The 72,089-nt window shown below is 39.0% G+C and overlaps 1 protein-coding gene across 1 annotated transcript; it reads left to right on the top strand.

The window, feature by feature from the left end:
- The first annotated feature begins 32,920 nt into the window (after positions 1-32,920).
- Positions 32,921-52,500, top strand: SLC30A8 (solute carrier family 30 member 8). Its single transcript, XM_026046307.1, has 8 exons — positions 32,921-33,000; positions 40,255-40,478; positions 43,738-43,884; positions 48,018-48,171; positions 48,373-48,562; positions 48,962-49,067; positions 51,241-51,375; positions 52,355-52,500. Exons 1-8 carry the CDS (start codon positions 32,921-32,923, stop codon positions 52,498-52,500), a joined length of 1,182 nt encoding a protein of 393 aa, XP_025902092.1.
- The last annotated feature ends 19,589 nt before the right edge of the window (positions 52,501-72,089 follow it).

Here is a 72,089-nt window from a genome sequence, read left to right as displayed (position 1 = left end):
TGTAATAGGGCTAACTGTCTTAAATATAGCTGAAGATATACTGAATTATCTTTYAGAGTGGAAGAGCACTCATTTGTCAAAAGCTCTTGTGCACATCTCCTCTAAGTATGGAAAAATTGTGATAAATAACTGAAACCAATAATGACTTTTTAATGGCAGTCACTATATCTGTAGCAAGTGGTCTTTCTTTAGGCAGGGTAAAGCAACACTTATCTACTGCCAAAACATAACAAAACACCAGAGATACCTACAAAATAAAGAGCTTGTTTGCCTAATAACTGGACTCTGAAACAAACTCACAGCTGTTATGGGGAATTACCCTTATAACTATCCATTGCAGGTTCAGGCACCACATCTACAATATGTAGATGTTATTGTCTGCAAAGGAGTTCTTGGCAGTGTTTTTTAAAAGAGTGATAAAGTAGGATTTTTTTTTTCTTTTCCAGGAAGGAAACAACACCTATAATACTGGAAAACAATCAGAGATCACAGAGAGCTATAAAGATGGTGCAGAGCATTCTTGCCCATGACTACTGGTGCAGAGGAATAAGGTGCGAAGACACAAGAGTAAGGAAGTCTTGCACAGTACTGAAGAAGGGCTATGGATTATAGTTAACTATACCTGTCTTTTCTAACAGAAACCTACTTCTACAAATAAAGAAAGAAAACGGTTAGGAGACACAAAGAAACGTTGTATATATTTACTTTATGACACTTAGGAGGATGTGGAAAGTTTGGGTAGGATGGATTATTATCATGGGTAAAACCAGATTATGAGGTAAAACCAGAAAAAAAAAGAGTAGAAAGGAAGCATAAAATAACTTTTTTTTTTCTTTTTCTGAAGTGAAATAAGGTTGTAGATAGGATCTGTACAAATTATAACTTGGTTTCTTACAGAAGCTGAAGRGTAAGTCACATTTATTAGTATCAGAAGAGAAGTATATGGGAGGTAAGCCTAGCTCTACCCTCACACTCTCTGCTTTAATATGAAACATTATTCACCTGCAGCATGTACAGCTTTTCCAGACAGAATATCCAGCTGAATTAACTGTGTGTGGGCATCCTCTATGTACAGTGCTAACCCAGAAAAATGTGATAAAGGAGAACGGACTGCTGAGACTCACCTTTGTGGGGTTCCCCATCACCATCAGACACCACCCTTCGGTTCTGCGTGCTGCTCTCCCTCTCTCCCCACCAGTCATTTAGCACAAACCTTTGTTAACCTCTTGGAGCCAGAAACTGTGGGATTTGTAGGTTTATGTCAAATATGAGAAATTAGCTAATTTGGTAGTTGAGTACTTTAGTAGTCCAATAGTTTAGGTACATATATGAGACAGATTGGATCTCCATTTGGAAAATGGTGAAATAATATCCCTCTTGATATGTACTATGAGGAATTTAGTTCTTGTTACAAAGGACTAGTCCATTAAGCAATAAAATGGACCCGTTTCTTAAAGTACAGGTTAGGAAGTCAGTGTTAGATTGACTGGATCCTCTTTGCATTCTTTATGGCCGATCTGCTATGTGGCCATGCAAGTTCCATAGCCCTGGTTTTCCTCAGTTTTGTTTCTCCTTTTTTTTTTTTTTTTTCTGGAATATGAAGCTAAAGAGTATGGCATACAGTTCAGCTTAAACTACTTCCTTTGCTCATTATTTCTGTGATTACTTTAAGAATGAGCTTGGACCTGTCCACTTCTTTTCAGAGACCTTTAGTCTTTGACACCACAGTTGTACTGCATGGCTGCCTTAGACCTCTTTTCTGTTATGCTCACTTCTGTGTCCCACTCCTATTTCCTCTACACATCCTCAACACATTCTTCTCTCTTATGCATGCAAGTAACTCTATTCAACTTATCCATGCAACTATTGTGTCTCATGATGACTATAATTATTTTGCAGAAACTTTGTGAACATCCATGGGAACGTTACATCTTCACTGAGTGGCTGAATGAGTGCATYGTGCTCTGGGCTCACTCTTGGGCTGGTGGAATCATGTCAAACACAACATCACTAGTAATCTGTTTCCTGACCATGRTACTTCAGAATGAATTCCCTGGTTGGTTCACTTGCAAGAGCCACAGTAGTCTTTTAACAGGAATTGTGAGCACTGTCATGTTAAAAGTCATCTTTTCCACTGCTTCAAGCTGGGATTTTACAAAGCTCAAAGATTTGCTAAGGTATCTTTCTATCGCTGATGGTACCACTCCACTGCACACCTCACATCTATCTGTGCATATTCTCATGCCACTCATACCCAGACAGCAGATACATCCACGGTGCATCAACCATGTATTAAGAGCAGGCTACAGTTCAGCAGCACTTTAAGCTAGCGTGTATACTAAAAGCACTTTTGTTGTCCTCTCTCACTCTTATTCATTTCTGACTCCTCCTGCTCTGTGCTAACGCAAGCGTTGATGCAGCCCTTCAGWGAATCAGGACTAACTAATAAAGGGGAGAAAAAGAGTTTTCCAGTCCCCATCTAGTTCTCTGTGTGGCTGCAGAGGTGATATTTCCCAGTGTGAAGGAGAAAGTGGTTGTAACAGCAGCAAAGAGGATCCAGGGCTCAGGGAAAAAGGCAGGGACAGAACTCTGCATGGTTTTGCCACTGAACCACAGCCTCAAATACTAGAGTTGAATTCAGCACTGTCTTCTTCCTGCTGCTGTGACCATGGACAGGCCCCCCTCATGGTCACAGGTGATTTTATGGCAGCACAGAGAAATCAGACAGTGACAGCTTATGTACGACTTTCTCCAGCTGCCAGGTTTCCTCTTCCAGGTCTTTGGGACCACTGGTACCGCTGAGCATGGTCATGCAGAGGTACCAGGCACCCATATTCCATTGGGAAATTGAGCTTTAGGAGATGCCTCTCTGCTCCTTGAAGTGCTTTAGAGAGGAGGTAATATGAAAATTAAGAAAAGTGCAAGACGAAGACAGGTTTTATTACTATTCCAAGCAGTTTAATTACCCCTGGGGCACTCACTTCTGCAGATACTTTTTTTTCTTTTTCTGAATGAAGGAGCCTTAGTTATCTGAAAGAAGAGAAATAAAATAGCTGGCACCAGTGAAAGAGTGTATGGAAAAATGTCTTGCAAGCTTCCTCAGACAATATCCCCTTCCTATGTGGGGTGGCACACGGCCTGGAGCTATGCCAGGTGGTTTGGCAGTGAAGGCAGGAGGTAGGAGCATTGCTCCCTGTGCCCTGACTTGCACATGGAGCTGGCATTGAGGTAGAAGTTTCCAGAAGAGAGTGGCCTTAGTTTACAATTAAGAAAACTTTAAATTGTACTATTTAATAAAAGGTTTTTTTTACACCAGAAAGAGAATTCTAGTCTTAAACCATCACATTTATAGCTTCTGTCCTCCTTAAGACACCTTTAAGCGCAGTCACTGGATGATGAAGAAGGAAATGGGTTTTGAGAGTCAATAGTCCACTTCAGGCAGAGGAACTTTATTCTGGAACAAAGTTCACCCCTGGGTGTATGACTTAATCCATAACTTAGGCTGTCTTATGAGGCACTGCAAAGGTCAGAGCAACTGTGAAGAGATGGTGTCTGCGCAGCACATTTCCAGGTTACAAGATGCTTGCTGTCCATCAGTGTTTTTTAATTCAGTAAATGGTGGAAATTCCTGGACTCTTCACCAGCAATATAGACATGACCCTTGGAAAGCAACAGCGTGATCTCTTCCACATCATTACCTTTTATTGCATTCACTGTTATATCTCTGCAAAACAGGGAGACAAAATACCCACAGAGCTATTTTCACTCTTTGACAGAACAAGTCTGTTGCACCTCGTGTGTGTAATGTGAAGAACATCAGTCATTTAGAGCCAAACTGCAGTGGAAAAGGTCACACTCACTGTGACAGGGTAAATGAAATGTTTAATTCAAATAGAATATCAGTTACAGTTGCAATGGTACTCAAAGTCACTTGTGTTTTATTTTCCCTAAAGCCCAGTGGTACAGTAAGAGCTGCAGGGACCATTACATTGCAGAGCCATTCCAGAGGGTACTTTATTTTTATTTTAAAGGTTGTATAAACTAAACGGTAACTTTCAGGAAGAAAATTACTTCCTCTCCATGGACTGCACAGACAGCACTGTGAGAAGGGGACTGAATGCATGTTGCTTATATATATATATATTAGCCTCAGTTCGAGAGCTGATTTTTGCTTTTTTTGCTGAGACAGAGACTTTCAGAAAATATATTTTTCAAGAAGATTTTTAATAGCTTTGTTCAAACTGAACGATAGACAGTAAAGTGAAGAACAGCCACAGMCCAGTGATGGGTGTCATGGCAAGGAGCAGGTGCATATTCCCGGGTCTGATATTCTCTGGGGCTCCCTAATTGCTCACAGAGAACAGAAAAGCTTAAGACAAAAAGATTATCCCAGACCTTCAGCCTGGAGCCTCCTCAGGCCACCAACCAGTTCTGTCTGAGGGGCCAGACCAGCCAGGTCCTGCACCAGCCTCCTARGTAGATATTCTGAGACAGACTTGGGGGTTGTGTACAGGCATCCCTTTCTCAATCCTTATCGAAAGGTTTAGCTCCATGACAAAAAAGGAAAAAAATCTTATTTTCCATCCATTTCTCTTTTTTTTTTTATTCATGTATTTTGACCATGGAAAATGTTGTTGCCTATGGTGCCAAGCAATACTCAGAACAAAGACCTGTTTCAGCCAGGGTCTTGGAACCCATGTTTAAACGTGATGCTTGAAAGTACAGTAGGCACTAGATGATCTGTTCTGAGCACTACAGCCTGATCTCACCATCCMTCCCAGTGAAGTAAATTTTCCTTAGGCATTAAGTGCGAGCTAAACAACAACAGTATACACTGTCTTTTGGAAAGGGCGTTCAGCACGTCTGACTGTTGGCTTGACAAAGGGGCTCTGAGAAATCCCCTAAATCAGTGTTGTGGCACTAACAGCTTCTTGGCTTGCTGGAGTTTTCAATTTAGATGATAACTGAGGGTGAATCAGTGTAAGATGTTCTCCAGGACAATGAAGAGAGGTACCAGCTCTGACCTCCACACTGGGCTCTGTAATTTAGCAAGCTGGCATGTGTCTGTGAGTGACGGCAAAAGTCAACAAGTTAACATAGTCATCAGCAAATGAAAATTGCACTTAACATGGGATCACTAAGGAAAATTGGTCTGCAGTGTGATAGTCTGGATAAAATGAAAATAAGCCCAAAAAAGCACAAATAAGCATGTGATAAAGAAGAGATTTTGACTGCTCTCTGTGCAATACATTTAGTAATGAACCATATAGCACGAGACCTGCACTGTCTTGTGTAGAGTCTGCATTTACTTCCAAAGGATAAAGACTTGACTCTTGTTCTACACAGCCTAGTGCTTTATTGGTGAAGCCAAACTGTACCAGCCCATATTTGCCATGGGCTACATGTACACAAAYGGGCCATGACCCAGCTGATGTCTTTGGAAGCCCTGAGGGATTGGGAGTTTGAGCAAACAGCCTGAACCTGACGTTAGCTATCTGAATCTGTGATGAAGCGTGTGAATATGCAGCCTGCAGCTCAGAGGACCCAGCTTGCATGAAGCATCAGTAAAAACTGCAGAAGGGAGGGCTCTCTGACCTTCAGCTCCATACATTTCTCAAATTTGCTTTGCAGCTAAACATAAACCTCTGTGATTTTAAGAAGCCAAGATTGCTTTTTCTTGACACTCTGATGCTGTGTGTCTTTAGGAAAACAAAACAAAATAAAATAGATTGGAGAAAGCAGAGCTGTGGCACAAATTTGAAGTTTTAGTGATTCACACACAAAAAGAGCCCTACTCTTCTTGGCATGCCTGCCAAGTTCCCAGTTTCAACCTCTGATGCTTTTACTATTAAATTACAGCTACTGAAGTGGATCCTGAGTTGGTGCTCCCAAAGACAACAGCAATTGCTTTGCTAAATGGCAGGAATCCTAATAGCAGCAGCAGCAATCACAGGAACAGCAAGATCTCTCTCAGTTTTCTCTTTGTGCATGTCATCTTGATAYAGGCTCCCAATGTCCTTGCTTCTGAGGGTCCTTGTTTAGTACTTCTYCCTGTTACGGATTAATAGAATCAGCTCATTTTCCTTGACTTTCATACTATGCCTACTTCACAGCTTCCTAGTTATAAGTAGACCTTGGGTGTGCTGCATTTATATTGGACTTTTGAGCATAAATTGCAGGTGTAATTGCAAATGTTGTGTGTGTTTTGTATGAGACCACTCACAGAAAAAAAATGGGGGAAATACAGGACAGAGATGATAAGRCTCTAATGGACTTTAAGTAAGGAACTGGAAAGATCTTGTATTTAATAGCAAGAGTAACTTAAATAGAACTGTAAAGGAGCTYGGAGCAGCTCAGGCAGGTGAAGGGCTGTCTGGAGCCTCTGCAATGCAGCGAGCTGCAGCTCTGCCCTGCCCCCCCAAACAAAATCATCCCAAGAGCTTACTTGAGGCTTTTCAGGGATCAGCCCTAATTACTAATCATTATGCTTTCTTTTTTTCACAGTCCAAATCAAACTTTATGAAGGTCACTTATACAGTTCCACTCTGTTTTTTTTTTTCCCTGCATTGTTTTGATCAAAAAGCACTTTTCCTATGTGAAATACTTTCTTTGGTTATGAAATCCTGTCTATCTACACTGGGTATCTCCAATTAGCATTGTCTGATCAGTGCAAACACTTAAACTACCTAAAGGCTATTCAGATGCTGTTCGTCATTTTCTTATGAGGCTAAGCATTATAAGAGATTTCTTTCACTGCATACCTGTGGGACATACTRGTTACCAAAGAGTCACTTACATGCAATGAAATAGGTGCTGTTATACCTGGAGTTAGGGAAACATTATCTTCTCTATTGGCTTCTTGTATATAGACGCAGATAGTGCTTACAGAGAAGGCTCCCTGGGGCTTTTAGCCATAAACACAATGGCAAATGAATATAAATACATATTTTTTCCTTTCTACTGTGACACACTCTGAAATCTTCACCACCCTACTGATTTCATACATGCAAAACAAACAAGCAAACAAACAAAAAGAAGTGACAGCAAACTACAGTGAGAAAAAGCAGCTGCAAGAGAAGTGCTAGGTGCAAGATCCTGTTAAAACGACACAATGTGGCCTCCACTCAGCCTTTTATAGCCATTATCTCATGAAAAAAAAAATATATATATAGGCCMCTCTTTTCCATAGAAAATTACTGGCAATTCTCAACATATCCAGCTGCCTTACAGTAGCAGTTTCACTCTTCACACTCTTCTTGTTTATTTATTTTATTGTTTTTCTTGTTTTATTATTATTATTTTATCTTTATCCTTCTGAATAGCCTTGAATATCAGCAGAATAAATACTGGATGCAGAGCTGCTTACATAGCTGAACGCAGCCCTGGGAGAATCTCTATCCTTTCTGGGCCAGGTGATCTTGACTGTGTCACTTCAGCATCTTCCATTTCCTCAAAAGTACTTCCTCAGTTGAGTGCATTAAGGCCTCATCATGTAAATGAGTGAAAAAGTTTCAGTCAAATTACGAGTTCTGGTTAAACTGTAGGTTGTGCATGAACAGGTAGAAAATCATGCTTTTCATCAAGCTAGCATAAGCTGCAAGTGTGCTGTGAGGTGTGGTATAATAAGCCAGATAGAAAGCAGAAGAAATCTATACATGGTAGAAGTGTGCAACCAATCTGTACTAATGTAAAAATCTTTTCAGGAAGGTCTGTAAAGCACTGTCAGAGGCTGAAGATCTGTAGTAGTGCTGTATCTAGTAAAAAAAAAAAAAAAAAAAAGATACAAGGTTGGACAGCTTTGACACTGTAGTTTGGAGGTCTGGTCTAGGGAGATTGAGTCCGGTACATAGCACAGTAGATAGTATTTTTGCACATTAAATAATAAATTCTTCAGTCCTCTACTATAATGATCTTAAAGTGATGGCGTTATATTATCTGAAATGCACAAAATTCTAGTCTTTTACAAGTGGACCTGACTTCCTTCTCTAAAGCAGGAGCATTGTTGTGTACTCAGGTAAAACCAGTTTTTAGAGTGCCACCATTTGGGAGCTTTCAACCAAGGACTCAAAAGCCTTCAACATTACTCTGGAAAATGTTTTAATTTACTTAAATCCCAAATTGGTGCACTTTCTTCAATAAAATTGAGTATTTGAGAGGTTATTTTTATCATGGATTGGAATATACCCTCTTCATCTTCACAATGAAGTGAAAATCAATAGCCTTTGCTAAAGGCTTCTGCTAATCTCAATATTGACAATAATGTTTAGGCTGAACAGCTTAGATTTGGCTGTATAACTTTTCAGTGACTAAGTTAGGGCAGAATAATACCAAATGCTCTACATCAGAAAGCTTGATGAGCAAAGTATTAAATTGGAATTTCAGGAAAAAATTCACTTCAAGGATAGATTTTTGTGGTCATTGCTCAGATACGCAAACAGGCCAAGGTATAAACTCTAAAATAGGCAATGGGGATGAAAACATCTGTATGTGCCTGATAAGAAAAATTATTCATTACTAAGCAGTAACTTACTTATTATCAGCCTAATATCTAGCAAAGTAACATGGGCTATCTTGCTAATAGAAGTGTCATAAATAGTATTGCTTGGAGAATATAACCTACTTTTTCCAAATCTTTTCTATTCTTTCCCAGTGTCTCTCCGATCATTGTCACTGGTAGATCTGATCAGAGAATAGTTTYGTTGTTGCTGTTCTCTAGAAAATCATGACTTTCCTGACATTTTTCTCAATTCTAAACAAAACAGAGGCAGGATGATGGAAATTCCCACTGAGTGAAAGTTCAGATAGTTTATTTCAAAACTGCAAAAATCTTTTCATTATGGTAATGTCATGTATTAGAAAAAATGTTGCCTACAATGCACAATACCTCCTTTATTRAATAAAATTGAAACATAAATACAAAAAGCATTTTGACACTGTCAGAACAAGCCAGGTGGACTTTTCCCTTTTGAAAAATGCAATCAAATTGTACACTCAAAATTTAATACAACTGCATTTTCCAATTGGAGAACTGATCCATCAGCTGGCTCTAGCCTAAGGAGGCTGATCTTGCCAATAGAAATAGTGAAAATGATAGCAATCTAACTGGGCTAAAGTTACAGAGCTTTGATCAAAYTCTTTCTCTAGTTTAAATTTTTGTAGGCCCATCAGTCTCTAGGCCGGAGTCTTGGGTGGTAGAAGGTGGATGGATCCACCAGATGGATTTGGTGGGCCAGTGGTAACAACAGAATTATGCAATCTTTTTGCTCGTCCCTACCTCATAGTCCTGAATCTAGTAGGAGTGTTTGCTGATCCACTGGAGCTGACTTGGTTCCCCACAGCAAGTACCTTGCCACAGTCTCTCACTCATCTAAGCTGTAGGAAAACAAACAGACAGATTTCACTTAGTACATGGTGAGTGTAGGAATGGAAGTAGTAATTTTCTCGGCAAATGTCTTTCTCAGAGAACTCGAGCTATGATCTTTGCTTTTCCAAAGTCTGATATGATTTAATCCCTTGTTTGCTCGCTTGTGCCTTCTTTCCTGCTTGACATTTCTAACATGCCAAAGAAGAACCTCAGAGAGACTGTTCTTTTTCTGTAAAGGGTACAAGCCACAGACTACTGCTTGCATTTGAAGCATAACACAAAGGCCTCTATTTTTGCCTTTTAGGCAAAAACAGGCATTTTTCACAGAAATGAAAAGCCTTTCCATGATCTCCACTATAGTCACTGCTCTCCATCTTACCTCTCTGAAGTAGGATTGATCCTTTCCAGCTCAGGATACATAAGGAGCTCATAGCTCCTGCATTTCCAATCAGGAAGTTCCTTCTGAAAAGGCACATCAGGTCAGTGTCCTTGTGCTGTTAATCCACTGAACTAACATCTGAATCCTGGGATGCTTTTTAACCGCCTATAAATGAGCAAATTAATAATCATTAAGCTACTCAAGCATGGCTGTGCATTCTTCCCTTCCACCTCACTCCTTTCTGAATAGTGTAATCCTCAGATAAAGAAAAGCCACAAGACCTAGTGGTCTCATACTCACAGAYTCAAGCAGAAAGTTAGCAGAAAAGCTAATACCTACTTGGCTTGGTGTTAGATAGAAGCTGATAGAGCAACTTGGTAGCTGATAAATTAACCCCACCTGGGAGAAACCAGGTCACTGCCTTGTCTTTCTCCAATATGATATAGCATATAAAGGGGAAATGAAATTCATACCCTCAAAGGTGAATAAATATACTGAGGTCAAGGGTTTTACCTTGCATTCCTCATCTAGAAACTATTTTTACTGTTTGTTTAACTCCTCTAGGCACATTCTCATGGTGACCAGGTCAACCCCATCTAAGAGGCAGGCAGTTTCCAACACTAATCGGCTTGAGTATTGCCCTCCAAACCTGTCAGTATGCTGCACTGCCCAGGAGGATGCAACATCGGGGCCTGAGGTTTTGTTAATCCCCTCAGGCATTTCACAGCTTTTACAGAGCTCACAAAGCTTGAAGAGCTTCACAGGCATTTTAGCTGTCTTTTAAGCACATGGTCTTATTTCACGGTAAATTAAATCTTAGGTTTTCCTAACAAAAGGGAAGCAGCAATCATATATGCTCGTCTCACAGGTATTCTGGGCATGTAATAGCTGAAATGTACTTGGGAGAACTTGATGAATAAAGGGAGACTTCTAAGGGACCTTACCTAAGTTGCAAGGTCACTTAGCCTGTGGACTTCCCAGGTAATGAAGGAAAGACATAAGAACCCCCTGAGAGTTATTCAGAGCAGTAACTGAAATGGGACTAAATTTAGGGGGTCCATCCTTCTTATCCATACCTACTGCTGGCAGCTAGGTTTCTCAGTTAACCTCTCTTAAAGTGGAATGCCCTAACTGCAAGTGGAAAATCTCCCTGTTAATATTTGCTTCATGACAGTCAGTTGACACTGATTTTCCTCACCAGTCAGATGAGAGGGCTTGTGATGGGAGTTAGGCTGTTGGACTGTTTGAGCAAAGTTGGACTGTTTGGACTGTTGGACTGTTTAAGCAAAATATTATGTAAATTCATCTAGAGAGAGGACTACTAACCAGCACCCCAGGCAAGCCTACCTTCCAATGCCTATTTAAGATAGAAGATGTATATCAACACCGCAGACTTATTAGTGTTTCTTGTTGCTGCTTCTGCAAAGACCTTGATAAAATCCACCCACACTAGGTGAGGAGAAATGATGCTGATATTTCACTTGTACAATAGCAATAAAAATCAATACCAAGCACATGACTTTTTCTTTGCATTTTACTTATGGTACATCCAAGTTTGGTTAAATAAAGCAAAAGAAAATAGAACTGTGGGGAAGCATCTGCCATTTTCCCCAGATTCTGATGTCTAATATAAACAAACCTGATAAGTAACTTCTGCAAAATGTTATTTGAAATAAGATATTTTAATGAAATGCGATAGAAAGTGGAAGAAGTATTTCTTAATGCACAGATCTCTTTGTTCTATTATGCATTGATGAGGGAATTTTCATGATCATTAGGGGATGGCTGAAATTTGGAATCTTTTTAATGAATATTACATTGCCACCTATTAATGGGAGGAATGACAGTAAATTCTTTTTGTAGTGAATTTCTGCCATCTGTTTAACTTTTCCCTAGAGTATTACTAAGGATGATGTCAAAGAAAGCACCTAAATAGTTGAAAAGAAGGAATTTCAGCAGAGTACAAAGTAATATAGAACCAGTTTCTCGTGTAAATGATATCTTATGTCTTTGGCAATTTCTTTTTGTTTTTTGTTTTTTTTTCTCTTTTTTCTTTTGCAAATTGCCCTGTACTCCATAAAGTTCACCTGACCCATATGCATACTCTTTTTGTTTTGACATTCCAAAATACTATCAAACATATCTTATATATATTAAGTGAAATACATTTGACAAAAAAAAGCTGGCTTGGGTAAGTAAAAATCCAACTGATTCTCATATAGTTTTCTACTCAAGCTCCTCAATTTTCCAATAATTTTATAGCTTTATTAAAGGAGTGTCAGATAGATTACAGACTTAATTTTCAAGATCACGGTTGTAGTTTCATCCACCATTTCATGCATACAACAAACACAGTTTATTTCTGAACTGAAATAAATATTTCAAGAAAGACAGCCAGTCTTGATTAAGAATTAAGTCCTAGCAATAAATACTTCACTATAGAACATACCAACTATTTAGAAAATACTCTTCTTTAATTATTTTGATCCTGAAATAAGTATTTTTCAGAATGCTTTTGCAGTACTTGGGTTTTGTGATTGAAAGATCTTTTAATCAAACTTGCCATAATCAAAAGTGATTAGACTATGTCTTTCTTGTTATACTATTGTTTTGCATTTTATTAAGAAGTCATGAGATCTGTTTGCAAATGAGCATGAGGAGAGATATAATCTTGCCTGTATGTGACCTGACAACAAGTAGAACTACAAGCTATTGAACAGYGTAGTTGCACTGCCTCTGGCTGAAAGCTGAGAATTTCTAGGGTTTTAAGCATTAGTTTTTCTAATAATAAAGACTAAAATTTCCTCAGATTTTTTTTTCCCCAAAAACATTTATTTAAGAAATAAATTGAATTACTCTACTTTTCAATTATTTTAACTGGCAGTTTAATTAAATCTTCAATTTATTTTCAAACTTCAGCCTCCAGCTATTAGATACTGTTACAGAATGACCTGCTATTCCTCTATAAAGCTTGCTTTTATCTGATATCTTTTTCTTGTAGGCATTTTAAATTATTCTGCAATATTCTTTGGCTTTCAAAAGCTATATAACTTCATCTTCTTTGATTTCTTTTCTCCAGGTCACAAATCTTTCCTATAGTTTTCTTCTGAAWTCTTTTTAGCTTCCAATTTTTTTATGGACTGTTTTCTATGATGGTTCTTTAAAACTTACCCTTTCAAGCATATTTCTGAGGCACACTTTCTTCTAAAATCAAAGTGAAGTTTCAAGACAGGAATACATCTGACTGCTTACCTAAATTGGCCCACTGCCCTCTAACCCACCAGAGCAACCTTCCACCTCTGGTCTGATGTCAAAACTGCACCAGTCCTGTCTGTCCCCTGAGTCTTTGAAAATGACTGATGCTTCAGATTTCTGCTATTTAAAGGATCTGAGCTAACCAGGAGCATGCAGTAGGTTCACAAGGTCTCTGTGAATAAATAACTTGGTGTCTTACGATGGAGTGTGAATGCTCCTCAGACTACAAAAGAATTCAGCAAAGAGTGAGCACAAGACTTGTGTCAGTCATGTTACTGCCATAAAGCATGCGAACGTCTTCTGGAAATGTGCGGCAAACATCTGCACATCTGGTATGTTTCCCATCTTTTTGTCTTCTTTACCTCTGCTGGAGAATGGTATCAAAGGCAGTGAGTTTTGCACTACCTTGTTTTTCCTTTTCCATGGAGCCATGATGTCTTCCACTAGCATCAGAGAAGTGGATGGAGAGCAGTCAGGGCAGCGATATGCCTGGCAGATGGTGACTTACTAGCTCTAGAGAAGAAAAGCCCCTGTGTAAATTTTATGTCATCACACCCCAAGTGACACTGGGGACTCCACAGCCTTTGGGACTGGAGCTACTAAGATTTTCACACAGAGCTCAAAAGTAGAAACTGATTTGGAGATGGAAAGCAGAAACTGTTAAACCAGAGAGAATGATTTGTCATATCCAGCTCATTTATTTCCTTATATAAGTCATGTCCCAGTAAAGGTTAAGTACTGAGTTGTACTGCCAAAATATTTATTAATCAGAGTAATTATTTCTCTTGCCACTTTCAGGAATCCCAGACCTGGCACTCTGTATCAGTGATGGCACATACAATGGAAACTACCGAAAGTAGCACAAATACTCTAACTAGTCTGAAGGGAAGAGAGTTACCTGAATACAGGCACAAGCATCACAATGTGACCTATTTTTCAGAGATGATACTGGTCTCTCAGTTCCTAAAAGAAAAGGAAGCCTGTAGCAGCTAGGTATTTGAAAAGAAAATTCATATTTTTATTTGTCTTGCTCCAGTAAGTCCTTATTCATAAAGAATATATGGGTTGTTAGCTTTTAATTATTATGCTAATAGTATTCTGCTAAAGGTCTATGGAAAATATGTCTTCCCACTCATATACTCATATATTCCTTAGAAAAATTATTAACCCTGTTTAAAATAGCTGTGACATTGATATTCTACCTAATTTTTGTTTTAACAGAAACAGTCAATAACCTCTCCTTGCATGAGGACATGAAACTCTCTCTATATTACCACTCTAATTCCTTAATTGTGTAACTGGATTTCTTTATCCACTTAAGCTTAACAGCAATGCTTTCCACATGGAAAGGTTTAGTACTCATAAAGATCTCCCCATAATCTGTGGTGCTAGAGGGGGAGTCCATCCCTCCTTCCAAGGAAAATTTGATTCCTGTAGAGTTCTTTGGTGATTAAAGATAACTCAGACGTCCTTATGTACACAGAAGGGAAATTAGGTTTAAGACTTAGACAACTAAATTAAGTTTTCTAAATATGTAAACTTGATTCAGGCGTCTCAGCATAGATGTCTAGTGCTTTTTGAGATGCTCTTTCGATGCTGTTTAGGTGCTCATTTGGCTTTCAGCTGCCAGTTCGGAAGACCACAAGTCTCCTGTAGACCCTGTGTTTGTATGTGTCAAACCTATATCTTGCATACCTTAGTTTATCTCAAATGGGATCAGACACCCGTGTTTAACTAACTGCACAGCRCTCTAATTACTGATGAAGTTAAGGAAAATATGGTCATTACAGTCACTAAAGAGACTCAGCCCTTACCAGGTTGTCAATTGTATCAGCCTAAGCTCCAGTGAGGGCACAGACTGTTACAATCAATGAATGTACAATCTCTGTTCAGTCTCTGTACAATCAATACATCTGTTTAGGCACCAAGTGCGCATACAGACATTTTCTTGCAGACAAATAATTTTAGGTATCTTTTCCTAAACAGAGTCCAACCCATGGAATCTTTACTATAACAATGACTGAATTCAGAAATGGAAGACAAAGCACGACAGGGCTGGCAGGGTGAGGAACATCATCTTTGTCAGGCGCTCCAATGACCTATGTAGATAATTACTAGCTATTGCTAGTCTCATCCCGGATATTTCAGTGGATATTATGCCTACACCAAAGGTGACAATGAAAAGGTGACTTTCTCTTTTTACCTTATGCTAGCTGCAATTAGGCAATGCCTGTCCTACTGAAATGCTCACTCATATCTGTGAGCAGCTGCAGTCCAGAAATAATTACTTTTTTTGTTGGAGGTGTCCTGTTTTTCTATTAACACAGTTGGCTTAAGCACCAATCACTACATTAAAAATAATATGAACTTGATTGTGCCCTTCTGTTTCAATCAAGAATGTCTTCCATATGCTTGACAGGGAGAGTAGTAGAATGTTTAAAATGCTTCCAAAATTTACCTTTCAGTTTTTAATACTATTAAAATAAATCCTCTCACCACTCAATGCAATTTTCACAAGGCACTTAAAACAAAACAACCTTGAATTGTCTTCTGACAATAGCTTCCATTATTATAAAACTCAAGTTGAGAGCAAGCAGGTAGATATGATACTCTCCTGGAACCATGTTTCTGAATAATATTATAGCAAAAGATGTTCTTTATAGTCTCTGCTACACAAAATATGCAGCATTTTATTGGCAACATCTCTTTGACAGATGCCACAACTGTCCTTGTTTAAACCAGCATTAGAACATTAAACACAACATGAAAAGGCAGCTGTTATCTGAATTCATATTTAATGAAATATGAAAGTGAAAAAAAATCCAGAAATTAGAAATAAATCTGGAATTGACTAAGTTACAAAATATGAATTAAATATATGTGTTGTGTTCAAAGTTGTGCTATCAGAGACTGATCCAAAGAGGTGTGAGACTGAATAATTTACGAAAGCAATTTAAGAAGTTGTGAATATTCATGCTAAAATCCTACTTTTATTCTTAACTACTCATTCAGTTTAGCTTGTTTAATGAGTATTTGTTAACACTGTTCTTTAGAAGAACTGGATAATTATTTAGGAGCAGCTTTCCAATCAGTGCCTTATCAATAATGTGAAATGTCATTAAACAACTCATTGCTAAGTACCACAGTCATGGAAACAGAAAGCAAACTTTCCTTCTTAAGATCAGAAGAATGTACACCACCCAATCAGACCTATCATCTTTGTATTTGTCAAGATAATTATCACAAATTATTCCGCACAGTAAAACAAGAACATCAAATATGTTCATTGATGATATGCTTAACCAAGGTTCATTCTGAGCTCCTCAGACTCTTGCTCTGCTTTCTACACTCAGTCCTCCTAAATGAGAGCATCTGTGTTAGGTTCTACAGAAGACTGATCATAGCTTTCCAAGACACCATCCTGCAGCTGGGACCTCCCACGCACCTAATTACAACAGCAGTGACACTGTGGATGAGTTGTGAGAAGCTTTGCAGATTTCTCTCAAGTTGATGCCAAGGAGCTCATTTCTGTGAAAACTAACAGCCTTCTCCAAATCAGCAGGTCAGTGACTTCAAAAGAAGTGACTTAGACATAGCAGGTTCTATTTCTGCCTTAACTGATTGGATGGAGAATTCTGTAAAGTTGGTGGAGCTGCTGAGCTTGACAGGAGCTATGTGTGGTCATGAGTTTGGGTCCCTTTCTATGCTTGTCTCATTTCTAATGGACTTACTAACATCGACTAAGGCTGTCAACAGTGAGCATGTCATAAGCACAGCACACAGATGAATTGCAGATGTTTTGCATTTGAAACATGTTTCTAGCACATTCACTTTTGACAGGCTTGCTCATTACGAACACAAGGATGCCAAATTTGCCTCATTCTGTAGGAGCGAATGGATCTCTATGGTCATTCAGCAAAAAATGTTACAGTCTTCCTACTGTCATTTTACAGAATACAAGAAAAGTCTGAAATATCAGGCTTTGCGGGAGGGGAAAATTGTTTCCTGAACAAATCTAATTGCTAACATTTTCCCTCTTATTTTAAAAGAGGACCTCTTATTTCAAAAATTTGTCCTTATTTTGATATTCCTTGGGACAATCAGTAATTCCCGTTTTTGTTATTTGAACATGTAAGCATTAGAATTGAATGCCTACAGTAAAGAAAAATCTTGTTTTTATTCTGGCACTTTCTATTTTCATTTGATATGTATTCAACAGATCATTCCCATTGATTTCATCTGGGATTAGATGCCTGAGCATTTTTTAATATGTACATTTTCCGATGCTTCTAAGCCTTAACAAGCTTGTTGTGAAGGTTTGATTTTGATCACCACCATCTCACTAGGTATTCAGTAGATCTGTACTCAAATAAAACTGAGAAAGCGTCATCAAAAACTAGCTCTATCTGAGAAATATTTCTCATGATCCTGCACAAAAGAAGCATGCTTAAGCACCTCTGAGGTAATAAGCAAGCGCTTGCATCAAGAAGTCATTAGCAGCAATTAGGACAAAATAAAAGTGACATCTTACTATTTCAGATATTGACAGCAGATAAGCGTAACAGTAAAAAACATAAGACAAGTTATTGGAAATCAATAGTCGAGTGAACTAGTATAGGCAGTGTAAGCACAAGTTATAAAAATCACTAAACTTTGACAAGACTTTTTGAGAAACAGTTCTTTCGAGAGTAGGAAAAAAAAGACATATGGAGTATGAATCACAGAATCACAGAATATTCAAGGTTGGAAGGGACCTCTAGAGATCATCTAGTCCAACCTCCCAGCTCCAGCAGGGACACCCAGAGCACGGGGCACAGGGCGGCATCCAGGCAGGTTTTGAAGACCTCCAGAGAAGGAGACTCCACAACCTCCCTGGGCAGCCTGTTCCAGGGCTCTGTCACCCTCACAGGAAAGTTGTTCTTCCTCATATGGAGATGAAACTGCTTGGGTTTCAACTTACACCCATTCGCCCTTGTCCTGTCACTGGCCACCACTGAGAAGAGCCTGGCCCCTTCCTCCCTACATTCTCCCTTCATGTACTTAAACATATTAATCAAATCCCCTCGTAGCCTTCTCTTCTGCAGAGAAAACAGGCCCTACTCACTCAGTCTCTCCTCATATGATAGATGAGTAATGTATAAGTTAATAGCTGATATACTACCCAATGTTTTCTGAGCTCCCTTCCTAGACCAAATAATCAGCATTAGAGAGAGTGTAAATAAAGTGAGTTCCCTCCTTTTTGCCTGTGTAACTGCACTGACTTCAAGCAAGTAGAAATTTGGTCTATAATAAAAAAGTAAGGCACAGAGGAAAAGTCATTTGACAAAGACAGGAGAAGTAGCAGAGAGTAGTCTTGATAGACTCACAAAAGTGAGTAGGTGAGTGCTACAGGGGAGTGGGATAGCCTATGTATTCCAGCACATAATGAAGTTCAAATAAACTCTACAGAATTTGGGTATCTTCCTGCTAGGAACCRTTCAGAAGAACTCAGGCTGGCTGAAATGCTCAACTGTGAGTGCAGAGACCTCCTGCACAAACCACCCATGCAGGAAGTGAACAAAATAAGAAATTAAATCTGGAAATCTGGTTGCTATCCATGAAATACTTATTTCCCCTCAGATGATCTGACAGCTGGGGAAAACAAAAAGGCTTTTTTTTTTCCTGCTATCTAAATATCAACATTGGTGTTTTTGCATTTATTCTCACAAAAACATAGCAGCTAAAAATATGCTGGATTCCTAAACCTGAAGTCCAAAATACTCTGAAAATGCACAGAAGTGACTTAATAAATATAGCTGAAAAGGTCTAATGTTTTAACTTCTGTGTCTGCTCAGTTGGGAGTCCTTGTGCTGTGACCTCCCCTGGTGAGTTGCAAGGCAAATACTTGCATGACTGGAGGCTCGTCATTACCTCCGAGCACTTCGTGCAGGGCATTAGCCAGTCACTCTACTCATCCTCACTGGAACTATAAACATCCATCAGCCGCGTGCTGCAACCATCTCATTAAACAAGTACTACATATGGCATTTTTTATTAATAGCATCAATGAGGCCTCAAGGGCTATAGATTCAGTGTTTGCCAAGACTAAATGTGAGGGTCAGAGAGCCATATAGCAAAAGAAGGATCATCTTCAGCACAAGCAGCCTGTGCCCTTGTAGTCTAGTTTGGAGGCCACTGAAGTAGATGAGGTGACTTCATTTCAGCACTTTCAATGGACTTTGGGGCTCTCTTCCATTTGTATCTGTGAAATCCAGGTTGGGCAGCACAGGAGCACTTGTGAGGGCATTGTTACTATAGCTAGAAACATAATCCTTAATTCAGATGTTGTGATGCTGAAAGCTCTGTATAATCCCTGGGCGCATAAAGGGTGAGGCTGTTTGGTAAAAGGGATTTTCTTTTTCCTGAAAATGCGGCAAAAATCCATTATTTTTCATTTATTTCGAAACTGAGATTCTCAGCAGTCAATGAATATTTATATTGACAGATTATCCACTAGAATACATCAACTTCATGAGTCCCAACTGGCATTTCTTCCACAAAACTATCAGGTTCTTTTTATCTCAAAATATTTTCCAGAGAAGACCAGTGTTATTATTTTGCTTTTATATGTAGATAAACTGAAATCCCCGAAACTTCATCTCCATAAGCTGTCCTTCGCCCAACAATATTTCATTTTGAAATGTTCACATCCTTACACCTTTGTCTTTTACAAATGGATATATATAGATATACCTGAAATATATTCCTTTAGGCATTTTTTTTTTCAGATGTACTGTGACTTATGTCTCACATATCCTCAAACTCCTAATCTGTTCATCCTGTAGTGGAGGGGAGTTACATCCTTTTTTGTAAATGCAAAATTAATTCTAAGAAAGGCGTAGGCACTGTTTAATGCGGTCTCTAATMAGGGAAAAGTAATGAATACATTACCTATGGATTATTTTATGTCCAAAGCAAAGAATTACTCAATCATTCAGTCTTTAAATTTTCCTCTATGTAGACCTTTCTACTAAATTTGGAGCTTTCTGCTTTGTGCCTTGAACTCTGCAAGGACAATTATGGAAGAGGAAGTGATCATGAGCCCCCAAAACTATGACTAGCTCCAGGCTAAGAATCCATGGAATTTCTGTATTTACTTGTAATAGCCACATTTCTTTCTATCCTCTGTGCTGGATATCTATTGTCTTTCCCAATGTGCAACCATTTCACAAATACACAAATAAATTCACTTAATTGCACAGTGAATATTAGGAGAAATATCAAAACTCTTATAAGGGCTTGTAGAGTTGCAAAGTGGGAGCTACTACACTTCAAATGAATTTTGTACCATTGTTATGTTCTCTACACTTAAAAAAAGGAAAAGTCTTGGGGAAAGAATCTTCAGAGATGCAGTAAAACAACATCAAGTAAAATTTGAAACTTTAAACCTTCCCTAGTCTGGGAAATGCATACAAGGATTAAACACAAGTAGAGCTTTGTATTTACTGAGAACAGGCATCATTCTTTTTGAATCAGGAATTAAGAATATATATATATATATATAAAAACATAAATGAGTGCATAAAAAATACACTTTTTTTTGTATACATATATGAGATGAAGTGTCCTATCTACTAACATTGAAACAGTCTTTTAAATTACACCATCTCAGCTGCTACCTGATGCTGGCAGATCATTATTAATTTGCTAATTAGGCTTAGGTGCTTCTACACTTGTCCAGTTAGGCTAAGCTTTTAACAAAGATTTTCTGTTTTATAATGAGACATAGTAAAAACAGAGAGGATGTGTTCTTTTAGGATGGAGTAAAAGCACTGCCATGGAAAATAGTAAGACCAACTCGGATATGGGGACTGCTCAGCTAATGCAGGGCTCCACTCTGAATTTTATCATGTATCCTTCACTACTTGCATGTATAATAGTGTGGGACAAGAGCTATGGAACTAAAGTAATTAATGAGAACTCAGGTTAAAATTCAAGTTTGCTCTACAATTTTGACTACAGTGTCACTGAATGCCACTGCTGTCCTCAGTTGTTTCTTCCCTGTTTGGTCCTGGAGCTTCCCAACAAGTGTCTGCATAGGTGAGACGTGGCAATGGCTTGAGATAAGGACCTGGTTTGAGACAAGGCAGTTGCCTGAACATATAACCCTCTTCCCAGCAATGTTTTTGATGGACTGTTGCAGGAGGTCTCCTGCAGTGTAGCTTCAGGAAGTCCTAGAGATTCCTCCAGGCAGCTCCTGCTATGCCTGCACGAATGTCTGAGGGACAGGCAGTATTTGTCCAACTTTCCAAGTAAAACACTTTTTAAATTATCTATGCTGCATTTCATCTTCTAGACTGCAAATCATTTCTCTGTTTCACTGTTTTAAATTCTAACCTTCTGAAATGTTTTTGGTCTCTCTTGGTCGGTTATTGTCATATCTTAGAACTTACATTATGTTCTGCCATCCAGGTCATTAATGAGGACGTTAAAGAGAAGACCAGACACTGCTGTACCCAGCCTGTTTTGAATTATTGACAATTTTGTGCCGTTTCACAGTAAGTTGTGCATTCACATTTGTATTAGTCTTATCCACTCAATTCGTGCTTGTTTCATAACTTTTACTGAAAAATAAAAGACCTACACAGGCTGGGCAGTTGAAACTGAGCTGTGGTCTTGAGGAACTGAACTGTCAAATTTCCAATTTAGATAGATTTTAGCAATAAAAGATTAATCTTTTTCTTCTTGTTGATGTTGTCTAGAAATCTTCCTAAATCTATGGCAAAGCCTCAAGAAAACCTATGGGAAAATAAGAATCATAAGAAAAATCACTCTTTATTTCCAGTTTTCCTGTCCAGACACCTATTACCCAGAATCATTGCTAAGATTATGTTCTGAGCTTTCTAGAATGTCATTTATTTTGTATTTACTTTTACAATACAAATTAGCATCTCCCTGGGCATCAGTGTAATAGAAATAGCTGCTACCAATATACTTTAGTGAATAGTGTTAAAAAGTTTGACTCAGTAAAATATGGGCCTCTGACTACTGTTAAAAGTTATTGCTGTCTCAGGTTACTAAATTTTTTAACTTCTTGATAAGTCATTTGAAACATAAGCTGTTTCAGGTTTTTACTCTTTTTTAAGTGAACCAATCTAAATTAGAATCTCCTGAGATCAATAGGTCATTTTTTCACAGAGCATCTAACTGCATCGTATAGATCAGGTAAATCATCTTTCACTGCCCTCGAAAGTTATAAAACTGCAAATCTGTAGTATAAAACTTCTGCAGATTTGGTGGTAAGAGAATGATGTTATGACTCTTCCTATCTATATTTGACTCTTCCTGAATAAATGTCACGTTCCAACATGACAATTGTTTTAATTGTCCTCAGACTGCATTACATTTTTCTCTCTCTTAAAATAGGCTACTTACTTCTATGTTTCAAACAGAATCTCTTTCATAGGATGATATAGGTCCAAATATTTTTTGCAATCAAAAGAGAGGTAGTTTTCCTAGCTTCTTGTTTTTTTTTTTTATTTAGATCCTTTTTCTATTCCATTTCTTGCAATAGCAAAGGTTCTTAAATATACATGAGTTTTTTTCCCCCTCATCTTCCTTAACTCACAAGATGTAAGATAAATATATATATTTATGCCAGTTCAAGGTATGATTATTTTGAAACAAATAAACCTTATTTCAAACCTTGTAGACAAGGATAATAATTCTATAAGCTCCAGGGTAGAAGGAAGACTCATAAAAATGGGGAATCTGCAGAGCCACATGAGGAAGCATTAGTTTTTGCATTGAGCAGTGTTACTGCTGGGGAGCTGCAGCCACCCAAATCCCTCAAAGCACCTGCTCTTGAGGCATCAGCAGAAACCTCCTCCTCGTGCGAAGTGAGAAGGACAAGGTTGTAGGAAGCCATCAGATTAGACTATAAATTTCCCCATGTTCTTGGGCACAGATGTTAAAGAAAATCCTGAGGGCTCTTTCTGCGACTCTATCATGCTAGGCAGAGTGTGCAGCTCGGAGAAAGCAGTTACACTGCTGATAGAAAATAAAAATCTAATTTATCAGGATATTTTCCAAGTTTTTCATCATGTTGAACTCCCAGCTATCACTGCAGCTGCCAGACTTGTGTAGTCTTAGCTTTAGCAAGGTTTGGACACTGCCTTACAGTGCCAGCTGTTGTCAAACCAGGGCATTACAATAGCAATCACAGGAAACAAAGGTAGGTGTCCATATCTCTGAATTCAGTATAAGAGCAATTGCAAGACTGTACTGTGGTGTCATTTAATCCATTGTTAAGTTAGGATTTCATTGTGGTCTGTCCTGTAGCAGCATTACTCAGGATTTTCATTATTGTTGTGGATAGTGTATATGTAGCATGTTTATTAAATTTTCAGGTGACTCTAGTTGGAGTTATCTGGAGGACTGAAAAATAGGATTCAAATTTAGAGTACTTTTGACAAAATGTATGAATTATTGAAATAAAAAGAAAAGAAAAGAAAAGAAAAGAAAAGAAAAGAAAAGAAAAGAAAAGAAAAGAAAAGAAAAGAAAAGAAAAGAAGATGAAGAAATAAGATGAAATTCAACCTGTTAAAGTGGAAGGTTCTATATATAGGTAGCAATAATTATCTGCTCATATGAAGGACAGACTGTACACATCAGTACAACAAGAAAAAGATTTGGGGTTAGCGGGGCACTAGTGAACTACAAAGTGAACCTGAGTCAGGAACACTACACTACTTCCATAGAAACACTATGAGATATAACACCTGAACAGAGATAAACAGGATTTTGCCATACAACACATAGCTCAAATCCTTTTTCTGCTTTCAAGTTTAGTGTGGCCTCATCTAGAGCTGGACACCCAGCCACCAGGTTTCAGGAGTGACACAGAGCCACTGGAGAGAAGATCAGTATGAATGGTCGAAGATCCAAAGCCACAGCATCCAAAGAAAAGCTGAAGGGATTGAAAATGTTTACTAGTCAAAAAAGAACACAGAGACACAATTACAGCTTCTGGCACATAACAAATAGATGTAGAGAGAAAAGCAGTTAATTCTACATTATGAAGTAGTAGCATATATTACAGTGAGATTAAGTTAGGCAATAGGAAAAGCTACCAGTAAAGGCAAGAGTAATTAAGTGCAGAAATAAGCTGTACAAGAAATATGCATCACTGCAGATTTTTAAGAAGAATCTAGAAGAGCATCTGTAATGTGTACAGGAATAGACCATCTAGCCGTAGGATTAGGAAAGAGAAGAGAGCTGTTCTGACTTTAATGCTAACAAGTAGGCAGAATTGAAGTTTTCTGAATGCAAACTTCATCTCAGTGATTCTCTATCTGTGTAGCCCTAGCACATAAATGACCTAGGGCACTTACTGACGTGTGAAAACCCCAATAAACAGTCTATTTTGGCAAATGGGCCCTCAGAATATTAGGAACACATGACCAGGGCATCAAATTAAGCGTCCTGATTCATCTCCTGGTATAAATCTAACCCAATTTCAGACTGGAATAAAGCCCAGTTGAAGTTCCAATAAAACAGTTGCTTTAAACTGCAGGTAGAGTGTGACCAATCTTTGCAATAAGCATCATGTTCTTAGATACCTTCCCACAAAATTTTGCTTGAATGATTTTTTTAGTCAATGTTTGAAAATCCTAGGCAGTAGGGTAGAGAGGCTTCCAAAGGAATTTTTTGATAGTAGGAATACTTAAGGATATTTTACTAAATCAGTCTTTATGTTGGTATGTGAAGGCTATCTGCAGAACCTAGATGCTTTGACAAGATACTGCATGGAAATTTATCGATAGACATTTAATATTAGAAAAATCAAGGGCCAAACTACTCAAATGCCATATTAAATGCAAACCTAGCAGTATTCACCAGCTTCATGCTATTCCTGGTATCATCATGTAGCTCAGGGATTTGATTACAGTCATCATGAAAATGCTATAATAAAGGATTATGAATAGCTTGTTGCTGACTTGGGAGCAATCTGGAAATCTCATATCATAAAACCAGCATTCAATCTCTTTAACTTCATTATATTAAAAAAAGTTATAAAAACTCACTGCATAATTTTTACTGTGGTCCATACACAAGAGTGCCATTATTTAACTCTTCATTTAAATTCCAGATGCCATATATGCACCATTGAAAAAGTACCCAGAGAACTCAGGAAGGAAACAAGCTTGTGATAAGCAGCCCTGAGGTATGGATGCGTGGAAAATGCCATTACAATTATAGCTTTTCCTGTTTGTTTTAGTTCTCTAAACTAGAATCCTTTTAACTATTTTCACAGGATGACAGCTTCAGGCTACAGGTCTAGGTCCTTTCATCTTTTCCACATGGTAGGGAAGCCAGCTGGGCACAGCTGTCTGAACAGGCTAGCACCAGAGGAGCAAAGATGAGCTGCACCTCGGAGATATCAGATCCAGGATCCCATCATAGAATCACAGAATCACAGACTGGCTAAGGTTGGAAGGGACGTCTAGAGACCGTCTAGTCTAGAACCTCTCTGCTCAAACAGGGACACCTAGAGCACGTGGCACAGGGTGGCATCCAGGTGGCTTTTGAAGATCTCCAGGTGTTGAAGATCTCCAGGGAAGGAGACTCCACAATCTCTCTGGGCAGCCTGTTCCAGGGCAATGTCACTCTCACAGTACAAAAGTTCTTCCTCACCTGGAGATGGAACTTCCTGTGTTTCACCTTGTACYCTTTACCCCTTGTTCTGTCACTGGCCACCACCAAGAAGAGTTTACCCCATCCTCCCTACATCCCCTCAGGTACTTATACATATTGATCAGATCTCCTCTCAGTCTTCTCTGCTCTAGGTTAAGCAGGCCCAACTCACTTAGTCTTTCCTCATATGAGAGATGTTCCAGTCCCTTAATCATCTTGGTTGCCCTCTGCGGGACCCTCTCTAGAAGCAACATGTCCCTCTTGTCCTGGGGAGCTCAGAACTGCCCCCAATACTCCAGGTGCAGCCTCACCAGAGCTGAGGAGAGGGGCAGGATCCCCTCCCTCGACCTGCTGGCAACACTGACATCCAGTGGTGTTGTCTACCTTGAAACATAAGCAGCTAACACCTTGGGATCACTTTTTATAAGATGCTGACATGGGTACGCCACTGCATGCCAAAATACAGTGTAAACAGCTATAACTATCGCCATTTGCCAAGTTCCAGACATGGGCTTGTAGTAGTATCTCCAGTTTTCCTTTAATAGAAAAGGGATACATATTCCATGTTTGCAGACAAAATCTTCCCCAGGTAACACTTTTCATAGGGCAGGCTACAGGAGATGCATTTACCCATGCTATCCATCATGTCCCAGTGGAATGGCGCAAGCACGTTCATGTGACATGGCAGCCTTCACTTTTCATTTAGGGTTGTTGTCCGGGCAATTTGGAAGTACTCAGAAACTGGAAAGGAAATAAATAAAATTCCAAGCTCGGGTGCCACTTTCATCTTTCCATCCTCCATCAGGGACAGGGGGAGTAGTCTGCCCAGCTATTTCACTTCTTCCCAAAAATTTCAGGATTGAGCTCAAAGCTTGCAGGCCTGCTTTGGAAATTGCATTTCAGTCTGTGGACACAGCTGTCTGCTGTGCTCCTTCAGGCGAGCATGGCAGGCTCTTGTTGACTTGGTCTACAGCCAGTCTGGCTGCCAATCCGAACCAGGCCATATGTCATTTATATATAAATCCTTGTAAATCCTACTGATTCTACTTCTGGCAGTAGCCTTCAGTTTGCACGAGGACAAGTAAGACAAGAGCAATCTCTGACTCTTCTTGTTACATATTATTGCAAATAAAAGTTTAGAAGTTCTACATGAAAGAAAAAATGTTTGAGCAAATGGCCAGTGACTTCTTGGTGCAGACAGTAGGATGCAGGAGCTATTTAAACATAAGCAGCAATTTGACAGGCTTAAGAAATCCTGGTTACTGGGAAACCTTTAAGTATGACGTTCCTACAAATGCTTTTACCAGGTTTCCCTGTCCTTTTCCTAATTTGAACTGCAATTCTAAGGATGATAAAATGGAAAATACATTTTGTAATAGCTGAGAATAGCCAATTAGTTTTGCAGTTTGAGAATTAATGCAAAAACTCCTTATATCTTTAATAGACTGACTCTCAATCTATACAATAAAATGCCTCTTTGTGGCCCAAAGATAGTTAAAAGAAGCATGAATGACAACAGAATGTGCACTGCAAGTGTGCTAAAGGAACTGAGGCAGTAAAGCTCCTCTATTTTCTTAGTGGGAGAAAACAATTAAATTGATATCCAGGTAGTAACTTAGGAATCAAATGTCATAGCTGTCTCTTTTGCTGCCAAAATGTACATGTACTCTCTTCCTCACAGTCTCTTTCCCCGAGGAAAAAGAATGTGTCTAAGAAATACTTGTTAGTAATGCAATTACAGACTTAATTTCTCAAGCAGGTTCAGACATTACAAAAACAAACACAAGCAGAAGCCCTTTGCAAAAGCAATGGAAAAGAGAGAGAAAAAAAACACTAAGTATTCAGAGAAAGATAATAACACATTTTTATAACAAAAAACTGACACATTATTTGACAATAGCATTTGAAAAGTCACTAGCATTTGTTTTGCTATTGTACTGTATTTTTCTCTAAGCTACAACCTGGAATACAAGCCTTTTTCTAAGGGTAAAATCAGTGCTACTCCTGAACAGGACTTTCAGGACATTAAGACCTAAACATAGCTTGCCAGAAAAAGCAAAGACGTTGAGTCAGAAAAACATTTCTTGGCATTACTTAGTTCAGAAGCTCTGGTTTGCCCGAGTAGCCTAATGGTAGCTGGTTTTATCTGGAAAATGTGGATGCAACTGTGAATGCTGAGATGCTGGGAATCTGTCCTGAGGCTTTCTGGAATGTTGACTCCACAACACAAAATTTAAAGGATATAATATAAAGATAAAATTAAAGGAAAATATAAAAAAAAAAAAAAAGTGCTAAAACTTACTCTTCCCATGAGCACTGCAATCAGATTCATATTAATCTCACAGCTGTGAGGGAGTAGAGCTTTAAGAAACCTGCTCAGGGCCATATGTATTTTGCAGCTGTGCACAGCTTGTATTCATTGGTGGTGGTCCTCCAGGATTCACATATTGCAGACTAGATTCATCCCATGTCTACTTATGGAATCCTGAGAGTGTCACCATTGGCATTGGTCCTGGGAAGCTCTGAAGGGGTCTGCCAGCTCCCAGGGTTCTCTGGAGGTGCCAATTGAGTCCAGCAGCCTTRTAAGGCTCATTGGACAAACTTCAGACCCACAGGGATGAAGGGCAGATATGTGGAGCACCTTCTGATCCATACGTGGGGCATCTTCTGATTCAAGCTCCCTCAGTCTGCAGCTCCTGAATGTCACAGTGTCCCAGCATGGGTAGCAGACGTATGACACTGCTGAACCTCAGGTTCTCACCACAGTAAGAAAATTCTCATTTATTTTGGTAGCAACATATACCTACTTTTAGCGTTGGAGGTGACTGTGTGCACTACAAAATGGTGCCATGCCATGCCTGTCTCTGTTGGATCAAAGCTACTGAAGCAAACTCCAATGTCTTTGACTAGGGCCTGAGAGATAAAAAGATTTTATCTCCAGTGGCTTTACGTAATTGCAAATACACTCACCTAAGAGTTTGCAGAGGACATTCACCCCTTAGCAGAGACAGTTGGTGGCTATCAAAAGTTTCCATTCTTCCGGGAATTGGCTTCCAACCCAAGAGAAAAATATTGATATTTAAAAATACAGTATTTTAAAATATTGAACATTAGGATCCTTTCAATGATTTAACAACTCTTCAGTGATTTTTAAATTAGCTCTAAATCAGGGTAGAAATTTTCCTTTTGATAGTCACTTATAAAAGGTTCCTGCATTATCAGTTTCACAGAAAAAGGAACTCTTATTCCTGTCAATTTATCTTACCTCCAACTTCAGATTCAAAATGACAGATGGCTGGAGAGGTTCTGACATTGGAGCTCTACATGAATAAAAAAGTATATTCTAACTATAAATACAAAAATAGGAAAAATAAAGCCCCAGAAATCACAAATACAYGGATCACCCTTGCTGCAGGCAAGGCAGTACAGAACTCCTTGAGTTGATGCCGGAGAAAGGTGAAGAAAAACTTTACAGATGATCTCTAAGATGTCTTATGTCTGATAAAATTGACTGACTTCACAGGAATTTTCAATTAATAGATGTTGAAATGGAAATTCAGATGTACTGAATTTCCCCCTGCACATTTAAACTGTCAGTATCTGATCCCATAATGACAGGATGAGAGTTTTTATTTTTTCATTTTTAAAGTGTGGCTGATTAGAGTTGAAATGGGATCAAGGATTTACTTTTTTTTTCTTTTTTTTTTTTAATGATGGAGAATTTGGATAATAATGCCAGGAGACTTTCATTTGCAAAAGGCAATGTGATGCCTCACATGTCTGCACTGGATGCAAATTTGGAGGAATGTCCTTGACTAGGGTCATTAGAACCAGTGTGATTGGCTATGTGAACATTTTTAATGCAGACTCAGAAATAAACTGCATTATTATTAAAAGCAGAAGATGAATTTATTAAGATGGTCTGAATAATTTCTCTGAAGCAGAAATTCCACAGACAGCTTCTGTCTGTCTGTCTCTTAATGAGTTTCAGATTCTGTAAAAAGTGGAAAACCCAAAGTCTCAGTGAAAAGCTCTGAGGAAATTTCTTTTGAGCCTGTCTCACATCCTGTCTCCTGAGAAGCACAACCATTGCCACTGACAACAATAAACACAAAGCAAAGGTCTAGATTAAATGCTAGGAATGATCTATGGCTTTGTTTTGCTGGTATGCACCTGAGGCTCAAGACCCTTTTGCAAAATGATAGAAACTCATCTATCYCAGTAACAACAGTTACACACTTCCAGTGATTTGAAACAGAAACAGGCTTTATCTGTAATCTCTGAAGTGAATTTTAAATTTTCTTTAAATTGAGGATGCTTAAACCTGATATTTTGGCTTAGCAGCTCAGAAAGACTGAGATTTATTGTAAATCTGGTCCCAGGTCAGTCTTATTTTCTAGACATCTCTGATCTGTGACGGTGTGTCAGTGATTGGTAATTTGTAAAGGGAAAGACGAGTTGAGAAGTACATCAGGACACTTCTTGGATGTGACTTATAAGATTGTGTCAGTTTTCATGGTCCACAACTGGAAAGACTTCCTTCCTTGTCAGTGTYACTCCCTGTTGGCTACCTAGTAAAATTGCTATTTAATGACATTTCTGGAATGGTAAGTAATCTGGTGCTTTTTATTTTGCAAGATTCCTGCAAATTCCTGAGGTGATGTCCAGCATGTTCACTCAGAGGCCTGAGTTTCTTTTCAAAACCCATCTTGCCAGCCATCCACATCAGATATTGGGCCCCCAGTGACTGTCTTGATTGATGCACCAGAGCCAGAGCATACTTGCACCTTGCACACCAGGAGGAAATGGAGATGTCTTGTTCAAGAAGTCAGATGAGATGAAGTYCTATCCACTGATGGACATCTTGGGCTTGATTCATCCTCAGCCCAGAGGGATACTTTAAACACAAGCTCTTCCCAAACAGAGGCAAGAATGGGGGCAGAGAGATGTGGGTCCAAGTTGACCCTCTATAACAAGCACCTGATTCTGGACTAGATCCTCAGCCCAAACCTGCTCAATTTATTCATCAACAACCTGGATGAAGGGATGGGGTGCTCCCTCAGCAAGTTTGCTGATGTTATAAAACTGGGAGGGGTAGATGATACCCCAGAGGCCTTCATTTCCATCCAGAGGGACCTGGACAGACTGGATACCTGAGCAGTGAGAAACCTCAGGAAGTTCAATAATGGCAAGTGCAAGGTCCTACACTTTGGGAGGAATAACTCCAGACACTAGGACAGATTACAGGCTGACCTGCTAGAAAGCAGGTCTGTGGAGAGGGATCTATGAGTTTTGGTGGATGATAAGTTAAGCATGAGCCAGCAGTGTGCCCTTGTGGCCAAGAAGACCAATGGGATCCTGGACTGCATCAGGAGGAGTGTTGCCGGCAGGTGGAGAGAGGGGATCCTGCCCCTCTACTCCACTCTGGTGAGGCCACACCTGGAGGATTGGGGGCAGTTCTGGGCTCCCCAGTAAAAGAGAGACATGGAGCTGTTTGAGAGAGTCCAGCTCAGGGCTACGAGGATGATCAGGGGCCTGGAATATCTGCCCTATGAGGAAAGGCTTAGAGAGCTGGGTCTGTTCAGCTTGTAGAAGAGAAGGATGAGGGGGGACCTGATCAGTGTGTATAAATACCTCAAGGGAGGGAGTGAGGAGGAGGGGGCTGGCCTCTTTTCATGTTGGCCAGCGACAGGACTAGAGGAAATGGCCACAGACTGAAGCACCAAAAGCTCCACAGGAACTTAACAAAAAATTACTTGACAGTGAGGGTGACAGAGCACTGAAACAGGCTGCCCAGAGAGGTTGTGGAATCTTCTTCTTTGGAGATCTTCCAAATCTGCTTGAACACAACCTYGTGCCACGTGCTCTAGGTGGCCTTGCAAGTGYAGGGGGGTTGGACTAGATGATCTCTAAAGGTCTCTTCCAACATTAAGGGTTTTATGATGATTCTATGATTCTATCCTATAGTGCAGCCAGAGCCACCAAGGGGAGCTCATGTAGGATTTTGAACTGTGGCTATAAGTGACCACGCAGGATACCTGCAAGACAAGAGGGTAAGAAAACATGCTCTTTACAGGAAGAGCAACCAGGAGGGGAAACCTTGACGGGCACTGTAACTAGGGTCTGTGAGACCAGTGAAACAGACTAAGAGAAACTCTTCCCTGTCCAGAATTAGTTAGGAATGGGGTCAGAAAATCAATGGTATAAAAAAAAAAACATTTTCGCATTTGCATGGCATAAAAAGTCCACTCCCCCTAAATGTAAATCTCACAGAGAGTTCTATGAGTGGGAGGGAAACCACAGCTTTTCTACACATAGAATCATGGAATCATTATGTTGGAAAAGACCTTCATAATTGAGTCAACCACAAGCCCTTCAACACCTGTTGAACCATGTCCTTGAGTGCCTCATCCACACATTTCTTCAACACTACTAGGGATGAGCTACAGACAACAAAAAAGGCAGTAGAATTTAAATCCAGCACCCAGAATTCACTCATTACCTATTTCTAACCACCAATCTGTGAAGGCAGACCATGTGAAGGCAGACCATATGAAGGGATCTAARTCTATTTATGCAGAGAAGGCAGTAAGATATCACTGATGCCTGGTTTCCTTTCCTTTGCAGGCAGTGGTAGGAAGCAGTGTGAGTGAGGCTGGGCTGCCAGGTGTTTTCCTCCCTCTGGCATCTCGGGATGTCTGTTGATAAAACTAATGAACTGGATAAAGCAGAAATAACAGCCCACAGTCTTTCCTGGTGAAATGAACATTTTAACAACCTGTTCTGCAAATGGCAATAATGAGCAGTTTTTATCACCTTCCTTCTCCTTTTTTGTTTGTCCACATGTGTGTGTCAGCCTGTGTGTGCACAGCTGTGCTCGACTCTGAGTCAGCAAGTGTGAGAGCACTCACTCATCATGTGAGGAAAGGTCATATCAGAGCATCAGAAATGGAGAAAACAAGGAAAAAAAAAAAGAGAGAGAGGCCCCAAGCCCCCGAGTCCCCAGTCTCGCACACTCAGCAAGTCGCTGCTTGGCAAGTCAGTGATTCCAATAGCAATAGGAAAGCGGCTTTCTCTTGGAGCGGGTTTACTGAGCGGATTATTGAAACCTTTTCCTTTAGAAACCTTTGACAGAGATTTCTCCATAAGCCGTGAGGACTTTTTTTGCCCACATCCATTTCCACAGGAGGAAGGAGCATTAAAGGGGCAAAAACCCYAAAACACGCAAAATCCCAGGGACTTTCCTCATGGCTGCCAAAAAGGGTCTTGAAAGAGCTTGCCTTGTGASTGAGAGAGACACCAAGAAGTACTCCTTGGCCTTAGACAGGTAACACAGATCTGTGTTTATGTTGCTTCCTTTGCTTTGCCTTTCAGAGTCCTATGAGACCCCCGGTCTGCAGGTGGGTATCGGAATTAAAAGTACTTGGAGTCTCTGTGTGTATGCGGAGCATCTCTCACTACTTTTAAAATGTTTTGTTTGATTTCTCCCTTTCCAAACTTTCTTATAAAACATTTGATGCATTTACTAGACAGTAACCTGATGTATGCACATCGGTGATGGATTGAACCAATCTATCGCTGAAGCAAGTGTCTTCTTCTATGTATTTTATAAGTGTAGTAGATTTATTGTAAGATGCAAAACCTCATGGATTATGCTGCGATTTTAGCCTGAATTATAATAGTACTATTGACACCATGTTTGATTCAAGGCTCTTTCATACCTGAATGTCTAAATAATCTATTTGGTGTGAAAGAAATGTGGTGATGTTAAGGACTTGATCCTTCAAAACTTTATTCRTGTGAATAGTCACTCCAACCAGAGATGGATGTATTTGGTCCCAGGAGGAAGGATTTCCCTGATCAAGGAAGGACCCCCTCAGGCCACAGTGGACTAACAACTTGCAGGGAGATATTCTTAGTGCTATTAACGAGGTCAATTAAATGGTAATATATTGTATTTTGAGTTTAAAAAGCATAATTTTCTATCAGGAATCAGTTTTACAGATGGACTTTTTTTTCCATTCTTCCTCTTGTCTCAGGCCAGCAAATATTTTTTAAAGAAAATAGCTGTTCAAATATAGCTTAGCACCCTTTGACACTTCCATTATCTCATTGGTTTTCAGGTTATTTATTACTTGGCTCTCTTGAAATGCGTAGGACAGAAACTTGGCATAAACACTGTCAGTTCTAATGGAAATCCGTCTCTCCATATTCTTAAACTAGGGTCACTGCCATCGTATTTTAGTCATTTGAGTGTCTGGGTTATTATTTTAATATTATTTCATGGCTCCATAAATATACGTGGCACTGTCTAAAATGGCTTTCATGGCAATATTTTTATTTTAAGAAGATACATATGATTCTGCAATTCATTTTTTATTGCTTCAGAATCTCAGAATTTTTTGGCATGCTTCAGCAAGCAAGATCCTTTACCCATTTGCCACTTTTGGTCTCAAGGACATCTCCAGACAAATCCTTTGAACAGTGTGGGACAGGGTGCCCTGAGACAGAAACTACCCAGGACTAGACTGCCTCACAAGGAACCTATCTGTTTCCCAGGATCTTTGGGAAGAGGAAATATCCACAGTGGTAATACAGGTCAGATGCACCTGCAGGGGTAGGAGTGTAACCCCTTCCCATAGGTAGCTGATTTCCCCATATGATATCTGAATCGCCTTCTCGAGGAGTCTATTTTCTAGCAGGGGATTAAAGTTAGTTAGGCTGGGTACATACAGCTCTGTTGTYGCAAATATTTGTAACAGCCCCACAGCTTGAAGGCCAGTACCAAGAGGGATCCATAACAGATGTCCTTGAGATAGCTGAATTATGCCTGTGGTAACAGAGCTCCAGAATGAGAAGGAGGACTCTTCCTTCAGGCATATGGCATTTGTGCTGCTCCTCTTCTTACACTTTTACCAAGTGAGGTTTCATCAAGTACAACATCTAATTACTCTATCTCAGCAAAAATCTTGGGTAACAGCTAGCCTGGAGGACTAGGGAGCAAGCACAAGACACAATGTTATGGACACTGACTTACATAGACCAACTGTCTGTAGACAACTTCAGGTGTCATTTCAGGTGCCATAAGCCAATTCATCACACTAAGCTAAGCCTTTGGTATAAATTACCACAGTTTTTCCCATTCTTTGTCTATTTTCTTAATGAATAGCTCTAATACATTCAACAGAATTTATTTTTAATACAGATTGCCTATTTCCCTGCTATCCCCCAACCTCTTTCTTTTTAGTAAATTCCATTCTTATGATACATCTTAATCATGTAAGTAGGAAATCTGAATACAGGGAGAATGTTACTTACAAGCCAAAACTGTCTGTAGCCGCTAGTGGGTTTGGAAGCACTGAAGTTTCCCATACCAAACTTGAAATGCTTGAAAAGGAGGCCTGGCTTTAACTGAGCTCTCTGAAAATCATAGGCTTATAGGATAATTCAGGTTGGAAGGAACCTCAGGAGGTCTCTGCAGCTGTGAAACTGGTCAAGGTCATTCACGGTTTTGCTCAGACAGATCTTGAAAACCTCCAAGAATGGAGCCTGACAGCCAGTCTGTTCCAATGTTCACTTATTTTCCTCTCTATTTTCAGCCTGAACCTTACTTGATTCAATTCTTGACCACTGTCCTTATCCTCTCTCTGTGTGCATCAACACAGATCCATCTTCTGAATAACCTCCCCATAGGTACTGGTAGGTTGTTATTAGCCCCCTGTGAAACTACTGCTTCTCTAGGCTGAAAAAGTTCTGTCCCCTCATGGCAAACACTCCAACTCCATTTTGTTGGTCTTTTCACAGAATCATAGAATATTCAAGGTTGGAAGGGACCTCAGAGGTCATCTAGTCCAACCTTCCCACTCAAGCAGGCACACCTAGAGCATGTGGCACAGGGCGGCATCCAGGCAGGTTTTGAAGACCTCCAGAGAAGGAGAGTCCACAACCTCCCTGGGCAGCCTGTTCCACTGCTCTGTCACCCTAACAGGAAAGAAGTTCCTCCTCACCTGGAGATGGAACTTCCTCTGTTTCAGCTTATGCCCATTACCCCTTGTCCTGTCACTGGCCACCAATTAAAATAGCTTGTCCCCTTCTTCCCTGCATTCTCCCTTCCTGAACTTATACATGCTCATCATATCCCCTCTCAGCCTTCTCTTCCCCAGGCTAAACAGGCCCAGCTCACTCAGTCTCTCCTCATACGAGAGATGTTCCATTCCCTTAATCAATTTAGTTGCTCTTCTCTGGACCCTCTCGAGAAGCTCCACGTCCCTCTTATACTGGGGAGCCCATAACTGCACACAGTATTCCAGGTGAGGTCTTCCCAGAACTGAGTAGAGGGGCAGATATGAATTTCTGCAGATTCTGCTGCAGATATGAAAACTCTTATAGCTCAGGAAAACTTTAGATGGTTCTTTAGGTGATGAAAACTCCAGGTGACCACTGAATCATTTAGTTATGGGCTCTCTGGTTATGTCTCCTTCATGCACCTTCAGGAGTGTGCCATACCTTCAGAGACTCCAACACTTAGCACATCACATCCATCACCACCTAAGTTCACCATGTTGACATTACTTTTGCCTTTGTGTTAGGTGACATTAATACCCTGTTGAAAGGACTTTGCCCAGTACTGACCAAGGATTTTGCCCAGTACTGCCATACGCCACCTGCAAAGTATCGTTATGCCCACCTCATCTCAGAAAGAAAACTAAAACAATTAGAAAGAAGCAGATGTTTTATGAAGGGAAAGTAAAGAAGTAGGTGTTTACATCAGGAAAGTGATGGTTGAGGGGATATAGCAGTAATATATGAAACCATGGATGATATCGGGAAGGTAAACAGGAAATGGTTGATCATGATTTCTTCAATTAATACAAGATTAGTACAAAAAATAATTAAAACATCAGTCAGCTTATGATGCTTTTTTTGCATAATTGCATAATGCAAAAGATACATTATTTTTACATAAAACACATTTAAACTGTGGAATTTACAAATTCTGACATATAAATATGTATTTTATATATATATATCATATATATATAGTATATATTTAAGATTAGAGCAGTCATGGCTGAAATCTGAGTGGAATTAACGTAAGAGAGGTGACTATGACTGTGATAGATTTTCTCTGAAGGGATTTTCATTGTCCTACCAGGAACCAAAACATTACTGTTATCCTTTGTGAAGGAGGTGCTCTCCTGCAGAGAGTGGAGTGATTCTACATTTTGCTCTCTTTTACCAGGATTTTTATAATGGTCTAGGAGGAAGGTGGTTATTCCCATCAGCTTGCAGATCAAGACACTCCACAGATCAAGGGAAAGCAAACAAAAGGAAGTTGTAATCAAAAGCTCCCATTAATGATTTGTGTGRAATCTGTAATATGTATTCACATTTTCTCTTTCCCCCTTCCAGGTACAACTTAGTAGGTGCCTTCCTATAACATTCTACCTGCCTATCTTTTTTGCAAAGGAAAGAGAATCTGAAATGTAGGAAAGATTATTTTTTAATCTGCTGCTCTGTTTGCAGCATGCTGGTGTAGAGATCTGAGGCTCAAAGGCTACGTCTTGCTCTGACGCACACAGGAGGGGTTTATGGTTTGACAGCGCCGACCTCTGTACCTTAAGCTTTTGATTCCACACATTTATATAACTGTCTCTCAGATTCTTTTAATTAGTGACAGGCTGCTCTTGCAAGAAAAAACGTGTTTGCACACAGGAGCTAGCAGGAGCCTTCGTAACTCAACAAACCAAATGCTTCTCTTTCTTACCCTGTCGAGTTCAAAGACAGCAGCCAATGCTCGCCACCTCTGATGACCAGGGTACTTCTACTGAAGCTCCTGTTAGATAGAAAAATGTGTCATTTGAGGTCTTGTGATGTCTGTGTTCTCATCTGCATCTGTTCAATGAGATCTGTGGAAACGTGCTTTCCTCCCCTGCAGTGATATTCAGAGGTTTTGTTAGCTGGCACAAGCCTTGTAGATTAAAAAAAGGCAGGGAGGGATCACAAAGTGACCCATTTTGTTAACAGACAGAAAAGGATATGGGTGGCTCAGAAATCTGCAGGGGTAAATTTGGTATCCCTGCCCTCACAGGCTATTGAGCTGATTGTAACTCATGACTTTAAGATGATTTTAACATTCAGTGCCAGCTAAGGAAAATTGAGTTAAAGAGAAATTAATTTTACGTGCAAAGTACAGAAGAGCACTGGAACTTAACTCTAGAGATGGATCACAAGAAGTAAGAAGATGTGCATGCCCTGATCTCCAAGCGACAGTGAGGAAACTACATTAATTCAGCCATCTGGCAGGAATCAATTTATGGTATCTTCTGAGTCTAATACATCAGCAAAATATTGTATGTAAGTGACACGATGCACATGAGAAGTCCAATGAATATGAAAACAGCTTAGCTGCCAGAATCCTGGAGAGGGACTGGCTAATAGGGACCGGGCTGCCAGATGGGCAGTCCCTTCCCCAGGCAGCTCAGCACCAATTTATTTGTTGTTGTGGGGAAAATAAAGAAATGCATTGGAAAAAAAAAGTCTCCGGACACTGAGCATTAAATCTGACCTGTTGCTCTTTCACATAAGCTCCACAGAAGCATATTTGGGGAATCAGTTTGTCTCAGTTAAGTAAACAGAGACGACATGCTAAGTTGCTAGGAAAACAAGTTGACTCAGGGGAACATGTTGAATCCTTGGAACATCTCAAAAATATTTACAAAACCAAAGCCACATGGATTATACACGGTTGAAGGGCTTGGCTGCCAAGGAAACGGAGAAAATTCTGGTAATGAGGTGGCCAGCTCTTCTTGCACCAGTGCCTCCTTGGTCCTGATGAAGAAAAAAAGGATTAGAAAAAGCATGGACCATTCACAGCTTCGGGTGCCTTCAGCTCCTGTCCATCAGGGGGGCTGGGGCTGCAGAGCAAAACCTGGTCCATAAGCAGAGTGGGGATCTTCTTCCTCCCTCACCCTCAATGCTCAGGCTTTTCTTCCTTCCCACAGGGCAGCTGGTGCTCACAGAGACTGTTCAGAGAGGGCAGCTGGAAGGCTGGTGACTTCCAGCATCTTTTGGTTTTGACACAAATGGTGCAAACTGGCAGCCACCAGCACAGTTTCTTCCCAGCAAAATTCTTTTCATTAGCAGTGAAGAAACGACTTAGAAAGTCACTAAAATTTCCCCAAAGAACAGGTCTCTCTAGCCCAGCAGAAATGGCTCTTCCTGGTCCTACAGAAAAGTCCTCAGTACATGGATTAGGGAAACAGCTGGAATCATGGTGTGCAGTGAAAGCCATAACACATGATGCCTCCAGGCTAATTCAGTCTTAGAAACAGCAGCAATGCTTGTTACATTCCCAGGTGGACTTTGCACATTATAGTGCTGCAAGCACAGACCACAAAGAGCATATGATTATATAAGCTTTATGAATGTGCATTTGGGCAGAATTTGACTTTTGCTACCCCAGAGCACTCCCACAAGTCTTAGTGTATGGGTTTCATTCAAGTCTCCTGGGCTGGGTATTTGTTCTGTTCTTCGAGGCAAGTAACTTGTTCAGCGATAAGAAGGACCACTACTACTTGCCAAGCTACCTTGAGGCCTCCTGGAAAAAAATTGGAGGAGTTTCTGGGATGCTTCAGGGAGAACATCAGGTGYTATGGTCATTCAGCTATTCAGGCAGCTAAAATGTAGTGTGCTCAGCACTGGGGCCCACTTACCCCATTCCATATTCACTATGAAAGAGCTTGGAGAAGGATAGCCCTGAGGTTCTGTGGTAGATCAGGTTTGTCTGTGAAATCACCTTGTGATGGAGGGGTGCTCAAAGACACAGTTCTGCTGGAAGTCTGTCCTTTTTATCAGTGGTACAAAGAGATCAGCATTCCATTGAGAATGGATATCCTGGGTTTTATAAATCAGATCTCTTCAAAAATTTTGGGCTAGCATTTTCCATAGAAAATATCTCTGCTGGAAGACAGATAATTTTTTCATGCAGGTGGATATCTGACATAAAACAGTTTTGCATTTAGAGTGGAGGAAAATCCCTTTGGTCAATCATATCTGAGAATATGTTTGGGAATTGTGGGTGGGTGGGAAGGAAAAGTGTCTCTTTTTTATTTTAATAGTCTTCCTGGCAAAACTGATGGGAATAAATAAAAAAATCCTATGGAATTGCCTTCTTGCTTCACTGGATATAGTATGTAGTTGCCTGAAGTATGACTTTCTGAAAATCATATGCTATTCAGTCAGATTCTTTTCTTTTCTGTCTCATTTTTCATCGTGTGCATGAACTAGCCTAAGAAAGCCATCTTGTTTTGCAAATTGGGATATGGATGCAGAACAGCTCAAAGAACCAGGAAATAAAACCAGAGTGATCATTTCATGAGTGACTCAGAGTCCTTGGGGCCTATGTCTGTAGAGTCCTGCCTGTGTGAGCAAAACTCTTCAATGAAATCTTCCGCTGCTCCCAGTACTGCTTTTATCCTGGAAAGCATTAATTATGTAGTTTCAAGGGCTTCAGGGTTAGACACCCAAATAACCATGTATTTTTTTCTCTTTTAACTTTCTGTTTCTTTCAATCCCATAGAATGAACTGGCATCATAAGAATTTAAATGAAGAGAGGCAGCAGCGGGAAACACAAGGAACCGAAGCTAATCCAGCATATCACTGTCACAGCTACTCTCAGGCTGCAGAGAACAGGAAAAGGGAGCAGCATCAAGCCAGGCAGAAGCTCTGTGCAGCATCACTAATTTGCATTTTCTTCATGATCGCTGAGATTACAGGGGAGTATTTATGCTCTAGCAGCGCTGGTGTTCTGCGCATTGGGATGACTCATTTTGTTCTGGAGCACAGTGATGGTCCCACTGTTTGCACCTGCACCTGTCCTACAATATCTGGTGTATTTGAGGGAGTCTCCACTAGAACATTATGTTTTGTTTTGTTCCATTGATTCTACCTCGGCCTGACTTCTGTGATATTTATACCCACCCAATAGCTCTTGCTACTTTAATTTTCCCTTCCCTCTCCTGAGGTAATGTAAGGAGTTGCATTACATATGGGATTTTGCCACATGTGCCTCTGAGATGTAACAAAAACAGCCAGGAAGGGCTCTAAAACCTGTATTCATGCCCCTGGAGGCCCATGAAAATGAAATCGAGAGACTCTGTCTTCCTTACGGGTGAGAAGTGCAGGCACTGTCAGAGTCCCTGCATTAATACCTTCCCTTCAGGCTGCCAAGCGAGCAGGAATATCTCTCTTCAACTCTTCCTTCCCACATGCTTCATCTGMATAAAGCCCATTTTTCAGATCACATGCACCTTGGTGCATTCTTCTAATTTCCATGCAGTAATTTCCAGTGCCAGAAGTAATGCATTATTAACAAAACCATATAATCACTAGGCTTAAGTTTGGTGAATGCAGCAATGGTAGAGGATAATTGAAGGACAGATGATATGTTAACTAAATATTTCATTTTGCCTAATGAATCATACTTTTTTTTTTTTTTTTCAGTGACAGCCTAAGTAACAGGCTCAAAGACCATTTTGCTTCAGACCATTAAACTTTGACAAACCAATTACTAACTGCAGTTACAGACAGCAGTCTATGGAGATTTTTTGTAATTATGGACCATGCATTTAATATTTTTAATCAGTAGGCTAGACAGCATGTGCTTGATGATTGACCACTGAGTGACTGACAATTTCYACTGCTTTGCAAAATACAAAGCTATAAACAGCCATTGTGAGCAATAATAAGTCATAAAGGCCACTTGTTGGGAATGCTGGTATAAAGCAATAACACGTATGACACAAGAAAGTGCTCTCCTGGCATTAAGGAGAGCTCGTAAGGGCTCCTGCTCTTAAGGGCAGAGCGGTTTGGTTGGCGTTATTGTGCTTAACAGAAGGAAGAAGGCTGCATGATGCTCAGAGAAGCTTTGATTCTTTGAATTCCCTTGTCTTTGATGTGATTTTTCTCACGCCATCTGTGTTGGTCCTCATTGCTATCCCAATAGGGATGCTGTTGGCTGAGTCTGATACACCACTGTCTCTTGAAGGATATTTATGGTCTTCTAATACAGATCCATAACAAACTCCATAAATTTGGAGACATCTGTCAAACTTTTGACACCACATATACATCTCAGATATAAAAGCATTAGAATAAGAGGCACATCCAACATGCATCATTATGCCAAAAAGGAATGCAAAGTCCTGACCAGGCTACTAGCATAAGCACATTGAGATATCAGATACTCACCCGAGGCATCAGTAATGCCAGCAATACATGACATAATCACTTGCTAACATCTTTCAAAGACAACAGGCTAGAAGCAAGTTTTTGTAACATCTCCAAATACATGGAAATATAATATCTAAAATGCAATGGGGCTTTGCAAAATGCAATAGAGTTTTGCAGATAATTTGTATTCTACATATTTGTTTTCTGAAACATAGCCAGTGCCTTGGTTAGCATCCATGCAATGTCATACAAACCCTCTTCCACGTAAAATAGGTTCTTACTTGGGAAACACTGCAAACAGTGAAAGTCTAGGACCTATAGAGGACCTTTCTGCAAATGCTGTGGGTCCTGCTCCTGTTTCAGAATCCCCATTCTGTTCATTTTTCATTTTATCACAAGGAATGAGATGCCACAGAATTCTGAAGCCCTGACTGCTTCCTTTCAAGCAGTAGAAAATGGAAAGAATAGGGATATAATACAAAAAAACCTGCAGTGCAATATACCTTGCACTGTGGTCACAAATCATGCAATATTAGGAATTCTAATCTAAAATCTTCATATGGGAGGAAATAAACTAAGAAATTTCATCCTGCTGGCATAAAGATTTTCCATTTATAAGAAAGAAAAGATGTATCTTTATGTACTCTTGGCAGTACTATCTTGACAGAATATTCGTATGATACATTTTGTTTTTTACGATGTTTTTTATGACTCATTGATCCTCCCATGGATTGTGATCAAGAGAAAAAGTTGAGCAGAAATTGATCAGATGATTGAAGAAGGAAAGAAATATATTGAAATATATTGAGGAATGTAGAAAGTGAATATTTTAGCTCTACCATTTCATGCAATCTAGTGCTTTACATTGTGTTTCCCCTGCTATAACAAATTGGCAGGATAGCTTCCTGCCTATGAGCCATCTCTCCTCTTGCATCCAGTGGCAGCTGCGGTAGTTTAGAGCAGCCTTTAATTTCTCTGGATTTATCTTGAGGCCTGAGAGTTGGTTAGAAGATTTTGGCAAATACATAATATTTGGATTACCGGTTAAAAGAAAAGTCATATCAGATAGCCTTCTTTTTTCCCTTTCAGAATTCTCATGAAATCAAATACCGCAGAAGTTAAATGACATTCAGCAGCAATTTTTCCAGTTCTAAGAGCGAAATTAAATCATATATTACAGATGCAAAATGATAGATGTAGTCCTGMAAAAAAAAAAAAAAAAAAAAAWWTTTTTCTATGCTCCCTCACCAAAATGGCTGTTGGTAGATCAGAGCTGTTCTCTTGGAAGCTTTCCCTCAGTCCTATTTTAATGTTGTCTGTGCCAAATAAAGTGTGGCATCCAGCCACCCAAAAATCAAGAAAAACTAGCATAGTTTCATGTCATGAATAGTGAACTCCATAAGCTAAGGCTCTGAGTTTTCATGTATATATACTAATATCAGCAATCCGTGAAGGGATAGTGGGAAGATACTGGAAGTGTGTTCTCTAACACTGGTTTTCATCAGGAAATCTGATACTAAAACTTTCCTACTCCAATAGTAATGTAACAACAAGACTAAAGAGTCACAACTCTTATCATCCTTAGGATATTCTCCCAGGTATGTATCTCAGATAAAGATTTGTATCACATTTCTTTTTATTAATTCATGCATTTTATTACATAAATAAAGTGCAAAATGAAAGATTTTCTTAAAGTCAYGCTAAGATTCATGTAAATGATCACTAAAAATTAAATGTTCACTTTGATTCACAGCAAATCAAGTTTTGAGTTTGGTCTAGTCAAGTCAAACTGCTGTAAGGAGTCGTTATAAGCACATTTGTTTTACACAGGGGGCCAGATTGCTGGAAGTCTGGCTGTGATCACTGATGCGGCACACATCCTGGTTGACTTGACAAGCTTCCTGATCAGCCTCTTCTCTCTCTGGATAGCATCTAAACCTCCTACAAAGCAGTTAACTTTTGGATGGCACAGAGCAGGTAGTAAACATACTATAGTATGGACATGTGAAATGGGAAAGGCAATTAATCACAGCCAGGCACTAGAAAATATRGTCATGTTCAACACTGGTTTTCAGAAAAGGAGGGTTGACTGAGGTTCTCAAAGCTCCCAGGTCACATTACGGACATAGTAAGCCTGTGAGATTCAGAGAAARAAAGAGCACGGGCCTTGTTTATTTACAGAAATGTTTTTCAGTTTGTTAGTTAGTAGAGTTTTGGTCTGGTACTAGCTTTGGCAGTGATGATGACTCATTCTTCAGTGACCCAAGTATGTACAGGACTGAGTCCTCAATCTACTGTGAAACAAAAACTTCTATAAAAAGTATAATACTTATAAAAATGAGGTCCTATTTTATTGAAYGATAAAGCAAAGACAAGTCAGCCATGCTAGATTCCTTGAACAGTGAGAAGATCCTTTAACATTTGCCATTTTCTAAATCCTCTCCTTTAGCATTATTGCTTTTAATCATTGCATGGTTGGCTGATTTTGAACATTCTCCTCAACTAAAATATCACTGCATTTACAGATGATTCTTTAATACCATGAGCCTGAAAATCTAATAGAAGTGTCTTTTTACATAATTCAAAGCACCAGCAAAATATTAACAYGAAGAAAAATTTGCTGTGGATATGAATCTGTTTGAGATGTAGACACCTAAATGTAGATGTCTACATGTCGGTGTTTACATGTAAACTAAGTGTTTGAGTTTCTGACACATTCTGCAGAGAACTAGCTCAATTCAATTAGCTAAGCCTGGAGTTCTGGTGTTACTTGGATATCTCTAGGGTATTTGAGACTTCTGCATGGGAACAAAAACTGTGGCACTTGTTCTATAAAAGATTGTAGCAGGATGCCAAGCACAATACAAGGGTGTCTCAAGTGGCACCAGGCACTCATGTTTAGGAGACTGGCATGTGCTCCTTGCCAATGAAGTGTGAAGGATGATTCAGCTTATATAAGTTAGATACTYGGAGCTCAATACAGTTATGTAAATATAGCCATCTGGTATCAATTAAGAAGTCATTCTGTTCTTGAACTACTTTTCCAAAAGGATAGGGATCTCTAAAGGTCTGTTCTCATGCCTGACAGTGCAGTGTGGATGTCTTGAATGCTGATTGTCTCAAATGCACTAGGCACTTCCCTTCACTGAATCATGTTCCAAGCAGCCAGTCAGCTGGATCATTTTCTAAGCACCTATTGAGTAAAACTCCATTGCTCACAACTGGAGCTTAGATACTTAGCTTACATCTACATTTTAATTTTGGTGTCTCAGTCTTGAAATGAATCCCATGGAGGATATCTGAGAGCTCAGTCTAGTTACCCACACATAAATGATTAGCATTATTTAAAGTCCTAATACACTCCACAWTGTTTCCAGGTCCCATTACAGAATGCAATAGGACATCTATAGGTATTGAATTGAGCCACACAGGATTCTCAAATGTCTTTAAATACCTATGTGGGTATTTAAGGGTATTATGGGTATTTTGGGTATTATGGGTATTATGAACTGAGGACTTAGAGATTAAGAATGCTTCCAGGCTATTAAATATTACAGTTCAAAAGCAGATTCTGGCTCAGGACATCTGCAAACAAACATTTCTAGCAGCTGCAGGATGTACCAGGGAAGAGGACTGTCTTTAGACTATTTCCTAGAGTAAATTCTTTTGGTTCTGCTGGAAACAGACTCCTGGATAAGGTTGGTGTCTAGTGTGGATGAAGCATAACTGGTATTATGTTTCAACACATGACTGAATAACGCAGACCTAGCAAATTACTTACAATCAGTTGATCTGTAGTAATTCTTTGTGCTTGTGCACTTATAGCCTGGAAGAAAAAAAGAAACCTGTCTTTTGGTGATGAGATGTCAGTCTGATCCAGCCATCTTGTGGCACCTCATTTGCCCCCCAGACTCTCAACTGTTTTTCTCTATTTTTTGTCACTGAAATGTAGAACTTTAAAACACATTATTTATCATCTCTTTATCCTGCTGGCAAAGACAGCAGTGCATCAAAAATTAATTGTCAGTGACTATTTAACTTATTTCTATGATATTTATCCTGTTCCTTGTTTATTTTTCCAGTTATATCTCTGGTTTTAAATGCAGGTGAATGTCCTAAGACAGTAGATGAGAGCAGTCAGATGGGTGGCAGAATCACTGTGTGTTGACTATCAAATCTTGCATCTACAGCCCTCTGTGACAACAAAAGACACTTTTTCCCTGCTCTCCTTGTGTTTGTCATGCAAAGATTTGGCATGATGSGGCTCAGGTTTAGCTGGAGTTGTCTGAATGTCTCCCGTGTTTCTAGTCAGAACTTAAAAAGCAGACTGTGGAATCAAGACAGTAATTCAAMCCAACCTTTGGTTTTGTAGCTACTTTCAGCAACATATTTATAAGCGTAGTGTTGAAGCATAATGATAGCACGAGTCAGACCTACTTCCAGTTCTCTTCAACTTTGTTTTTTTTATCTTTATTATGATCAGAAGTTCTCCTAGTAATCTGATTAATAGAGCATGTTGTGCTCTATTAGAGGTGGTATTTCTGAAAACAAACAAAACTAACAAACAAAATAACTGAACATCTTAAGTACAGCATTTATTACTATTGAATTGGTCTGCCAGTCTCAAAAAAGCTTTGCTAAGATCTTATGATGAAAAATCTGTTTTTGCACTTTGGTGAATAAAAGATGACCTCTAAGTCATATGTGATATGCAAGTGCACACATACACAGATTCACAAAAGCTGTTGTTTCTTTTGCTGCCAATAATAGCACATCTTCCAACACCTTTTGTGGGCAKAGATTGCAGGTTTCCATTCTATAACCTACAGAAGGTATAAGTACTAGATATGCTTTATATTAGCTTCTCTTTATTTATTTTTAAACAATACTTGATTCTCCTGTCAGTGAAGTTCTGTTCAACCCATTACTTTATCAATTATAGATAAATCATTTATTTTTATAAACATCAGGGGTCTGGATGTCTGCAAAATATATGACTCTCACAAAAATATATTCAAAATAATAATCTGAGTTTCAGCTGCTATCATGAATTGACAGTGGATATTTGTATAAGTGCTTTCATCCTCCCAGCTACCTACTGTCTTTTACTCTACTGTGAACTTTCATTTTCATTTATATTTCCTCAGTTGTGCTCATAAAGTGCCRCATTTATCCATTCAAGTCACATAGCAATTACTAGTCATACATATTATTAAAAACATGCTGTAACCTCACATGAACATTCCCAGATCTCACCTGTGGCAGTGCAATAAAAGGTGGCCTGGAGAACAATGGCTTTATTTGAGCCCAACTCAGAGCCAATAGAGAAGAAATTGAATTTTGTTGCCCCAGGGACAAAAAAAAAAAATCACCTTCCTTTCATTTAACAGTCCCAGTGGAAAAAAAAAAAAAAAAAAAAAAAAAAAAAAGAAAAAAAAAAAAAAAAGATTTTGTTGCATTGGTGGAATGAGTCCCAGGAGAAAGGAGGGAGGGAGAGGTTTTGCTGGCAGGGCCTTATCAGAGGTTGTCAGGGACTTTCTGAAGTGTGAAATAAAGAGAGATATGCAGAAATAAGGAAGTTTATGGAGAGGGATTGCGTCTTCCAGCGTATCTGAGTGAGCAGTATCTCTCTTTCCCTCCAATCCTTCTCCATGTGACATAGATAATTTCGCCATGGGAAGAGCAAGTTCCTAGGGTTCTTCACCTCACAYAGGCAGAACAATTGTATAAGATGCAAAGAAAATGCTCTTGCATCCTTACTTTCTCCAGTTTTCTCCTTCCCATTCCTGCTCCTTTTGCTCCTTCCAAAACTCCTCAAATCATCTTTTCACCTCTACTTTTTCTCCAAATGCTCTAGAAGCTCAAAACTGTAAAGGGGACAAGAGCAGGAGCAGGTAAAACAGGATTACCCTAAAACATGCAGCCACTGGATTTATCTCTGATCTTAAAGAGTTCGATAAATTCTTTCTGACATCAAGGCTGCCAGCACGCAAGAATAATTTTTCTGGTCTAACAAAAGTCATAAGCCTAGGAACATTTGCATCAAACTCTTAAAGTTACTTACATTTCTAATATGACTCCTTTTAAAATGAGATTTTTCTGATCCCTAGAAATTCTGGGAGCTTTGATGTCCATGATAATCATTTGGATGGTGACTGGTGTGTTGACATACTTGGCCAGCATGAGGCTGCTACACCCGGATTATGGCATTGATACTACAGTAATGCTCATTACCTCTGCTTGTGCCGTGCTGGCCAACATCTTGTAAGTTGCTTTATTTATATTCAAAACCCAGAAACACCCAGGAATTCTCTGTTGAGTCAGTCTACATTTTTACCTAATGTAAATGTCCTCTTTATTATTCTGCATTCAGAAGTGAGCACGATGACGATGTGTGTGACACCACTGCTTTTGGTAATACAATACCAAATACAAAACCTGACATTTGTATTATCTCTTTTGCAGTCTAAGTCTTATTCTGCACCAGACTGGACATGGCCACTATGATGGGGCAGCAGTCAATGTTCATAGTGCAGCTCCTCCAGAAAAGCCAGCTCTGCGTAACACCAGCTTGAGGGCAGCCTTTGTGCATGCTGTTGGAGACCTATTCCAGAGTATTAGTGTGCTAATTAGTGCACTTATCATCTTCTTTAAGGTTAGTTTTATTAGTTCACTTGCCTTCCTTGCAATTAAGGATAACAGTTATTTTCATAGCATTGTGTCACAAGATACTATGTAAATATTTTTTCTGTCTTAATGATATACATTGTAATTTAGTCAAAGACAATTGTGCTCATTCCTGGGAATTTAAATGACTGTTGAGATTTTAATACTTGCTTCTTAGTGTTTAAATTACAAGTAAGATACTTCTGTGTCTCTCTCCTTCATCCAAAGTGTCTTCAATCTTTACGCTAAGTTTCCCTAACTGCAGAGAAGGTCATAGTTGATTCTTTACTAGATTCATTAAATATATTTTTCTTTTAGATTAACTAATTATAAATAACAGTAACCAACATTAATGAAATTAACTAAATGATGTATTCATATTTTTTAGCCAGAATACAAAATAGCTGATCCAATCTGCACATTTGTGTTTTCCATCTTTGTTTTGGCATCCACCATCACCATTTTAAGGGATATTTTGATTGTGTTAATGGAAGGTAGGATCCAATTCCAGAATCAATGTAATTATATTTTGTTCTTGATCTTTCTCTTTCTGTCTCAGGGTTCCCCATAACACTTTCACCAACAAAAGCATGATTGCCCACTGCTTTACCGGTTTCTAATACTCTCATAATTCCGTTCATACAAAACATTTTCTATCATTTTGCTGAAAGCCTTATACACATATTCCAATTTTTATAAAATCTGTGTGTTGATGTTTTGCTATAAATCCCCAATGTATGCCTAAAGCCAAGTTGCTTTTGTTTGTCATATGCATTACGCTGTTTCTTATCACCCCTTTGGCACAGAAGATGTCAACTTGCTTTGTTCATTGCACAATTCATTTACCCATGTAAAATTGGCAAAAAGGATCAAAGAAAAGAAAAAGAGATTATGATTTGAGCTGTATCTGTGAAATAGGCTGAGTGCAAGAGTCAAGTAAAAGACTTTTAGTTACACTAGTCCAGAAAAGCAAGCAGCCACAATCAGGTATTGATTACTATTAGGCAATTCTAAGCACATTAAGCATTAAGGCAGTAAGTATGTCCAGCTTTAGCAATATTAATACTGTCAGCCATGGGCTTGAATATCTGATTTGCAAGGCTGAATGATTTGAGCAGTTATAGATGCATGTTTTTGCTTTTCTTAGGCTGGATAGAACAAAGCAACTTTTGTTCCAGCTATGAAGACATAGGCCTTAAAGGAAAAAGTATCTGTAATGATGTGGGTTTTGAGTCAGTATGAGTTATCCAGCATGACTGTCTGCATGCAACCTCTCTCTTTTACTTTGCACATATTTGTCTTCCAGTGGAGAAAATTTCCAATATCGTTTTACAATAAAGCTCTTCCTACAACTAATTTGTTTTCACTTATTGTAAGATAGAAATGAAATTGTGTAAAAAAATACACAWGTAGCTAGAATGCATCAATTGCCTGTATCTTTACTTCTGAAAAATTAGAGAGTCTCTTGGTTATTCAAAAGACCAAACTATCAGGAAATCCTGCCCATCCCTGAGACATACGGATCTTCTTCCTGGAACAATGATTCCCCGTTTCTCTAACTAGCAATCACAATCAAAAATTGGTAAAGCTGCTCCCCTCTGCCACAAGCCCCTTTATGCTATCTTTTTGAGGAGGTGTCTGAAGCTCCTATCTCCTACAAGGCATATTTCTGCCCCTACTTTTCTAAAGAGAAGGTGGTTATTGGAGTGGTGCAAGAATCTGTGTCTGTGACTGACTGTGTCATACTGGCACCAGCTGTCCAGAGTTTTCTCCAAAGATCATGTGCATATCATTCTTGCAATAAATTGATAGGGCAGAGCATACAATACTAAGATCATTAACCTAAATAGTTCAAATAAATAGCTATTGTATGAATGGCCAATTAATCAATATTGAGCTCATCGAACTGGTGACATTAAAATATTTTCTGGTTAACTGAGGCAAGTGAAACAGGACGGGCACAGTTGTTTAAGTGGATGTGGAGATCTGCTTCTGAACTCCCAGGTTCTGATTCTAGGGAAGATTCATAGTTAAATTCCTTGGTGAAATTTGGATCTAGGTTCAACTCTCAATTTTACATTGCAACTAATCCTATGACAAATATTCTCACTCTGAGTGGAGGTTATCACCACCCTCATGATCTTTTATAAGAAGGCTCACCTAGGAAAACAATCACTGATTTGATAATTAAACAAATCTGTGATCTAATCTCAACTCTAAGATTTCTGGGTCTGATCATTTTAATCTTCTATTTTTTGCCTTTCCTTCTCTTTTAACCAGATGTTTCTCTGACATGTAGTGCATGCAGTGAAGGCAGAGACCCTCAGAGGTGCTCAAGTGATGTCATAGCATCTGCACTCATAAAAGATGTTGATGCAAACCTACAAAATGACCTGGCTAAATAATTTAGTTCCTTATGTAAGCTAGACCTTCAGAATATATAATAAAGCATACTTCAATATCATTCTTCCATGAACCACTGTAAAACCAGGGATAGAATTAAATTTCACAGTGAATTCTGAAGTAAAACTGTTGTCCATAGTGTAGAATATTTTAATAAGAAATGAGTACATCCAACTGAATAAAGGTTAATGATGCTTTTCTTCCAATGATCATAATTCTTATTTTCTCAAAATATGTTTTTTTTTTCCAAAATCTTCTATTAAGGAATAACAAAAGGACTTACTTATGATTCAGTTAAAGCAAGAATTTTAGCAGTGGAGAAAGTGAAGTCTATGCACAACCTTCACCTTTGGTCTCTGACAATGACTGAAACTATTCTATCTGCTCATGTTGTTGCAGGTCAGTAAATTTCCGTAAGAAAGGAGTAGGTATTCAGTTGATGCCTGGTAAAGGTCAGTCTCTCTGACTGAGATACAACTGACTGCATATTTGTTGCTTGTTAAAGCAAATGTCATTATTTGTTTGAAAAATAATAATGGAAAAAAAAGGCTTTTAGATCTTTTAGATCATCCTCCCAGGAATCTTGCCAGGATGACAGGGACCTGTTATATAACTCAGATACTGCAGAGGCTGTGGAACAAGGAGATAAACTGCAGAGATTTTTTTTTTAATAGAATTGGATTCAAACTGTATTTTTCTCACACAAAAAAATATCAAATTGATTTTGGAGTGGATTTATCAATTGTGAAAACTACTGATCATTATAATAACAATTGACATGTCAAGAATATGTTCCTTATGCCTTGCCAGCCATAAAACAATCTTTACAACGTAGTTTGAAACACAAAAAAAATTCAGGGGACCTATGCATCTTAAAAATATCTATTTTTAAATTTCATCCTTGTCCCTGTTAACAAATGATTCTTAAAACAATTTTCTTKTTTATCTATTTACTTTATAAAACTCATATATGTTGTCATTTATGTGAGAAAAAAAAATGCTACTTGTGTTTGGCCAAGAAGGGGTTCACGGGCAAAGACCTTCATGTAATTCCAGCTTCCCAAATGGAGCTGGTCTACTGGTCACCCAAATCACTTGGTTCTGTCATTACTCCCAAACTACATGAAGTAATCTTTGGTAAGTATTTCTGCTTTTCTMCAGAAAATATTTTCTGATGAATTGAATTTCTTTGTTGATTAAGTTTATCTCAACTCTTGCCAAAATTGAATACTCTTGACACATTTGAATGGAATACTTCTCCAAACAAACTCCTGCTTAGAAGTTGAGAGATTGTTTACAAAAGAATTCTCTCAATAATGTTACCTTTCTTTGAAGTCTTACGTGTTAAGTAACTTGATTATTTTCTTGCTCTCTATAGCGGATGAAGCAGATAGAGAGAAGATTTTGAAAGATATCACCCAGGCCCTGCTTGAGCACTACAGCTTCTACTCCATCACCATTCAGATTGAATCAGGAGAGGATCAGACACTAGRCTGTGTCTTCTGTCAAGAGCCCAGGGATTAAAGGAAGCATTATGCTATGTAAAATATTGATTCTCCCTCTTTCAGGTCAATGGAGTCTATATGTACTAGTTGTATGTAATTGATTAACAAGAAGAGTCATTAACTGAACTAAAAAGCCCTGCCACTGACAGGTGTCTGTGCACCTTTTTTTGTTGGTACCATTTACCACAGGAAAACAAATAAGTCCATCCATCAAGAACATGAGCTCTCTATCAAAGGTTGCCTTCAGTTGCTAGAGAAGACATCTAAACTCTTCTTAACTAGCTATGGCAAACTGGCACTAAAGCARCTAACGCACTAAAGTGTGCCTGTCTGTAATTACAGGTAATAGGAAAAAAAAAAAAAATCAACCTTCAAATTACCAGCGGCCTAATTACTACAACATGAGGGGATGAAATGCAAGTTTGGTATTTATTAGCAGAACTCAACTASATTACTCAGGATAAAGGAGAAAAAATAAGCTGACAGGAGAGATGAAGGCAATAAGAAGAGGTCTGTGAAAGAAAGAAATATTGACATGCACTCTCCCTGCCTTCTGGACAATATTATTCTTCTTCTATATTAAGGGAAGTTTCAGATATGCACCTACATGTCTTATTCCTCAGAGAGTCCTCTTTATTTTTCAGCTGGCCCTCAACCAAACTATTTTCTACTAGACATGGGGAGTATTCTCCACCACTAAGAAAACCCATAACTCATTTTGCCTGGGTTTAAGACACATTGTGATGGGACATTTTTAATGGGCTTTTGGAAATCCTTGTCACCAGGTACCACTGGGTCATGACAAAGAAAAGGATTAGGTTGTTCTGAAAAAAGAAAGAATGACTAGGACAGGGAATGACTAGGGGCCATCAAGAACATCTAATCTAATGCCCTTCATTGTGTGGCCTGTGGAGTGTTTGCCAGTAATGCTGCACCCGTGATGTTATATCAAATAAACAAAAAGCCTTTTAATATATCATCCARCCATTAGCAGAGAAGAGTTGGGGCATGACTCTACTTGGGACAGCAATTTCTCAGATTTTCTGACAACAGGATTTTTAAAATCTTCATCTTCTACATATTTGGGCATTAAACCAGAGAAACAGAGAGTGAGGACATGCTGCAGCACCTCTATTTTTTCTGACCTACTGTATTAAAGTCTCACCCTTTAGCAAAAATATGAGATCTATTTTGAAAGTGCATACTCAAGTGCTTCTCCATAAAACAACTCCAATTCTGCCCTTGGCCATAATTGGGCAGCTTGACCTTCCATGCAGAACTAGATTTAATGTTTCCCCACTCCACAGCTCTCGCTCCCTCAGCTGCAGGGCTCATTTTATTAACAGGTTTGTTAGAAGAGAATACACTATGTGATACCAAGTGGTATTGAGTTTCTGACAGCTTGAAAGAGCATTGTGTTATTAAGGTATAACGAGGCCTAGCTTTTTAGGGAATCCAGGTTTTATTCGCAAAAGGTTCACATTAATTTTCTACTTGATGTTCCTAAAGAGATTAGAATTTATTATTAGGGGCTTTTGGCTGTGGATAATACATAAGCATATGATGACAGACTGATGTATTAAGCTGCCATTTGTTACCTGGTAGGGGGAACAAGAAATTATTCAGCTTTGTGGAGGCATCCCAGAAGATCTTAGTCAGATAAATCTCYCACAGAAATCAGATAAGATTTTCAAATACAACACCACCTAAAAATTTCATGAGTATTTCATTATTGGCTGGCTTGTAAGTGCTGAGAACATAGCAGTGGTTTTCAATACAAGGATAAAAACAATTCTTGCCCTTAACAGCTGAAACTCCAGATGATAAGAAGCAGATAAATCAAAGCACAGTAAGAAATCCTAATTGAAGAAATTAACTTGTATTTTGGCCAGTTTCTTTGCTGGTATAATTTAGCATAGTTGTCTCCTACCAAAGGCAACACAGCTGTGCTCATGAAAGAAGCTGAATATCCTTTTCATTATTGGAGAAAGCAATTTAATTGTGTGGCTTTTATGGAGAAAAATGTCTTTCAATGTGAAGAAGACACAGACATATATATAATGGGATATTGGGGGAACTGTCTTGTCCTGTAGTCGAGGACAACATAGAAGATAATCAGTGGAAGAAAGAAGCATCCACATAGGATATAGGTAAATTTGGTTTTGAGATTTAGGCTGAAGTGAATGTGAAGAATAGTTTAGAACAAGGATTCATCTTGGCAAAAGGTTTAAACAAAAGAAGAGTGGCGTGGCCAGGAAGGTTTCATTGGGTAGCAGTAYTGTGGAAAAACTGGATGGAAGCAACATGAAGCACCCGGAAGAAAACAATATTCAGTAGGTGGGAGAAGGCCTGGTGAGGCTACGATCCAAACAGACTGAAAGTATGGGGAAGATTTTTGTTGTGTTTTAGGAAAAGAAGCATTGAAATACAGAGACATGAGGAAAGAAGATATTAAATCAGAACGCTGATCTTTAATAAAAGGAAGTATGGAAAAGGTGTAGAAAAGAAGAATTAAGAAGAAAATGAAATATCTGCTGTCAACCATAATAATCCTGATGATGCAGCTGAAATTGAGTGGTAGCCTGGCTATGTAAGTAGTAAAAATCAGTAAAGGTTCAGTAAGGAACAGAAGTTTGGGTTTATTAGCAGCAACAGACACCGTATTTCAGACAGAAAAATTTAAGCGTCTTTAACAAAACTAGAGACTCTCTACTTACTGCTGTTGAATTTACTCCAGCACATTTTGGTAGTAGCATGAAAACTTAAGGAAATTTCACCTTCATATGGAGGGCTGAGAAATGATTTCCAGTACGTATTTACCCATAGTTATGTATATTGCTATAAGGAGCTGACAATTTGGTGAACCTTGCTGTGTTTATGAACTAGAAAATATAGGTCTATTTCTCATCTTATTCTAGCTTGATCTCCTCAAGCACTAACTAGGCACAAAGTCGTTTTCAGAATATCTTCTGGGTGGCCTGTGAGGTTTTCTGTAGAAATAATACTGAAATAGAGAGAGGCAGGGCTGGGAAATCCACTCCAATTCCTAGCCTTCCCTGCTTTTATTTTCTTTGCAGTCCTTTGATCCTCTGCAGAATGACTATAAGAAAATTGCTAAAAAAAAAAGTGTTGTCTCTAATTCCATTCCTGAAAGTCCTGTAAAACACAGAAGTATTTGTAATAAAAAGTGCTCTATTTTCCACATCTAGCCAACCACTTTTTTTTTTTTTTTTTTTTTTTTTTTTTCTGGAATTCAGCTCACATGTACAAGTACATGGCTTTACTGGCTAGCAACGAAATTTTATGTATATATTCGTCTCCCACTAAATTTTAATGAAGTCATTTTACAGCTTGTAAGTTATATAGTTCTCCATTCCTCGAACAGCATTCTCTGTCCTTCACTTACTACAAACAAAAACTGACACATTGAGCAGAGCCAGAGGATAAAAAGCACAGGAGTCTTTGAGATAGAAATCATGAAACCAAAAAATGTAAAGCTAAAATTCCCTTATTCACCACTGACAAAGGGTCCATGTGCCACTATTGTGCCAAGGTGACCTTCAAGCAGCAACAAAAATATTTACAGCCATTTCAGTTGGAAGGATATAAAGCAGAAATCTATGACTAGCATCAGTGGAAGAGTGCCCTACCGTGTCTTGGTCCTGTGTCCTCCTGTCTGAAATATCTAGTGCATTTCAGAACTGGATATGAAATGCTGGATTGTTTTGCCCACATAGTGTGAGACATCACTACTATAATTCCTCATCTCCAGAGGAAGGCCAAACCAGACGCCTTCTGCTCCAATGGCAGCAAATGGTAGTCTATTCAACAAGCTTTGTGTAGGTCCGGCCTATCATTCTTACTGATGTCAAGTGGTTATATGAAACAATTTCGTTCTGAGAATTTCCTCTATAATAAAATCTAGCATGCTCCTAAACACCCTGCTCAGCACCTTCACCTCAGTATTACCACATTCTCTTTCCATCCCCTTGGGCTATTGTTCCTTTGTAGTCCTTTTTTTTCCTTTCTTTCCTTTTTTTTTTTCCATTTGTCTTTTTCCAGCAATGCCTCACCTGTCTATCTATTCAAATTTCAACATTATCATGATATTTATCACATATCTTTTCTTCTTATAGCGCTCCCATCCTGCATTGCACTGTGCCATTAGATTAAAATCCCTTCAGAAAGAAACTGCATTTTGCTCCATGTTCATTGAAAWGATGTCATAGTGAATATTTTTTATTAATTTGATTCTCTATTAAACACCATAATAACATGGGTTTAGCAAAATCGAAAAGCACTAGCTATTCTAGATGTAATTTGTTCTTGGTTATGCCAGGTACAGCTTTATATTTAGTTTGTATTTAAGTTTTTTTAACTTTTTAAAGCCAAGAAATTTTCTGAGCTGGCTCCAAATACTCTTTTACATTCCCGAGCCTGATAATCTCTCTTCACTAMGAGAAATAAAATCCTTCCCCACCTGAGTAAATAGTTTAAGCAAAAAAAAAAATTAGAGACATTCAATTGCCCTACTGTTTCCTGAATCAACACCTTTTTTCARGAGCAGAAAGTTATTCATTAGTACTTCACACTTTCCATCCTAGGTGTGATCCTGACTGGAAAAAAAGGATGTTTCAGTTTTTCATTAGACTGTCATTTTTTATCACCTGTGGTTAAAAATAATAATAATAATAATAAAGATTGAAGGGAAATAAATGAGAAGAAGCTAAAGGAGTTTGATTCTGAAACATCTGTGGTGACCTCAGATACATTTTATCCTATGGCTTTCCTGCTCCTGTAATGGAAAGGCTCTTCAATTTCACCTCCCAAACTACTTCACTGCTCGTTCTGCCACGGTGGCCTGTCTCTTCTTACAAAGCAGCATAGAAAATGCAAACCAGACTGCAAACCTAGAGATTTTTGGGACAGAACACCTGAGCTACAACTGCCASCACATGCAAGTGAAAGGCTGCCAGCTGTGAGAGATCCTGTATTATTTCTCATATGCTACAGTCACAAGCTTCTCAATTATAAAGTCTCCTCTTAAACTGCAAGGGCCTAACAGTCATTCTGGCTTTGGTGGAGCACTGACTATTTATTTTTGGCTGTCTGTCTGTATTCTACTGATTTTCTTCCAGGAGACTGAAGCTGACTGGAACAGCCCATAAAGCTTCTGCCTAAATGAGAAAGAGTAGGAATTCATTAATCATGGCACAGCCTGCTCATCCTCAAAGAGAGACACCAGGCACTCCGGGCTGGTTCCTGGACTATGCAATAATTCTGATGTCAAAACACTTGGAAGTGATGTGTTTCCCAGCAGTAGCAGGCAACCTGGTTCCTTTAACTTTTGTCTCCTGTTCTTTTCTCTCTTTTGCTAACAGACTAGTGATAGAAGCACTTTGAAAGATGTGACATACCTTAAAGAAGCAGCAGAGACTGCTGATCAACTTATGAAAACATCTGATCCATCCCTTTTCCAGTATCAAAATCTGATCCTCTCTGGAAAACAAAGAAAATTRAAAAAGGGGAAATTCTGTGGATTTTGGTGCTATCCCAGTGCTAAGCACCTGGGAAATGCCTAGGACAAGCTCAACAGCTGCTTTGCCTGCAAAGGGATGTAATGCTCTCAGTATGCCTGAATATCAGTAATAATTTCACAGGATTGCCAGTAGGAGAAGGGTATGAATGTGAAGTTAAATTAGCAGATGCCTGTGCCCTTTAAAATACACTTGCAGAATTAAATACAGAATCAGGGATCATAAAAAAGCTCTCTTAAAAAGAATAGTGTTTGTACTTTCCCATAGTTTTTTTTTTTTTTTTTTTTTTTTTTAAAGAATTGATCGGTCACACTCATTTCTACTGAGTATTAGCAGAAAATATTTGGTCATCCATTAGTGTCATTCAGAGTTGCAGCTGCAAAGATGTGATTGAAAGCTGGTATTAACCGTGACAGAGAGGTTTTAGAGCCATATAGGCTTCAATTTTGTATAAAAGATGTGACTCAACAGAATCTTTCAATAGTAGTTTAATGCTGTTAACTCATATTCTCATGGCACATAGGGTTTGTACCAGGCACAGCTTAAGCTCATACAGCAGAAGATGGTCACAACCCCCAGAATGCTGTGATCTTACCAGAGGGGGCAGATCAAAGATGGGAGAGTAACCAAGATCTGGAAAACTAAAGTGGTATTTCTGAGGTGATATCTGAAATACRTGGCAAAGGATAGACTAAAAACCAGCCTTCGCATGTGTACTATGATGCCTTGTCCAGAAACACACCAGTTAGTTCTTGTCTATACGGAAATGCATTGCATAAAAAAGCAACTTGAATATTGGGAAGGAAAAGGTAAAAGTTGTTCACAGTTGATCAGAAAGCAACCATCCATATCATAAAGAATATGAAACCAAAATACACAAGAATAACACCATCAAACCCCAAGCTTCTTTTAAACTTGCTACAGGGAGTGTCCATTGCATTACGTCACTTAAACTATCTTTAAACTGTACAGTTCATTTTTTAATGAAATATAAACTCTCGAACAGGCTGTTTTTGAAGACAATAAAACTGTGTCTTATTAGCTTAGGAGAGATAGAGGGAGGGTTTATATAAAGGAGAAGAAATTTGCTTTTCACAAACCCTGCATTAGATTTCTCATATAATGTTCAAGGTGAGAGCCTGTATAGTAGCAACATGGTTAGTCAAGGAGACAAGCAGGAATAAATACTGTATCTGTCTTCACCCAAACAGTAGAAAAAAAATATATTAGGGATATGTACTTAATCCCTTCTCTACAAAAAAAAAAAAAAAAAAAAAAAGTTATTGCAGACCTATACAACCTTGCACATGTTCTGAGCCTGGTCTATGAGTCCCTTCTTTAGCAGAAACAAGAAAAATGAAGTTTTGATTTTATGATCTACTGAATGGTTAGAGGAGACACCCTATCATGGAACAATAAATTCAAACTTAAATTCTGAGGCTGGGGAAAAGATTTTATCTTTCCTCATGTAATCTTTCAAGCAACTTCTAAATTCTAAATGTATTTTAAGCTTCAGATAACAGACTGACATTCCATTCAGTACTGAGTGTAGAATACTATATATTATATCATCTTTTAAATTCTTCTGTAATTTCATTTCTTCTGTAATAGAGTAATGTCTTTTAATCAGTTCTGGGTTATTGTAATTGAAGTGACACCCTTTGGGACACCACAGCATGAAAAACCTACATTCTCTTCAAGGAAGAGCAGTATCAAAAGGAAATTTTAGGGCAAGGGCACAGAGGAAGGCAGCCCTGGATTTCCAACCACTTTCTGGGTAAATCCTTGCACAAGGCACAGGCCTCCCAGGAGTGGTTGGGCCACTGGGGATTTCCTCTGTTTCTCCTTGGCTCACTGAGGTGACCTTGGACAGTCAACCTCTTTGACTGGACTTGCTAAAGGTCTTGATCCTGAGCGCTTGTGTTTCCCTGTTGAACTGTGGTACAGTTCAGACATATTGAGACAGAGCAGCCATGGCTTTCATTTCTCCTTGTCATCCTTCTCCTGTCATGGTGAAATCTGCTCAGAAACAACTTTGGCATGAGATGTAGAACATAATTTTGACTCCATGGAAAGACATCTCTAGAGCTTGATAAGGGTTTTCACTCACGTATTTGCTGCTTATAGTGAACCCCAGGGACAAAATACATTCTGCATGACCATTGCACAAAATCTAATTTACAGCTTTCCCTTCTCCAAAACTTGACGTGAGCAATAAAATGCTGAAGAAGGCATAATTAAAAAAAAGTCGGTGGAATAACTAACTTCTAAAAAGCAGTAAAGCACTAGGAAGCTTCTTTGATTTTTTCCCCAATTTATGTAACAAAACATTATTGAGAGGAAAGAAGATAATCAATACTGAGTAAAATTATAGCTAACTGTGTGGCAATTTAGTGGTAGAAATAGATTAAGGTGACAGGAAAAGTCAATGCAGTCTTAAATTAAAGGTGGGAAAAGTCAATGAAAAGTCAAAGCWAGTTAGGAGTCTGTGAAGGAAGAGAAGCTAAAGCTCTGGTGAGTAAAAAGGGTCTCAGTAACCTTACTTCACTGCTATAAATCTATGTTCCACACGTTTATTCAAAAGGGTGAGAGGGTGTTTGTTTATTTTCAGTTTGAATTACTAAACCTTTCCAATTCAGTTGGATATTCTAAAGAGAATTTGAAAAGAGGAATATTCTCTTTTGTATATTTGCCTTGGCAGTATAAAAAGGTGGATTTCCCTTTTGATTTTTACTTTTATATTAGAAATTTAAGCTGTATTATTTTTAATTTTTATTTTTTCCCTGAAAGGTTCTTGATAATAAACTTATAATAATAGCACCAGTAGAGGCACCAGTGGTTTACTATGGAAGAGATATATTTTGCCCACAGCTTCAGATTAAATTGTAGCTTTGCTTTTTTCATGTTGAAAACAAGAGTTAGGAGAAAAGCTCTCTGCATTCCAGGAAGAACATTTCTGCCTTTAATTGAGTGCAGCCTTATAGAATCTCTGACAAACCAATAAAGCATTACGTGATGTCATTCATATTTCTCAAACAAAAAATAAGTCATTGTGTCTGAATGTGTCATACAGCTTAAAAATACAAGCACTAACAAATTACTCTGCATTGTTAAAAGAGCATGAAATCTCTTACGATTACTGGAATGTAAGGCTGATCAAAAAAGAGTGAAAGTGTCATGGCTGATTTATTGCAGTTTTGTTGTTTACATTCTTTACATGCTAAAAATCTCAAATGGCTTCTAAGATTTTTTTTTTTTTTAGCTTTGATCCATTGATATTAAGAACCATCTCTTTACTAGCAACAGGGGAAAATCAGGAGCACTAAAAATACCTCACTTGAAGATAAGACTAGCAATACCTAATTATACTGATGAGAAAGGGTGGCTTTCAGGCTTTTGCAACTTTGGTTGCTCAAAGTGATGCTTCAGTAGGTTCTGCTTTTGAGGATGCTGGAGCTTCAAGTTTGGAGTGACAAGCTGCTACCGTACAATGTATGAAGCTGGAAAATCTGCTCTGCCTCTCTTGCAGTTGTGAAGTCAGGCAGAGCTTTCTCTTGCTTTTAGCAGCAGCCAGGCGTGTAACAGAATTTCAGGGAACCCGAATCTCTCGCACTTATTGATGCTGTGTGAAAGGTTGGTGTTTCAGTGCGGCTCTCATTGGATTTTCTACCTTGATGCTTAGCACTTTACATGCTTGGCAGAACAGCTGTAGTAATCACAAACTGTATATGCTCTGCTAAAGTAGTGTCTTCAACCAAGCTGCTTTACCTAGGGCTCAATCATAATGCGGAGCTGTCTGAATCTGCCTACATCTTCCAGGAACAACAGTATTTCAAAACATGGCACTTCGTGACATGAAATAAGTGTGTCGCATTGAAGTAAATGTCACACTTTACCCTTCTTCCTGCAGAAGACGGAATTTTGACAAATAAATGAAATCTCTGCCATCAYATACATAATGAGACAAAGCAGATAGCATACTAGGCAGATTTTTTTCTGCTTCCACTGTTCAATTCAAGCTTATAAACAATTCCTCGCATCACAAGAGCAGGAGATTAAAAAAAAAAAAAAGTTGCAATTGATCTTTCACTGTAGTTTTATCATCTTCTACATTTTTACATCTTCATGTAGTTTTATTATTTGTTGCCTGTCAGGGGCTCAAATAAGGGACGTCATGGAGAGATTGCCAAGGCTTGTCAAGGCATCTGACTATTACTCCTAGTTACTGTTTCAAGTGGKCACTAATGATGCCTTGGGGAAACTGAGCAAAGTCAAACAAGACTTCGGAGCCCCAGGGATGGCAGTCAAATGCCTTGGAGTCCAGGTTGTATTCACTTCTATCCTGCCAACGAGGGGAATGAATATGAAGAGGAAAAAGYGGATATTGCAGGTTAACAACTGGCTATGCCACTAGACTTGACAACAAGGTTTTGGTTTCCATGACGATGGGACTGTTTGAAGAACACCACCTATCAGGGAAAGATGAAAGCCACCTCAGCAACAGGGGCATGCATGTGTTTGCCAACAGGCTGGCCAGCCTGATTAGGAGGGCTTTAAACTAAACAAGAGGGGGGAAGGGGAATGCTACATGGACAGGACAATCAATGGGATGCAGTCAAAGTCAGAATGCATCTAGCAGGAACATGGAATTGGGGAAGTTAATATAAGATATGATTATAGAGAGTCCTCTTTCACCCCTTCGAGGAAACCTGCAGGCTCAATTACTTCCCTAAAATGCCTGTACACCAATACATGCAGCACAGGGAATAAACAGGAGGAACTGGAGATCTGTGTGTGGTCCCAGGGTCATAATCTCATTGAAATTACAGAGACATAGTGGGATAACTCATACAGCTGAACTGCTGTCATGGATGCCTATGCACTTTTTAGAAAGGACAGGCTGGGAAGRCGAGGTGGTGGAGTTGCTCTGTATGTGMGAGAGCAACTGGAATGCATGGAGCTCAAACTGGGAGTGGATGATKAGCAAGTTGAGAGCTTGTGGGTAAGGATTAGAGGGCAGGCTAACATGGAAGACACCATGTTAGGCGTCTGCTACAGGCCACCTGATCAGGATGAAGAAGTTGATGAGGCCTTCTATAGACAGCTGGAAGTAGCCTCATGATCATGGGTCCTGGTTCTTGTGGGGGACATCAGCTACCCTGATATCAGCTGGAAAGACAACACAGCTGTTACAAACAATCCTGCAGCTTCCTGCAGATTGTTGATGATAACTTTTTGAYACAGATTGTGAAGGAGCAAATGAGGAGAGGTGGGCTAGTGGACTTGGTACTAACAAACAGAGAGGGACTTGGAGATATGAAAGGTGGGAGAGGGATCTGATCAAAACATACATCAACCTTAAGGAAGGATGTCTGGAGGATGGGATCATACTCTTTTCAGGGATGGTCAGTGACAGGACAAGAGTCAACCTGAAGCACTGGAGATTCTGTCTGAATTCGAGGAAAACTTCTTGGCTGTGAGGGTGACAGAGCGCTGGAGTTGGTTGCCTAGAGGGCTTGTAGAGTCTCCTTCTCTGGAGATAGTCAAAACCTACTGGGATGCAATCCTGTGCCATGTGTTCTAGGTGGCGCTGTGTGTGCATGGGGATTGGACTAGATGACCTCTAAAGGTCCCTTACAACCCTAACAATTCTATGATTCTATGGTCTTCAGTATCTCCCCTGACTCTATAGCTGCATGCGCAATGGCAAATGATGTAGGCTTTTATTCCAATGGGAAAGAGCTCATTGCAGTCCTCATGTGTCTACTTCCCAGAGATATTTAGGGTAGAAGGCTTGCGGATAGAGWTTTCCAAGAATTAATTTGCTACTTTTTTTCAGCTTTCTATTGATCAAGAATGAGAGTGGACATAGGTAAGGCAATAAATGGACCACAATCAAGTCTTAAACAGCAATTTATTTACTTTAATTGCAGTGGAGTACATGAAAGATATTTGAAGTCAATGAAAATTGCAATGTTGCTCGCTACTGAAGAGAAATTCATTTAGCTATAAGGAGATGAATAACCAGCAGAGTGACTTAAGTAGCAACAGTCACCAGACTGGATTCTTTGGTGTTAATTACATGAAATGGCTATTTAAAATGACTTATCCATACCTAGTTCTTTTTTACAGTGAAATCAAATTCAGACTTTCCTCCAGTTGGAGAAGTTGGGCTTAGGAGACCACCCTAGCTGAGTTATTTCTGATTCTGAAAACATTGTTATATATAATATGGCAACCTCAGTGATTACACTGACATCTTTCTTCACAGAAATGGCATTTGCATGAGAAGTGCATTTCCTTCAGTCTTATATTCCTCTTTCACAGCTGATTCTGGTGGCCTCTCAATGTTCAGGGTGTCTTCAGTCTAGGAACCTCTGTGGGTTACAAATCTTATGGCTGAAATGGGACACCAAGCCTGTCCTTTCCGGCTTATGTTTCCTGAGTATTTCAATAGCAGAGGGAGTAGCTGTGGCTCAAGGGCATTTGCAGTGAGCTTCAGACTCGGAAGATTTAATTTTTCTTACACTGTCCCCTGCTGGGACTACGTGATATTGATTTTATTGAATTAGTGCTCATCCTGAAGTCTGGCTTCATTATGAGTGCTGAAGAAGCTTACATGTTACATAGATGCTGATATGATTGAACCTATGATTGAACATAATAAGCACTCACTGCTGAGCTCTTTTCAAACTGGGGAGCTATTCTAGGCTCTGGTAAAATTTAATATAGAAAGTAGTTTTTAAAAGCTTGCAGAGACTTACCCATTCTGGAGATTCCATAAGACTATTCCTTGGAAAAATGCCAGAATCAGTCTTAAACTCTTCTAAACTGATTTGTTCCATGTAATTAAACATTTGTTTTTAAAAGTTCTTTGCCACGCTTACTGCTCACCTTATTTGCTACTGTTCTATAGTTTATTGCAGCAGCTTCTATTTGTATTGTGCCCCAGTGGGACAGCAGAGCACTGTGCTTTCTAGGTGATATTTCCGTGCGTCTCTGAGGCTGTGACAGTGGGGTCCTTGGAGTCATATCATCAGTAACAGTTTTGTCTTGCTCTCTTAAGTCATTCTGAAAGGGCACATGGGCCTGGGAGTGTTGCTCTTGTCAGTGAATGCAGAAGAGCTGGCCTTGACGGAAATAAGCAGGGCTATGAAAGCCGCTCACTGTCGTATTTTGCAATTTTAATTGTTTAATGGATGAAACAAACTAAACAGGAAGGACACACTAATTTTAAATAGATGCTGCTGAACCAATACAGTTTTGTAGATTTTCAAGTCCATCAGTTTTTGAAGAGTCATGCCTATCCTACTAATTCTGTTCATATTTAACCTTGTCTCCCTAATCAAAATAAAAATGATTGAGTTTTCAGTCTACAAATCCATCATATACACATGCTGTCCTAATCTTACTTGCACACGAATGGAATTTGGTTCTCTAGTTAAATCCGTAGCACAACATCATACTGATAACTTGACAGCTTATGTAGCAAACAGTTCGTACTGTTGAATCTGTATAGTGAGCATGGGGGAAAGAATAAAATAAGAGGTAGGTTCATATAGGTGGAAAAAAAATTCTGAGAATTGTTCTGCTGTATAAATATTTCCTTCAGCTGTGAGGCATATCAGTGTGGAATGAGATTAAGCTGGGGAACAGACTAGTGCTCTTTTCTTAAAGAAAAACCCAGATATAATGCTCTCAAATCATATTTGCTTCCATTCACCTCATTGAAATATTTCCCCCAGACTTCAGCATAAATAGTCTTATATGCATAGTTTGTTATAAGTAACTTATAAGTAGCCTTAAACAGTGTAGTTTGTTATCAATTTTTGTCCTATTATGGTAGCACCAAATGGCCTTAGTCAGGGTCTCTGCTCCTTCTCCATCCATGAACCAATAGTTGCTGCTGCGATGTGAAAATGATAGGGCATCTCCACAGCCAGTTTCCTTAGCTTGTCCTTGTATGCCATGTGATCCAGCCTCCAAACATCTTTGTGGCCTCAGTGAGACTCATTCCAGTTTGTCGATGTCTTATACAGCAGAGCTCAAAATCATGATCACAAATCCTTCACTAAAGGAATCAATCAATAAAGAATAACATCATTTCTAGAGGAACTTTGGTGGCCCTTACCACAATTTTCCTTAGTCTCATATCAGGAAATACCAACCTTAGTACTTAGATCTTGACAGGTTAGGATGAATGTTTGTCACTGGAGTGGAGACTTCCAAATACCACCAATCTTCCTAATGATTTCTCATTAAGAGTTGAAATGAGGGCCTTGGTGTAAATTTTAATATATGGATGAAGAGTAACCCACACTACTTCAATTGTTTTTCTAATCCTCTTATATAAACCAACCCTCCTCCTGTAAGGGACTCAGCATGTACTCAGAGCTTCATCATCACTACTCTTCCAAGCTTAACTTATGTGACCTATGCACAGATGAGAGAATAGACTTTTTCGGTCTAAAATTTATTAGAAGGGGCCTGATGCAGCACTCACGCTTGCACGATTTGAGTCAATGCTGTGCCAACTTTTATAAGGCAACAACTAATTATGAAGGGTACTTGTTCAGAAGATGTTGTTCTTACTTTTCTCATCAATGCCATTAGTAATTTGGCCAATGTGCAGTTTATGTGCAACCATCAAAGACATTTTATGTGTTCCAGCTTCAGAAACCCAAATGATATAGGGATTTCCTCTCTGAGTCCTGTCATGAGAGCTAACTGAACAGCTCATTCATCACTGGTCAGATATGCCTGTTAGTTAATATTTGTTTTTCATGGCCTTTTATTTCATACTGCATTCTATAAATTTTAACAGTTGCAACATGTCCTTTATCCCCTTCTACATGAAAAAAATCTCTCAGTGGAAATATTTTTCTCTTTAATTTTAAAGCCCTTTTCAGGACTTCCCTTGAGGCATGATAGACTAGAGYAGCGCCTCCGGACAGTTCTAAGCACTCTGCTTTCTTTTATGAATCCAACAGAATAGGATTTTGATTCAAATTTAAAGACTCAAGCTACAGGTAACAAACAATTATCCATCATGGTTCCTATTTCAGGACGAAGTATATTTGACAGAAATTAAAAGAATGATGCACATTTCTTCCCCAGTATATCTTTTATTATCATTGGTTCTACTTTAAGCTGATTTATTTCTCCAATAGAAAAGATGTTTCATCTGAGATAACAAAGACAGGACTGGTTCCTATTTTCCTGCTTTATAGTTTGCCAGATGCATTCAGTAATTCCCTTGCTGCTCTCCGCACTGATCTGATCCCTGGCCTCTTGGGAATTTTCACTGTATTTGTGTTCAAAGGCTCAACTGAGGATTCAGCATGACTTCTCCTTGTTCTCTTTCTTTCCTTCCTTTCTTCTTTCTTTCTTTCTTTCTTTCTTTCTTTCTTTCTNTTTCTTTCTTTCTTTCTTTCTTTCTTTCTTTCTTTCTTTCTTTCTTTCTTTCTTTCTTTCTTTCTTTCTTTCTTTCTTTCTTTCTTTCTTTCTTTTTGGCATTAGGAATACTGCAACTTTACTTCAGTTCTGAGGGTGGCAATTTTAATTGCTAGCACCTCAGTTAGCATGACAGCTGACCCAATGGGTAACCAGAGTGGTTTTGGCATTTGTGATCAGGAGGAAATGGCAATTACTTTGTTCCTAGGATCAGAGCAGCGTGTTTATTGTTGTGTTGTGTGTTTACTGGACCTTTAAATGCAGAACACTGGCATAATATTTTTGTGCTTTATTGTTGCATCTAACCATCATCGATAGACAGTGGCACAGGGCAAATCTAGGGCTTTGCCGTGTCTTGCACAGTGCAGCTATCATATGGTGAGGGTTTAGGACTCTGGCACCATGGAGAAATCTTGTTGATTGTACACAAATTGCACTTGAAAAATGTTCATCCAGGAAGTAAATAGAAGCAATGTGTATGAGCTTTTTATCAACTATGGGAGAAGAAAGGAATGGATGGACAGCACTGATCAAATGGCATTCTGCTACTGGCTATGTGGAAATACTGGATAACCAGGAGTTGACTTGAGTCAAGACATAATCTGTTTTGCTTTGTTCTTATTGTTGYAATGTTTGTAAGAGGAGTAGAATCTCTCAACCAAAGGTGAGAGCAAAGGAGATCACAGAATCACAGAAGACTAGAGGTTGGAAGGGAACTTCAGAGATCACATAGTCCAACCCCCTGTCCTCAAGCAGGATGACTTACAACACATCGCTCAGGGCCCTGTCTTTTTATTACCAGTGCTGTCTGCATTTGTTCATAGAAAATTCAGAGATGCACCTGAGCATGCTGATTTCCAAGAAGAGATGCAAGAACTTTCCCCATAGTTTTGTCTTGTAGGTACTGTGTGCAAACGCTCAAGGCACCTCGAATTAGGCCCTGTTTTGCTGATTGTATAGTCCTTATAACTCTGAAATCTGTCAGGGCATACACTGAACATTTTATGGAACAGTCTCATTCAGGTCAGTATCCATGACTATGTCTAAACAATAAAAAAGGAAGAAATTCACTTTGGAATAAAATGTTCATGATAGGTATCTGTAAYAAACTGTTGGTGACAATTTGATCTGCCGTGTCTTAGTTTGAGGCAAACATAGGATCCCTGACCTGAATAATAGTATGATTACTATGTCAACATTGGCGTGTTCATTTTCAACTCTAAGGAGTTATTATCCCTATTTCAGCTTATGGAGAAGTGAGAGGCAGAGAAAATAAGTGGTTTACCCAAGGTCACAGCCAAAATGGACAGGAACCGAGTTCTGATCTATTGAAAGCATCTTCTGAATTTGAACTGCAAGATGACCCTTTCTTCATTACATGGACAGGTAGTTAGAGGACTTGCTGATGTGAAGATAGCTTTATAATACTGGCAGATATGCCACTAAACCATAGCTGTCGTAAATAAATACCTCTCAAAAAACCTGCACATCCCAATCTGTCCTCCATTTCTTTTGCTAGCTCAGCAAGGTGTCACATAAAATTAGCCTGAGATGTTAATGCATTAAGCATTTATTGATCTCAGTAAGTTACGGGCAAATATGATCAGTGTCTTAATGAAGAGAGATAAAAGGTCATTTGCAATACTTATACAGTAGCTGCAATGCAATACAAAATATTAGCTGTTAGGATAGAATAATAACAAAAAAGGTTTTACAGTCCATAACTCTTGCAATACCAAATATCAAGGCTCTGAACTGAGACTGTGCTAACTTCATCTGATCTACCTGTAACAAAACCCCCCAAAAAGGTATCTCCACTGTTCTTACTATAAAAATCCTTGCTTAAATTTATTTACTTCTAGACAATTATTTCAGTTCTTAACTAGTAACATTAACCAGCTACTAGTGAGTGCTTTGTCTTTTGCTTGGTCAGAGTATCAAACAGGAGACCAAATTTAACTTCATAAAATTAAGCTCTTTCTTGAGTTTGGGAAAGTTAGGTTCCTCATAAAATCTACCYATACCCTCTTTGCACACATTAGCAGAGAAGAAATGGCTCAGTCCCTGTGGATGAAATCTTTATCTCCCTGGAGGAAATATCAGCTGACTTCAGGTTGTAGTTTCATTCTTGACACTTCATGAGAAATGAAAGAAACCAATAATAGTGACCTCTGCCTTATAAGACCCAGTTTCTGCCATTTAGATGGCATAAGGTACACATTTTGGCCAGCCATTTGCGTGGTTGAAAGGGAGAAGCATCTCTTGCTAAAGACAGAAATCTCCTGGTATTTGTCCTTAGTTTTATTTGTCAGAAACTTTTGAGTAATAGCGATGTGGTTCTTACAGACCTGAAAACCCTACAAGAGAGAAAACGTGGGAGTAATGCAGGACAATTTCTTTTGCTTTGAAGGAAAGCCAAGTCATTTCTCTCTTACAAATGCTCGGTTTAATTTTGAAGAAATATGGCATCCTGATGACTCATCTTTATATTTCTATGTCAGAAAGTTTTATGAATATATTGAGCACCTGCTATAAGAGATGCGCTCCTAGTGAGGAACTGGATGAGAGTAAGATGACACCGAGGTAACAAAACTTGGGGAAGAAAAGAAAGGACATGCCAAAAATGACATTGTCTAATACTGTCACAGTGGCAGGCAATCTTTTTTTAAGTTCTCTTCCAAGTGATTGAAATTCAGGTCTTGATCTTCAGAGCCACAGATCTGAAGCAGAATTAGGAAATCTGTTGCTTTTTTGGAGAACTTATTCTTCCTAATGCTCCATAACGATGTGCCTGGAGACCCTCACAACATGCTTCAGGGTTTTCCTTGGGAAGCTTCCCTGGGGAGATGGGTGGTGAATGGAGGTTCAGGGTGGTTTTGCAACCACAGCCTGTTCATTAACATTCACCATAACACCAGTAAGCCCTGTGGCTCATCTTGATCAGTTTCCCCCAGTTAAGCCCCTGCTTATTTCCATTTCCCTCAGCCCTAGGGAAAGTGAATGAGTGATGAACACTTTGTCATTCCTGCTGATGGTGCAGATGTCAGAATAAATAAAAGATATCCTCATTGCAGCTGGGTCATTTAAACCTTAATAAACCTTTTGTCTTTGCTCTGTCCTTTGACTGACCCTCGGGCAGCAGCCTGGCAGAGGGGAAATCAGGCTTGCAGGCTTGCTGCCAGGCTGGCTAGCACGTGGCCCTCACTGCTGTGCCCAGGCTCCAAAATGCAGTAAGGAAAGTCTGGATAAAGTGGAGGTTACCATGCACAGCAGGACTGGGTGAGAGCTACAGGTTGTGTTTCCTGGTGCATCATAAGAAACTCTCCATAGAAGGACATAGAAATGTGAAAACAAGAAATTAATAAAAAAGGAAATGAGTTATTTTCTTTTGTTTACTCCAATGCATGATAGCATTTCACTTCAGCAAAACTATTCCACACTCAGCTTGCTATGCCTGAAAGCTGACCTTGGCCCATATGCAACAAACCATGGGATGGAGAAAAGCGTGGAGGCAGTTTCTGGCTCTAGAGGTTGTGAAATGCTATGGTCACTGGACAATTTAAATATTTAAGCTGGTCTAAACTTGGCAGTATTTATGTTAAAGTAGTATTGTTATTATGTTAAAGTAGTATTGTTATTATGTTAAAGTAGTGAGCAGAGAGTTTTTTTTGGATACACAGAGAAACTTTCAGGTTGTTAAAATTCTTCAACAGAAGAAAATGGGAAGAAAAACTTGTTAGTAAACAAGTTAGTAAACAAGCAGTGGAAAGAGCCATCAGGAAATGAGAACATGAATTTGACAGGAGTCTATTCCAAGTCTGTTCCTTGCTTTGAAATCACACATGTATTATTTATTTCTGCAAAGCTGAAATCAGATTCCTGCCACTGTTTAGTACTGTTCTGGTTGTGTTGAAAACTGTCACTGCTTCATTGTTTTTTGTGATAGTTTATGGTTTACCACTGGAAATTTGAAAATTTACCTCTGGAAATAAGTGACTCAGTGTCAATCTCAACAGCTTTTTCTTTTTTCTTTTTTTTTTTTTTTTTTAAATGCAGTGACATAGTCCAAACCTTGCAGTCGTTAGCAATTTTTAAAATGTGACACAAAAGCACTCATACTATCAGGCTCAAGAATCAGGTAGTAAATACAATTAACCTAACTTGTCATTCAATCTTGTGAGCTTCCGTCTCATATTATTTGGCACTTGAGCATGACCTTTCAATGCCTGGGAATATTCAATAATAAAAAATCTTCATGCTTTCTTTGACAGAGTAGGTTGCTCCTATCTCAGTTCTTCTAAGATCAACTTCTCATCTGAGTTTGGCAGCCTRTTCTTAGCTCATGAAGCATTTTATGCAATAATTATATTAAAGAGGATTGGGAAACTCCAGGCAATTGTGCAGGAGATACCCATTTTCTTTCTTCTCATTTCACCTCTCCTCTATTACTTTCTTCTGGTTCTCATCCAGCTCTGCTATACACAAAGCCAAACAAAGATAAATCATTAGTTCTGCTGTGATGGGAGAGCTTGACTTAATGTCRTTACTTGCTTCACCCACATCTTTCATCGGTATAGGTATATGCTCAAAAGCAATTTCCCCCCATGTGTGCAAGACT

This window comes from Nothoprocta perdicaria, unplaced genomic scaffold (assembly GCF_003342845.1).
Source record: "Nothoprocta perdicaria isolate Ctin4 unplaced genomic scaffold, notPer1 scaffold_430, whole genome shotgun sequence".
Classification (NCBI taxonomy): Eukaryota; Metazoa; Chordata; class Aves; order Tinamiformes; family Tinamidae; genus Nothoprocta; species Nothoprocta perdicaria.
This window is presented reverse-complemented; position numbering and strand designations above follow the sequence as displayed.